Below are 72,089 nucleotides of genomic sequence, written 5' to 3' on the forward strand. Positions count from 1 at the left end.
TTATTTGTCCACTACTTTTTCTAATAAATTATTTCGCTACTTACCCACCACCTGAAAATACATCTTGCCACCTACAATAAAAACGTTAAAAAATAATATGAAGATTTTACAGTTGTAATCTGATGCTACTTGACCTGATTGTAAAATTATTTTAATCTTACTCTTTTTAACGGTTTCCTGTGTTCAAGGTCAATGCCATGATAATAAATTTGATGATAATGATTGCACTGATGACCTAGTCTACTAAGTAGGTACCTACTAATGTATATTTTTATAAAAAGTCTTTTGGTAATAATTTTCTTTATATTTCAGTTAATTATAAATTTCAGCCGTATTTTAACATTCAAGCTTAGATTATGTGTTTCAATGAATACGTGTAAATTTTCGACAGCGACAGGGCCGGCCCTGTGCAGGCGCAATTGGAGCAGTCCGCTCCGGGCGCCGGCTCCGACTTGCCAAGGCCCCAAGTAACCGAGGAGCCAAGGCGCTGTTACGTCTAATAATATTTTCTATTAGCGAGAAAGGGACAATATTAACACTGCGATGTAATTTGAAAACATATTTTAAAAAGGTAAAATCAAAATGGGAGGTATCATGTAAATAAAATAGCCCACTTTTTTTAATTTTGCTGTTAAATTAATTGTTTGAAATAAATATTCAAAATTAATTATTTGCTTTGTAATATTTTAAGTAAACACTAATTAATTAATTCACTAAAGTGTTGAATATCATTGCTTTATGCTAATTGATTCTATTAAACTGGGTAGCGCAAGTCATTTTCTATTGGAAGATGATCTCATTTTTGCAAATGGCGTCTTATGTCATAACAACTTTGACATTTGCGTTCTTGAGGAGTTTACTAATATAGTTACTAAAGTAATAATATATTGTTTTGATAGATTAAATAATGAGAATGTATTTCAATAAATTGCCTTTTTAATAAAAATATTATTTTATTTTATTATTTTATTTTATTATTTTATTTTATTATATTATTTTATTATTTTAAGATTATATTATGGAAATTGACTGTCCTAAAACGGGAAACTTCCTAGTTGGACAGTCAAAGCTTCCTTTTATATTTGTATATCTTGTATGTAATAAATGTAATAATAATAAATAAAATAAAAATAAATTGCTAATTGCTCCCTTCACTGCCTTCAGTCCTGGTCAGGGATTTGGAAAAATGAACTATTTTATATTTCCCATTTGTGTTCCGAGATCGTTGTTAGAGCTACCTCAATAATACCTACTACCAACTTGATTTGACAAACTCCGTGGCAGAGCCGTTAGCTCCTTGGCCCAGGATGAGAGATCACGGGTTCGAATCCAAATTGAAATCAAATTATACCTAGTGCATTTCCACTACGTTCCAACGTGCCAGATAATCACAGTATAGCCGTAGTGAGACACCACTTGAAATATTACAAGTTAAGGCCATCATTACAAACAAAAAAAACTAACAGCAAAAACTTAATACTACAAACAAATCCCGAAATGAGACTACATCTTATTAATAAAAAAAAAATTCATCTAGGATTCATGAGAATCTATGTAGAAGACTGCAGTCCTCTTACCCAATGTTTCCACTGTCAAAGATTTGGACACACAACACAAAAATGCTACAATAGAATGAATAAACCAACATGCAAGCACTGTTCAGAAGATCATCCCATCTCCGAATGTAAATCCCTGGAACTGCCACCCAAATGCGCTAACTGCAACTCAGCTAACAAGAAGAAAGAAATAAACTCCTTGAACAGTAAAATGAATGAAGTAGACCACCGAACAAACAGCGAAACATGTAAGTTCCGATCTTACATGCTTAAATTAGCCAAAGAAAGAATTAACTACGACATTGAATAAAAATCTTATAAATAGTTTTGTAAAATACAACCGAAAATGCATTAAATGGATGATTTCTTAAGTAACGAATTAGAGTTAAATATTAAAATTCAAGAATATGAATGTATATGTACCGATTCGTGTAACAAAATTATTTCTAAAAACATCAATGATATAATTATTATGCACATAAACATCCGTAGCATTCAAAAAAATTTAGATGAATTAATTCTAAAAATAAATAATTTAATTAAAAAACCGGACTTTATAGTGCTATCCGAAACATTTACGAACGCTGAGTCACCGTCTTATCACTTACCTGAGTACAACTATATTTCTACCAAAATAGACATCAATAAAAATTCGGGAATAATAATATTTGCAAGCAATAAATTTAGTATTGTTAACATAATAGAACATCCAATACACTTAGTAAACTGCATCGAAGTACATTTCAAACTCGGCAAATCAATATACCATCTAATAGCTATCTATAGAACGCATGGCTCGAGTATTATTACATTTGTTAATGGCCTCAAATACATATTATTAAAATTAAAAAATAAACTTTGCTTCGTCGTAGGAGATTTTAACGTATTAATGAAAAAATAGAAAATAATAACAAAAATGAATACATCAATTGTATGACTGAACAAAATTTTATATCTTGCATAAATAAAAATACTAGGGAAATAAAGGAACATACTCCATCTTGTTTAGACCACATTTGGACAAATGTAAACATTAAAGATCTTCACAAAATAAAATCAATTGTTTGGAAAACTAACATAACTGATCATCACTCATGCTTACTTCTGTATAATAATAATAGTAAACATAAAAAACATTATTCAATAACCAAAAAATCAACAATAGATAGGACTATTCTCTCTGAAAAATTAAAAAAGGAGGGTTGGAATAATGTTTTAAACAGTGATGATACTGAAATTTGTTCGACTAACTTCGAAAATATTATGTCACAACACATTAAAAATTCGACAACTGAGATAACAACACACATAAAATCAAAATTAAGATGTTTAAAGCCTTGGATTACCAAAGGAATTATTATATCTATCAGAAATAAAGAAAAACTTTACAAAATAACTTTAAAAAATCCCCAAGATGAAAAAGCATATATTTTCTATAAAAAATATAAAAATAAATTAACATCTTATATTAAAAAAAGTGAAGAAGGGTATTTTAAAAATAAAATATTATCTTCAGAAAATAACCATAAACAAATGTGGAAAACTGTTAATTTCGCCATAGAAAATACAAAAAAAACACAAAACATTAAGTACATTGAACATGATAAAAAAATTATAGATGCCAATATACAGCCTAAACCAAGGCTGCCCAACCCCAGGCCCGCGGGCCACAATGTGGCCCGCGAACGAATTATAAGTGGCCCGCGTGAACCATTTTCAAAAAATCCGCCAATCCGCCAATTTGAAAAAGTGTCGTGGGCCCGCGGTAAAACAAACAATGCATCTTGCGCCCGGTCACCAGTGTTGAACCTGTTGAACTTACTTTTTAAACAAAAATACACCGGTTTTTGATATAATATTTTTTGCGTCCGAAGTCCGAAATGGAATCTTGTAGCCACCCCCCCCCCCATGGAATTCGAAAAATTGTTGTGGGGAATCATACATGATGTTTTTGGGTGCGCGGAATTTTTTTTCAGCGAAGTTCCGTAACAACCTCCCCCCCCCATGGATTTCAAATATTTTGTGGGGAGCACTCATTTTGAATTTTTTTTGTGGGGAATTATGTTTTATAGAAATTCTCTCACAACCCCCCCCCCCCCATGGAAATAGGAACCGTCAGGTATTCAGTGGCCTGCCAGTGATTCAAAATCGTCAATTTCGCCCAACTGTTAAAAAGGTTGGGCAGCCTTGGCCTAAACAATGTGCAAACATATTTAATTCCTTCTTTGCAAATGTTGGGAATAATCTTGCGAAAAATATTCATAAGCCTTCAAACCAAGAAAACCATAAAAATAAAGATATACAGAAACGTAATATACTTTCAATGTTTGAAACAACAACAGAATGTGAAATCTCGAAAATAATAGAAAATATGAAAGGAGGTTCGTCTCCCGGTTTTGATTCTATTACGACACACATGTTAAAAACTATGAAACCTCACTTAATAAAACCTATCATTCATTTAATAAACTTAAGTTTAACAAATGGAATTTTTCCAATGAACTACAAAACCACAATAATCTCACCTATTTACAAATCTGGAGATCCACATCAAGCAACGAATTATCGCCCAATATGTCTAATTTCTAATATAGGAAAGATCTTTGAAAAAATAGTAAAAAAACAATTGGTAAATTTTCTAGATAATAATAAAATATTACACAAAAACCAGTTTGGCTTTATAAAATCACTAAGCACACAAGATGCTATTGCTAACGTAACTTCATACATTTACGAATCACTAGATAAAGGTAAAAAATGTGCGGGTATATTTATTGACCTTAGAAAGGCATTCGATAGCATACCCCATGAGATGCTATTAAAAAAATTGAATAATATCGGCATAAAAGGCAACGCGATTAAATGGATCACCGACTACTTAAAAAACCGTCCTCAAGTAGTAAAAATCAATCGTGTTAATAGTGATCAAGAGATTACAAGCTTTGGAATCCCCCAAGATACAGTGCTTGGACCAATTCTATTTACTATATATGTAAAAGATATTTTTTTTCAACCTTTACATGGTCAAATTACGTCATACGCTGATGATACAGTATTAATAATAAGTGATAAAACTTGGGAAAAAGTAGAATTAAAGGCCACAGAAGACATCAACACGCTCAAGAATTTTTTTCGACACTAATTTACTGTCACTTAATAATGAAAAGACATTTGTAATTCCATTTGCAATCCATACAAATGATACTCCTAAAATTTTTAACATTGTCATACATAATAATACTAAAATTCACAGCCAAAACTATTGCAAATCAAACTGTACAGTACTAAAAACAACAAATAAAATGAAATATCTAGGAGTAATTATTGATAAAAATCTGAAATGGAAGGAACAAATATGTCAAGTAGTAAACAAAATTAGAAAATTAATATATATATATATATATATTTTTAAGAATTAGAAACTTTCTGTCGATAAAAAATCTATATTTAATTTACTATGCATGAGTTCAATCCACTTTACAATACGCTATTATTAGTTGGGGATCCGCGTATAAATGTAACCTTCTTCCAATTGAAATTATACAAAGAACAATTATTAAAATTATATTTAAAATAATCCTTTGACCACCCAACAGAACGCCTGTTTGAAGAATTTCAAGTACCTACATTTAAAGACCTATATATTAAAAACTCATTAATCCAAAATATAAAAGAAAAAGATAAATATCAATTTATAAATGAAAACAGAACGCGACTTAGACATGTTTTCCTATGCCCAAAACTAAATACGTCTTTTGCACAAAATCATTATACTTACCAGGGAAGAACTTTTTTCAATCGTCTACCAAAAGAAATCAGAAGCATTAATGATAAAACCCAAATACTGCTCTCTGTCAAGAGACATTTTAAAAATATTCTGAAAAAAAAAACTACTATCACTTAATTAATCTCACAAATATCCTTAGTTTTCCATAACTTCCTTTCTTTTTTTAAAATTATCATATTAATATATTATCCTTCACTACTATCAAAAAAAAATACTACAGCTAACATACATTTATGTACAATGAATTATTTAAGTACTAACTAACAACAACATTTAGGTACACTCCCCTTCCATACACAAGCAAATGCTTTCAATGGAAGAGTAGTAAAAAGACCCAAGATGTAGAATGAATTATGTACCATGTAAACATATTATTAAAAATAAAAAATTATTACAAAAAAAAAATAGAATGGTTTTCGCTGCGTTGAATGACTAGATCTGAATAAGCGGGTACTTTCCAAACTTCCTTTTGCCTATCTTCTTCCGCTTCCACTTCATTAACCCCACAACATTACATTCAAAGGATTATTACATTATGTATTCGAAAAATTTTCCAGGTATTGCTTTTATTATACCTACTATTAATTGTTCAATGTAATAGAAAAAATAATTCATTTACACTGATTTTAATCTAAATACTTTTTAATCCATTAGATATTATTTATAAACAACTTTATTAAAAAATATATATTCAACGCACCCAGTCCGTCCCAGAGATGGTCAAGTACATAAATTTGCAAGACAATTGTTTTTTAGTGGGCATAATCAGAAACAAAACAAGTCTTCAGGTAGTCAAGAGTTAAGACCATTCATCATCACAGCATACACCATTCATCATTGATCGGCGTGAATAAAACACGCTCAAGATGTACTGTTATCATTTCAGAACTTCACATGCTCACGAAAAGCACCTGCAAGAAAATATTAATACTTCTTTAGTAAAAAAAATGCAAATGCAAAAACACAATTTCGTCACTTTGGGTGTGCATTTAAAGCCTAGTACCGATTGACAAGAACATATTCTTTTGGCAACACCAAGTAAAACTGACTTCAGAACAATGTTAAGTACATTTACTATAAGGTTATGATTGAATCCTGAATGTCACTGTTTGACATTCGTTGAACGGGAAAATTGCAGAACAGTTTTGTAAGTGTGTCCTATTACTTTATAAGTGTGTCCTATTAGTTTATAAGTGTGCCCTATTACTTTATAAGTGTGTCCTATTAGTTTATAAGTGTGCCCTATTACTTTATAAGTGTGTCCTATTACTTTATTAGTGTGTCCTATTAGTTTATAAGTGTGTCCTATTACTTTATAAGTGTGTCCTATAAGTTTATAAGTGTGTCCTATTACTTTATAAGTGTGTCCTATTAGTTTATAAGTGTGCCCTATTATTTATAAGTGTGTCCTATTACTTTATAAGTGTGTCCTATCACTTTATAAGTGTGTCCTATTACTTTATAAGTGTTTCCTATTACTCTATAAGTGTGTCCTATTACTTTATAAGTGTGTTCTATTCAAAGATATTAGAAGAACGAGATATGCTATGTTGGCCGCCGGACCGTAGGCGGAGTACTACCTAATTAGGGTACTTTGAATACTATCGGGACGTGTACGCACAGAAATCTGTTCTATGTATTAGTGCGGATACCTTAGCGTAAGCGAAGGTGTGCAGTAGTATTGGTGAACAAAACCGGCGACACTGGGCAAAACAATTCCACACAGTATGAACTGCTCATAGCACATCTCGTTCTTCGAATATCTTTGGTTCTATTACATTAATTTTGATTTTAAAATCTAAAACACCAATTAAATTTAATCCACACTTTTCCTTGCAATAAACTTGGATACAAAAAATAAAGCGATCATGAACAAATTGTAGAATCATCTCATTTCGGAAAATACCACTAATTTCAGAGAACAGCGTATAAAACATAATGGAAAATAGTGCTTTTAAAAGTTACGTAGGTACTTTTATCGTCATAGTGTTACCATTATTTATGGAAATGAAATCATCCACCAAATTAATATCGATGTATGTAAACACAGTAAACTCTCTTCAAAATCCATGTTCATTTCTTCCTCTCCTCAGAAAGACCCCCCACGCAGCATCCCCGGAGATGATATAGGCCCTGAGGGAAATTATTTTCATCAGGGCCTCCTGTGTGGAGTGTATTAAGAAAAAAAAATTTAATATTCTTTCTTTTTAATTTTTAACTCTAAGCCTGATAATTGTAATCAAATGTTTTTTTAATCTGACAAGATTAGTATTTAAGTATGTAAATGTTTTAAATATATATTGTGAAATGAACCCATCGAATAAGCCATGTTTTCATAATTTAATTTTCATTATGTGTTAAATCTAAGTGTAAATAATTACGTGGAAGTAACACGCATCAATAATAATCCACTGACGTTACAATACATCTTTTAACGCATTTTTTCCCATTCAGTCTCTCTGTCAAATTTGGTAGTATTATCACATTTTGGACTTTGAACATATTTTTTGTTCTAAAGTCAGTGTTACCGTAGTAAAGAAAAAAAATCATTGTAGTTATCTACTAAGCCTACAGTTTATGCATCATAGAATTCAAAATTAAAAATTAAAATGCAAATTATTTGCGCTCCATTGTTTATGAATATTTTCACTGACAGATGACCCACTGTTTTTTTCACATAAAAAATGGAAATACCAAAGAAAGAAATTTTTGTAGACAAAATTGACCGTTTTAAACAAAGCAAATATTCCCAAGTTCTAGAAGAGTAAATTTATTATAATATTATATGTAAGTTGGAAGACATCAAGGTAAGGTAGTAGAATTCCGCTTCATGCAAAGGCTCTTTAATAAAACCAAACTTGATTTCAACTTCAGTAATGGAGACAACTATTTAAGTCGGGGTCTTAAGTAAATATTAATCTTTTTTATTTTTTTATTTTTTATTTATTAACATTCAAAACCTGCTAAACTACTTAAGTAGTTTGTCAGCAGGTACATAATTACAACATTTTTGCAATAACATGGTACAATGGTAAACAGTATGTAGATATGTATAATGTTGATGATAAATTAACAATAAAGATAAGTTGGTTAAATTACAGAATTGTATAAATATAAATATGTAAAAAGCAGTATAAGCCTCATATAACAAACAAGCACAGATGAATTTAATATGAACAAATGAATATAATGTAAAGTACTTCTATGGTTTTAATATACATAAGGTAATACAAATTTATAACGATTTTCCATTTCCTTAGAATGTGAATTCCAATTAGGAAAACAAGGTCTTCAGTAGGGCATCAATATAAATCCTCAGTATCTAATAGCCATTTCCTTAGATTATATTTGACTTTAGCTGTAAAAACGTTTATATTTTTAATTGTCATTGGTAGTTTATGAAATATTCTGGGTACAATAAAGTTTAGGGTTCTTTCACCGTATTTATTGGTACATTTCGGGACCACCAGTCCTTCATTTTGGGTGAATCTTGTATTATGTTTTTGGAAAACTCTTTCCCTATACAAGGAATCAGACAATATAAGATGTTGACTTACAATATTATAAAACAATTATCCTCTGACACGTAAAACATTCAGCGACTTGTGTATTAATTTAGTGTCGTTTCTGTGTGCATTGGTATATTTATGGATTAACAATTTTGTAAGGGAGTTTTGAAATGTTTGGATATAACTTATACAAGAATGTCCCCAATAAGTGATTCCATAACGGATTGTGGATTCAGCCAGAGATAGGTAGATTAATTTTAAAGTACTTATAGGCTCAAAATATTTTATTTTATAAATTCTACCCACAATTACAAACATTAGTAATGGGTAAATCCCATTTCATGTAGCAGTCAATAGTAACACCCAAATATACATATATTTTTGACAAAATCAATGGTTTCACATGAACAGGGTTGTGCTACATTTCTGTGTAAGCAGTCAAAAGTATGTGTATATAACAAAGGGATTAAATTGTATCTGGCGTGTGGTGATCTTATGTGCATAATTTTAGTTTTTTTGGCATTTATTATGAGACCCGCGTCATGAGACCATTTTAGGATAGCAATAAAATCAAGCTGCATAGGGTTCATTGCAGTAATCAAATCCTAGTGTGATATTACGAATGCCGTATCGTCTGCGTACACAAAATGTTTAACGAAAGAAAACAATTTACTCATAATTGAGACGTATATAATATACAGGGTTGGCCCTAAAATTGACCCCTGTGCAAAATATATTTTCTTTTGCTAAATTTTTTTAGAATTTTTACTGTTATTTGTCGATCCGATAATATTTTTTTAAACAAAACTAAGAGCTTTCCTCGTATTCCTATTGCATTCATTGTTTCTAAAAGTTTATTTTATCAATGGTATCAAACGCCTTCAAGTTATCTATGAAAAAAAACCAACAAATGTTTTTTTTAAATTTACTCCATGATTTACGTGATTTGAAAATTCCTGAAGCAACATTTCCTTAATTTTTTCCTTTTGAAAACCATACTTGTTGGGATCTAGCAAGGAGAAGGATTCTAAATTGAATTTCGATAAACTTGTTTGGCCATTTGTTTACCGTTTTGGTAAACATATCGAATTCTGCTGCATGCAAAGGCTCTTTAAAAAAACAACGCTTGATTCCAACTTAAATATCGAATGGAAACAACTATTTAAGTAAACATGCACAAAATAAGTTTTTAGGGCTTATTTTAGGTAATTTTAATAATTTGTTAGTATTTCCTAACTTTCAAACTTAACTTTGATTAAGAACAATTTTTACTTTAAGAGGAAGCCAAAAATGTGTATATTCTTGGTACCTATACCTTATATTGTAGGTAATAGGCATTAAAGACAGTCTAGAAACTTTCGATTTCAAGCACAAAACTGGTTTTTATTTATTTTGTAAGTAATTTTATAAAAAATCGTAAAAGTTAATCAAGTTAAACTGTCACAGATAATCTTAGCCGTAGTACTGTATTTTATAAAAGTTGTTTATTTTATGCGTTCATACATTTCTATTGAAAAAATATTTTTTTTAGTAGTTTACATTTATATTTTTTATTTAGTAATTAATTTTTTTATTTGTATTCTACTCAAGCGAAGCGATAGGAATACCTTTAATTTATCTAAAGCATATTTTTTGGTATTCATAATGTACACCAATTCGTTATAAAGATTAATCAAAATAGTGATTTTGCATTAAGCTTCGCCTTTGCATCTTTTACCATATCCCATTAAATAAATAAATATTTTTTGTAGTAATTAAGTTGAAATCAAGTGCTGTTTAAATTATGATTTTTTGCGTATTAAGTAAGCGTGAAGCGGAATTTGACCAGTCTATCAAAAAATGGTAGGTCATATGGAAAAAAAATCAAACACAATTTTTAACTTTAGAAAATTTACTGTCACTTATTGAACTATTAGTCGATGGGTTTCGTGCCATTTTGAATTACATATATGCATATTTTTAAAGTAATTTTGATTACTTACTTACTTTTGATTACTTACTTACTTGTTCAAATTTAAGTGCCAACTTATTTAAGTAGGTTCTGCATAATACCTGTACCGGAAATCAGGTGGATGTACATAAATAATTATTAAAATAATTAAGGAAATTAATATTTACTGTTATCACACATTTTACGACGCCCAATCCTTTTTGAAGCTTATCACCGGACACGTATCAGGTGTCAAATGGGATTTAACCGTAGTAATTAAAATTTGGTTAATTTTCTTGATTCCTTAATGATCTCATGCACCCTGTTTAGAGATAAGTAGTATAATTGCTGTACGTTAACACGTGTTGGATTTGAACTCAATAAATATGCAAACAACTGGCACAACCAGTCAGTTGTCCGACGACATTCGCAAGTTGTGTTTCTTTGCAAATCCTTACCCAAGGTACCCCCGAGAGGAAACCGGCATTTACAGTCGATGTCACTGGCGTAGGTGTCCAGTACAATACCGAAACATACTCCAGGATGAAACCGGACGGGAAAGCAACCAAATAAACGTAATGATTTCAAATGATATTTTGGTACTTTTTAACATGTTATTTAACTAACTAACTACCGACTAACTATCACGTAGGTGGAGAGGACGGACCGCCGAACAACTCAGTCTTACCTCATTCACATTCATACATCGTCTCATACATCCTCTTCTATTATTCCGACTCTTGACATGGCCCGATTCAAGTATCTAATTCACTCGATTTTAACACATATACGCCTCAGTGATCTAATTTCTACAGCATTTTTCAATTCATTGCTTTCGTCCTTCCTCTGTCAGCACCATGTCTCACTGCCATACATTGGGAACCTTAATTTTTTACATCTAAATGGAAAGTAAATCTTATTTTATTTGTAAATTTGACAACCACTGTTAGTATAAGGAAAACGTGCAGCAAAATCTTAAATACATTGATATGGTTTTCGCTATACCGGTTTTCTGTTGGTTTGTGTGTTAATTGTTTAGCTAAATTAAACAGTAAATTAGACAATATTTTTTATGGATTATCGACTGTTTACCGTTCCAAAATTTTATTTATTTTTATTGACTAATTTATTTATGCCATGAAGTCTTTTACATGTATACAATGTTTAAGGTAAGCTGATCAGAAGTACAATGATGAGTGTTTATAACATAGCATAATAGGCCGAATACAGACAATATTAGCAGGTACAATATAATACAATTAATTAATTAATCCATTAAATTTCACAATTTTAACTCCCTCCAGACACGACGACTAATTTTTGATCAACTCTCATTGTTTAAAATCCTAAATAATGGTCTGGACTCACCAGAACTTACCAATTTAATAAATCTTCATATTCCGTCAAGATCAACCCGACAATCTGGTTTATTTTATTTATCCTCGTGTAGAACAAATATTCTAAAAAAAACCCAATTCCTCGTGTATGTGCAAAATTAAAAACAAAATTTTAAAGTATTGAAATTTTTAGTAATAACCTAATGAAATATCGATATGAAGTAATGCGTACGATCGATTATCAATATGAGAGTATGGAATGTATCGGGAGCATCTCCTATCCTCTTCCTATATTCCGATTCCTCTCCCCTTCCTATAACCCGAAGCAAAGGGCGAAAATTTGATGACATTAATAGAGAAAATAGGATCCAACATTAACGTCCCGCTTCCAAGTAGCTATGTGGTTTCTGCGCATCGCGTCGCTCGCGGCCACTCCTCGCCCTCCAACCGTCCGCGCAATATAGTCGTACAGCTATCCACAAAACGACTTCGTGATGATGTCATCGCTGCAGCAAGGACTCGCCGCGGCCTTACCACGGAACAATTAGGATTTGGTGCTCCCACCACCAATTTTTATATAAACGAGCACCTTACATTGAAAAATAAAATCCTATTTGCCAAAACACGAGCCGCCGGAAAAGCTAACGGCTTTAAATACATATGGGTGCGGAACGGCAGTATTCTGGCGAAGAGAAACGATCTCTCTCGGGTTTTCACCATTCGCCGTGAGGGAGACCTTCAAAAGATAATCACACATGATCAGCAAAACATGTGACTACAAACATGTTACTGCTGTCTTTGGTATCCGCTTTCTCACAGTATTCTGTATCCTGTAATTTGTTTCTTTCAAAGCTACTTTATATTTTTGTTTAGCGCGCAATATCCCTATAACTTTAAACCAATACCATGTTTCTCACATATTCATTCACATTCTAAAATGTCAACATATTTCACATTCATTGATCTAATAAGTAGTCTATGTTTTTTATGTAATTTCGAAGCCTCATATGCCCTGCATAATGTATTACTCGTGCGATTGTGGAATATGTCAAACGGCACTCCCACTCTGGTGAAATGATCTCATCATCATCTATAACCGTTTATTACCAGAACTGTGGTGGTATTAGGACCAAAACCCAGGAGCTACTAATTAATGTATTATCGAATAACTACGACGTTATAGTTATAGTTGAAACATGGCTTGTAGCAAATATAAATACTGCTGAATTCATAGATTCGCGTTACACGGTATTCCGACGTGACAGGGACCGTACACTCACTGGTAAAATGGATGGAGGCGGTGTTTTGGTAGCAGTGCGCAAGGAGCTTGCATCTTCCCGGCTCGATGACTGGGAAAATGGTCAAATCGAACAAATCTTCATTTCTATTCCGGTAAGGTCTTTCAATCTCATCATATGTGCAGTATACATACCTCCTGCCTCACAACCTACGGTCTATGATACGTTCTCCAAAAACCTGGAATCTGTATATTCATCACAACCAAATAATACTTTTTGTGTACTAGGAGATATGAATCTACCAACTCTGACTTGGTCATTTTCCGAAAACAGCAGTCAAGGTCTCGCCTCCTCAAATACGGCTGCATCGAAAACGTTGCTTCAAGCAATGTCATTGATGGACTTATTCCAATATAACTGTATACCTAACCATAATGAAAAATACTTAGACCTCGTATTCTACAGTCGTGAAACAAATGTTACACGTAGCAACAACCCTCTCATCTCAGAGGATAGACACCACCCAGCCCTTGAATTTGATATATCCTTCGTAATTCAACCAAAAATCAAAAACAAAATACAGCGTAGGCGCAATTTCAGGAAAGCTAATTATGCTCAGATTAATGAGGACATTAATTGTATTGATTGGTTATCTGAAATCGCAAATTTATCAGCCGAAAAAGCAGTAGATCGATTCTATTTAAAAATAAACAATGTAATTGATAAGCTTATTCCAGTATTGGCACGACGAAATGACAAATTCCCCATATGGTTTACTCCAGAACTTATTAGGTTATCAAGGAAAAAAGATAAAGTCTGGCTCAAATGGAAGACATATAAAGGTCTTTCTGATTATCGTGAATTTTCCTTCTTACGTGCTACATACAAAAAATTGACTTATGAAACCCGAAGGTTATTTTTTGACAACATCGAAAGTTCATTTCAAAATAACATCAAAAGCTTTTGGTCATACATATCCTCATTAAAATCGTCTGATGGATACCCTGCTGCAATGTCCTTCGAAGGGCGCAAATCTGACGATGCCCAGGAAATTTGTGATATGTTCTCTGAATTCTTTAAGTCAACATTTGAACCTTCCTCTATCAATGACCCAATTATTAACATTGACCAACTTGAGGAAGTTCAGGACTCTGGACTTGCGCACATTCACACAATTAAACTAACGGAAAAAGAAGTGCACTCGAGTTTAAAATCGATAGACATAAACAAGGGTGCGGGTCACGATGGAATACCGGCGTTTTTCCTTAGATCTGCTGCGTCGTCACTGTGTGTGCCGCTTACCATAATATTTAATAAATGCCTGAGTGATGGAGTTTTCCCTGATAGGTGGAAGTTGGCATATATTATACCGGTCCACAAGGGTGACTCGCGTCAAAGAGTGGAAAACTATAGACCAATATCCATTCTCTCGGCGATCCCTAAACTATTGGAAAGACTTGTCCATAACAATATATATCCCCAGCTTGCTGCCAAAATTACTGAACAACAACACGGGTTTGTAAAAGGCAAATCTACCATGAGTAATTTACTTATTTACTCAAATTTCTTATTTACTAGTATGGATCGAGGCCACCAGGTAGATGCAATATATTGCGATTTCAAAAAAGCTTTTGACAAGGTTGACCACCTTATTCTTATCAAAAAAATTATGTACAACGGAATTAGAGGAAATTTATTACGTTGGTTTATCTCATATTTAACAAAAAGACAACAAGCCGTATCATTACGAGGACACACTTCTACATGGGAACCAGTTACTTCTGGCGTGCCTCAGGGGTCAATCCTGGGTCCGCTGTTGTTTATTCTTTTTATTAACACTGTTACTAAATGTTTCGTGCATTGTTTATATCTTTTGTACGCTGATGACATAAAAATATTTGCCATTGTTCGGAATCTAAACGATTGTCTGCTCATACAAAGCGACTTAGTAAGGTTCGAAACGTTTTGCAATGAAAACAAAATTTACCTAAGCTACAATAAATGTAAACAAATAAGTTTTACTAAAAACCACAACGCTATCAAACACAATTATTGTATTGGTAATTATTTACTCGAGCGCGTTTACTGTATAAGAGATCTAGGCGTTCTTTTTGATTCCAAACTCCACTTCGATGCGCACATTGATAATATTGTGAATAAAGCTTACAGCATGCTAGGATTTGTCATCAGAAACAGCCGTGAATTTCGAAAACCTGAAACATATCTTCTTCTTTACCACACTCTGGTCCGTTCTCAACTTGAATACTGCACCTCCATATGGAATCCACTTTACGATATCTATAAAGAAAATATTGAAAGTATTCAAAAGAAATTTCTGCGTTGCCTCAATTACAGAATGAGCGCACCCAAACGCGGGTACATAAATATGCTCTCGAGTTATAAAGTCTCCACTCTATCTAACCGGCGAACATACCTTGATCTCATGACTCTGTATAAAATCTGTAACAACGTTATTGACTGTCCCGACTTACTGAAATTAATAAACTTCAAAGTACCACCCAGAGTAACAAGGCTTAACGACTTATTCCACATTAGCAGGACGCGTACAAATGCTGGTGTCAGGGATCCAATCAGAAGAATGTGCGAATCACTTAATCAGAACCAAAACCTCAAGGACTCTGACTTATTCTTTGATACACGCACTACTTTTAGTAGAAAAATGAAGACTGTTTTCCTACAAAGTTCACAGTAAAAAACTTAGACATACTTGTTTAAATATGTATATATTTTTTAATTTCTGTTTAACATTGTTTATCTATTTATATATATATATATATATATATATTTTTTTTTTTTGTTTTACTCTCTAAATTTTTTCAAAAATAATTTGTAAATTCTTATAAGGATATTGCGCATTTCTTTCATATCTCTATTTGTAAAATAATATTCTTATGTATATATTTTTCCCCTATTTATAAGTCAAAATATTTGTAAATGTTTTTAACTGCTGTTTAAGTTAATTCGTGAGAAATAGTTTGGATGCAGGTAAATTCTCTAGTTGATGTTTTGTATATTCTTGTCAATTGATATCTGTATCTGTTTTTTCTCCTAAATAAAAAAAAAAAAAAAAAAAAAAAAAACCCTAAATTAATTGTAAAATATTAAAATTTCATTCCTATGAACTTTAGCATATGAAACTTCTGTGGCTTGACTTCAGTTCACTTGTATATTTATTATTGTATATTATGTAAAAGCTGTTTGTTTCTTACAAATAAATAAATACTAGTTGGCATTGAGAGTTGTTGAACATTCAGGTAATACTTGTTCAATACAAAATATGAGTACAATATAGATACTTAAGGTTCTATGAAATTAATAGTGGAACAATATTTAGTAACAATGTGGATGTTAGTAAAATAAATATGAAATGTTTATTGTTGAGCATGTTAGTATAAAGAGCAAAGTCTTATAATTTGATGATACCTCCAGTCCAGCGAGATTAAAGTGATCTGTGATTACCTGGGCTTCCACACTTAACATAGTTTTTAGTTTTCGTAAACACTTAATAGTCTCCATTCGTATTCGTATTTGCATTTTTGTGTGAACCATTAAACAAAAAATTGTGTTTGTTTTTTGTCATATGGATATTATTTAGAGGTCAATAGCATTTAGGCACGAGCACATAAATGTTTTAAATCAAAGTAAACACTTTAAATCACGTTTTTTTTTAAATTTTAGCCATGTGGTCGAATGTGTTGGGATTGCACCCAGGACTCGTGGGTTAATTGTAGGCATGCGGTCCAATGCGTCGGGCTTGCACCCAGGCCACGAGGGTTAAATCATCTACAAGCCATAACCTCCATTGTTACATTTCACATAATTTTCAGCTTTTTCATGGTGGGAGCAGGGAGAGATCCAAAATATTGTAAAGTTATTCGTAGCCAGCGATTTGACAATGAAAAATTGTGTTTCCAAAACGAAATACACGGAAAAAATTGAGTATTGCTAATTCATTAAGAATCTCTTCAAATTATTGGTAATACGGTAAGAAAGGGGATTTAAGGCCTCCATAAGACGAATGAATTAATTGAACTGTAGTAAAATACGAGTATATTATCACGAAATCGGAACATGTGTTCATAAAATCCTAACATTTACGCACAAACGCAGATGCAAGAATACGTTTTCCGATATTATTACGAATTTTACTCAAAGTTTATCAGGAAGCGGCCTGCTATCCCGTTTATTACCGGTTTACCATTAATTTGAAGGGATTCTTAAAAAATCAGCAATACTATTTTTTCTTCGTGTACTTAGTAAGGAATTACTCTTTCCTGCAAGCAGACGCTTTGCCGCCTATTTTGTTTATGGTTACATCAATTTCGTTCGATTATTCCAAAATTATTCAGTAAAATTATAAATTCATTGTCCTATTTTATGTGCCGCCGCGCTGTTTACAAAAATCTGGTCCAAACCCATTGAGATATTAACTGGCTTTATTTACGACAGACTTTAAGCAATCAATATTTTTTTCTCGATCTGTCGGCCTTAAAAATTGACTGCTTAATCCTTGTCGCTTCAGTCTAGAATTGACCGTGGAGCGATGAGGCTGTTGGTGCTATTGGCTATATCGGCGGTGTTGGTAGTGGATGCGGTCCAGGCAGCGGGTGTGACTGTTCCAGGTCTGGGATACATCCAGGGCACGGAGACTGTGTCCAGCTGGACCAAAAGGCCGATCCATGCATTCCGTGGGATCAGATATGCCCTCGCACCTTCAGGAAGCAGAAGATTTGCGGTAAGATTTTTAGATTACACAGAAACCTACAGCAACATTTTGAAGTTAACTTTAAACAATTGTTATTTTTTAAATTTTAAAATATCTCTGTTTCCACTTTGAAGAGTTTTTTCGCTAGCCATCACTACAATAATTTATTTAACTTTTTTTTTAATTAATAAATATATTTATTTGATGGGAGGCTTTCAACCTTCTGTTGTGTCCTCAAACATTAAATCAACATAGAAATTCAACGCCGAAAAGGGGAAAGTTCATAAGTAGGTAATCAAAAACGGTAAAACATGAAATGAAGAAAATTTATAAGTACACCTAAGTAAGCCTAGTACGATAAAGTGCATGTAAATAATACTCAATATAAATCAATGTGAGTTTTTTTAAATTTGAAGATACCTGCACATTATATTCTGTAAAACTTTTATAAAAAAAAATCACACGTAGAAAAAAAAGTATCCGCTTAGGGCCTTACAAATAAACGTTTTGTATTAAGAATGTGGCGCATCGATATAATATATTCCTGAATTCAATGTAAGTCTGTCTTATAAATTGCTCGAAGAAATTTCCATATTTATTGCGGAATGCTACGCCATTGAACAAGCTTTAGTTCAAATCCAGCTCCTCAATATTCGTCGTGCCTTACTGTCCACTGACTCTCTGTGAAGTGCAGTATTAAAATTTTCCTCTAAAATCGATCGTTCTCCAGGAGACTACGTTATTTGTAATATTAAAAACATCCTCAATTCTTTAAAGGAATCTAAGTTTGAGACAGTATTGGTTTGAGTGCCTGGCCATCTAGGAATTGATGAGGGTAACGAGAAAGCTGATTCTCTCGCTAAACTTGGAACAGTCTCTGGTTCTATTTCTTTAGATTTTAAAATTCCTATCTCTGACGTCTTCTCTATTCTTAATTCCAACATGTCTCGTTCCTGGGAAGAAAATTGGACAACTACGAAAACTCGAACTAGCTCTTAAACCAAGTAAGCCTTGGTTCCACAGCAAAAAAAAACCCTTAAGATTTATTTCTTGCATATCGAGAATGAGAATTGGCCACTGCTCTATTGCAGCTCATTTGTGTAAAATTCGGGTACTCGAGAGTTCATTCTGTCAGTGTGGTGTGGAGGATGAGACTCTTTACTCTTCTTCTTTCAAAGGCATGTATCATTTGTTTATTAAAATCTCCCACCAGTATCTTCTTAGTATCCCTTATTTGCTGACCCTCAACAACTCTTGCGTATATTCAATTCTATATAAGTTCATAGATTTATGACTTCAATATATGATATGTCCTGTCACCTTATATATAATCTACAAAAGTTTAACCATATATCTTAACTCCAACAGCTTAAAGCACTTTTTTATGGTGAATTGCCTAAAACAAAACCTAAAACAAAAAATTCATTAACGACAAACAACCGTTTACCATACTTTAATAGTTGTTTAGCGCCCTTGAGGTGATTTTTCACAAAAACGGCGCTCTACAAATTATCCAATTATTATTATTATTATTATTATTATTATCATGTTCATTATAGTAAGGCACTTAATATACTTTATTTTTTGAGTTATATTAGTGTTTTTTAATGTAATTTTTTTAATTTTTTCAGTAAATCGAGTGTGATTTGAGATTTTCACGGCTAAAAGTATATGGTGATTTATTTTTGGGGTAGGTACCTACCTATTATTTTGATGGACACTAATGTTGTCCGAAACGTTGGCTAAAGAAGAGGTCAAATCAACAGGGCATGATACCCCAAAAATAAATCACTGTAATATAAATCTAATTTCATAATTTTTAATGCCATTTTCTGGGGGGCATATTTGGTGTACATTAATGTTGAATATATATTACATGCCTACCATTTTCTAATTGCCCACAGCAAAAATTGAACATATTTTTCAAATATTGTATTACGTATGTAGGTACCTACCTATATAATGTTGTTATGACCCTAAACACGACAATGTTGGTACGAGATTGGTTTTTTTCATTATTATAACCTGCCTACCACAATAACATTAAAATAAATAATATTTCTTAATCTTTTCAAGGCCTTGGTTATATTTTTGTTTACGAACTCTCCGCATAGCAACTGCGACCCCGACCACGACGCGCGAAGTTAAGGGCCCTTGAGATGGTCGGAGTAATAACAATCTATTTCTATTTTTTATTTCCTTTCTGTCAAATCTTTTACAAATACATGTTTTCATAAAGGTGGGTAAAAATAATATGGTATTGATTTTTAATGGACTTCAGAAACTGTAGCAATCTGAATCTTGAAACATAATATTTTTATATAAACTGTTGTGTTCTTTGTAGTTGTATTTGCTTCAAAATCCCGTTTCAAAAAATAGCTTAAATATTTTATGCATTCATACACATTATTTATTAACTAGGCTTCTCTCATAACTGTGCGTCCATTAGTATCGCGATTATACTTGTCGATTTTAATAATATCTACACGAAGGACATAGTCCTTCATAGCTTCAAGGCACAAAATTTAATCGATTTCTATTTTTCGCTTTTAACGAGTATGAATAAAATAAAACAATAAAAAAAATTGATTATATCGATGTCTTAGAGTTAAAATATAGTATCAATTGTGACTGAAAATGTACTAAAGAAGCCTATAATTTTATGGGATCAAGTGTTGCATCTCTTAAATCTAGCATCCTAAAGATATAAACATATTGAAATATGCTTTTAATATGTTTATTTTTTAATTAGCATTGTTTTTTGGCGTTCATTTGCGCTAAACGAGCGCCCTAAATTTAGCATACCTATCTATCTCTTGCATGATAGGCGGATCCACAGACGATAGATTTTTAATAACTAATACTGGTAAATCCACGACAAAATTTGAATCATCTTTTACACTTACTTTTGCCATAAAAAATCCAAAACAATATAAATTTTGACTATTTGCTGTAAACAAATTACCATAGAACTGACTTAATTTACAAGTTTTGATAAATTTTATGTACATTTTGTGACTTATCAAGGTCCATGAACTCCCTGTGTCAATCATGAAGGACATTTTCCTACCGTTTACAATCAAATCAATATTAGCTGCTTCAGACACGGACATATTTAAAACATTTATATTACTCACACATTTTACATGATAATTAACAATTGATTTTGCACTAAGAACAAAATTTTGACATATGACTGAGTGTATTACACTTGTAACATTTCCAATTCCTTGACGGACATGACTCTGGTTGATGACTGATAAAACTCCTCTCGCATCTTTTTCTGGGATTTCCACGTGATGGAGATGAAAGACGACTTGATGACATTGAACTCCTTTGACCTTGTTGCGGACTAGTACTCCTTTGACGTGACGTTTTCGGCTTAACTTCGAAAACTCACGATGAAAGATCTTCTTTGTGTAATATTTCTGCAGAACAACTTACTGTCTCCATATTCTTGACATTTTTTTTTTGCTTTTTCGAAACTCAGCGATTCATCTTCAGACAGTAATCTTATAGTTATGGCTTAATTTTTCACACCGCACACCAATTTATCCCTTAAGGCTTCATCCAGAAATGCTCCAAAATTACATGATATTGACAGACTTTTTATTTCTGAAATGTAATCATCAATTCCCTCGTTCGACTGTTGCTGACGATTATAAAATTTATATCTTTGGGCGATCGTACATTTTTTTTCTTCATATTTGTTTTGAAGTGTTGTTACAATCTCGTTATATGTTAACTCTTCAATATTTTTTCGGATGAACTGTTTCTTTTAAAATTTTATATTTCTCCGCACCAATAATCATACAAAGATATCCAATTTTCTCTTTGTCCGTAATAGGTATTAATTACTTTTAAATAAATTTGAACACGTTCTAAAAACATTCCGAAGGTTTCATAACTCGACTCGTATTGCGGCACTGGCAAAGTACTCTTAGGACGGGTTGTTTCGGAGAATTTCAACATTTCATCAAATTTCAACGTTCATTTACGGGTTCTGTGAAAGTCCTATTCAAATTCTGTTTTTATATCATAATAGGCTAGTTGCTTGACAGAACTGAAATAAAAACAGAACTTGAAAAAATCTTTCACAGAACCTGAAAATGAACGTTGAAATTTGATGAATTGTTCAAATTCTCCGACACAACCCGTCCTTAGACATGTTAAAATGATTGAAAAAACAAAGACAAAATCACTGTTTTACACTGGACTTAATATTACTCGTTTTTAATTTAACTTTTTCGATTATCCTCGTCGCCAATTATTATATCGGGGATTATTAAAAATAAAAGACTGTTGATTCAGACCTATGACGTTTATTGACACCTCGCACACTCGTTATAATCTCCCACGTGACGCATCAGGACTGCCAACATAGCAATACATAACATAGAGCACAGGCGTCAGGTGGGTGGAAGATGCTCCTAGGAACTAGCGTGATTGATCCCTCGGGCACCGGTGCCTAATCGGGAAACACGCTAAACGAGCGCCCTGCATTTGGCATGGCTATGTATATCTTGCATGATGGGCGGATTGCAATCTTTAAGGCACAGGCGTCAGGTGGGTGGAAGATGCTCCGAGGAACTAGCGTCATTGATCCCTCGGGCACCGGTGCCTAATCGGGAAACACGCTAAATGAGCGCCCTGCATTTGGCATGGCTATGTATATCTTGCATGATGGGCGGATTGCAATCTTTAAGGCACAGGCGTCAGGTGGGTGGAAGATGCTCCGAGGAACTAGCGTCATTGATCCCTCGGGCACCGGTGCCTAATCGGGAAACACGCTAAACGAGCGCCCTGCATTTGGCATGGCTATGTATATCTTGCATGATGGGCGGATTGCAATCTTTAAGGCACAGGCGTCAGGTGGGTGGAAGATGCTCCGAGGAACTAGCGTCATTGATCCCTCGGGCACCGGTGCCTAATAGGTAAACACGCTAAACGAGCGCCCTGCATTTGGCATGGCTATGTATATCTTGCATGATGGGCGGATTGCAATATTTAAGGCACAGGCGTCAGGTGGGTGGAAGATGCTCCGAGGAACTAGCGTCATTGATCCCTCGGGCACCGGTGCCTAATCGGGAAACACGCTAAACGAGCGCCCTGCATTTGGCATGGCTATGTATATCTTGCATGATGGGCGGATTGCAATCTTTAAGGCACAGGCGTCAGGTGGGTGGAAGATGCTCCGAGGAACTAGCGTCATTGATCCCTCGGGCACCGGTGCCTAATCGGGAAACACGCTAAACGAGCGCTCTGTATTTGGCATGGCTATGTATATTTTGCATGATGGGCGGATTGCAATCTTTAGAGCACAGGCGTCAGGTGGGTGGAAGATGCTCCTAGGAACTAGCGTGATTGATCCCTCGGGCACCGGTGCCTAATCGGGAAACACTCTAAACGAGCGCCCTGTATTTGGCATGGCTATGTATATTTTGCATGATGGGCGGATTGCAATCTTTAGAGCACAGGCGTCAGGTGGGTGGAAGATGCTCCTAGGAACTAGCGTGATTGATCCCTCGGGCACCGGTGCCTAATCGGGAAACACTCTAAACGAGCGCCCTGTATTTGGCATGGCTATGTATATTTTGCATGATGGGCGGATTGCAATCTTTAGAACACAGGCGTCAGGTGGGTGGAAGATGCTCCTAGGAACTAGCGTGATTGATCCCTCGGGCACCGGTGCCTAATCGGGAAACACGCTAAACTAGGGCCCTACATGTGGCATGGCTATGTATATCTTGCATGATGGGCGGATTGCAATCTTTAAGGCACAGGCGTCAGGTGGGTGGAAGATGCTCCGAGGAACTAGCGTCATTGATCCCTCGGGCACCGGTGCCTAATAGGTAAACACGCTAAACGAGCGCCCTGCATTTGGCATGGCTATGTATATCTTGCATGATGGGCGGATTGCAATATTTAAGGCACAGGCGTCAGGTGGGTGGAAGATGCTCCGAGGAACTAGCGTCATTGATCCCTCGGGCACCGGTGCCTAATCGGGAAACACTCTAAACGAGCGCCCTGTATTTGGCATGGCTATGTATATTTTGCATGATGGGCGGATTGCAATCTTTAGAGCACAGGCGTCAGGTGGGTGGAAGATGCTCCTAGGAACTAGCGTGATTGATCCCTCGGGCACCGGTGCCTAATCGGGAAACACGCTAAACTAGGGCCCTACATGTGGCATGGCTATGTATATCTTGCATGATGGGCGGATTGCAATCTTTAAGGCACAGGCGTCAGGTGGGTGGAAGATGCTCCGAGGAACTAGCGTCATTGATCCCTCGGGCACCGGTGCCTAATAGGTAAACACGCTAAACGAGCGCCCTGCATTTGGCATGGCTATGTATATCTTGCATGATGGGCGGATTGCAATATTTAAGGCACAGGCGTCAGGTGGGTGGAAGATGCTCCGAGGAACTAGCGTCATTGATCCCTCGGGCACCGGTGCCTAATCGGGAAACACGCTAAACGAGCGCCCTGCATTTGGCATGGCTATGTATATCTTGCATGATGGGCGGATTGCAATCTTTAAGGCACAGGCGTCAGGTGGGTGGAAGATGCTCCGAGGAACTAGCGTCATTGATCCCTCGGGCACCGGTGCCTAATCGGGAAACACGCTAAACGAGCGCCCTGTATTTGGCATGGCTATGTATATTTTGCATGATGGGCGGATTGCAATCTTTAGAGCACAGGCGTCAGGTGGGTGGAAGATGCTCCTAGGAACTAGCGTGATTGATCCCTCGGGCACCGGTGCCTAATCGGGAAACACTCTAAACGAGCGCCCTGTATTTGGCATGGCTATGTATATTTTGCATGATGGGCGGATTGCAATCTTTAGAACACAGGCGTCAGGTGGGTGGAAGATGCTCCTAGGAACTAGCGTGATTGATCCCTCGGGCACCGGTGCCTAATCGGGAAACACGCTAAACTAGGGCCATACATGTGGCATGGCTATGTATCTCTTGCATGATGGGAGGATTGCAATCTTTAGAGCACAGGCGTCAGATGGGTGGAAGATACTCCGAGGAAGTAGCGTCATAGATCCCTCGGGCTCCGGTGCATAATCGGGAAACACGCCGAACGAGCGCCCTACATTTGTACATGGTTGACATTTGTGTGGTTTTATGGAGATGCAGTATTTTATTTGTTACCTAATAATTACCACAGTATATTTAATCTGCTCTCCATTGCAGCCCCCAGAACCTGTAGAATCTTGGGATGAAAACTTTTACAACGCTACCTCTCCAGGAAGAGATTGTCCTAACTTCCTGAAAGATGTGACACTTAGCTACCCTGGAGAAGATCTGGAGGATTGCCTATTCCTCAACGTTTTCACTCCACATGTAAGTACCTAGCTACCAACTAATTTTATTGCATGTATGTTCTTCATCTAATTCATCTTGCCTTTATTCACTATATGGCATAGCCCTTTGTAGCTTCGTTAATCGCATTGAATGCTTTTTAGGCCAGGTTCCATTCTGGCTAATATATTATCTTTGTCGTATATACATATATCAAATTGTTTTGGAATAACCTAGTGAATAAAACCTCAAATTATAATATTTTATTATTGAAGACAATATTAGCGATTCTTAAACAAAAATTTGAAACAGAAAATTCAGAAAAAAATACGGTCGCATCCAGGTCTTAAACTAAGGCCCCTTGCCTTGGGGGGGGGGGGGGGGTGCATGAATTTATGGTTTTTCTGGCACTGTAGTTTTACTTTGAAAGACTAAATTACTTTTGAAACACCACTTTTGAAGCGGTGGACAGGCAAAGGAAAAGGCTTGGCGAAAAGGAAAAGGTGTGGTTTTGGCCATTTTTTGCGTTCTCAACTAGCTGCCTTAGGAGCAATAAAAGAACCAGTCAAATTTCGGAAAGACCTTCAATTCTTCTTTCGTATTTTAAGATTCCAGATTCCACTAGAAACAAAGGCGCTTTACTTCCCGTTATGGTGTTTATTCATGGAGGTGCTTTCTACGAGGGAACAGCCAAACATCATCCCCCAAATTTTTTACTAGAAAGGGATGTCTTACTAGTCGTTATGCAATATCGCCTTGGGCCACTAGGTTTGTAATCTTTTTACTAATTTGGATTCCATTAAGTAAAGCTTCTTACGCAAAATAGACAACTTAAACATGGAGGCCTCAGCACGGGTAAGTCACCCAGTGATGCCAAAATTACTAAATTGTACTAAGAAATTTAAAATATTGTACCTAAATAAAAAAACCCCATTCTGCCCTCAATCTAAAAGAGAATTGTGTAATCTGTTCTATTTAACATACGAAATAATAAAATCTTCATGTGGAGAAAAAAACACACGAGTCACGTAGCACAGGTATAAGTTTCATAAGACAAAATTCGACACATTTGCCATGCTACTTGAAAATGCAAAAAATGCTTGTTTTTGGATTTCCATTATTTCTCTCTTTAACTTGTATGTTTAAATATTTAGCCGCTAGGCATAATGTGGCCCGATGCAAGTGAGGTACATTTCGGTTGACTTTTTAGTTTGACTTAAGTAAGCATTGTACAAATTCGTCTCTTTCTTTAAACCATTTTTGCAGGTTTCATGTCGATGCAGACTGACGGCATTCCTGGAAACGTTGGCTTCATGGACCAAGTGATGGCACTAAGATGGGTTAATAAAAACATTGACAGTTTCGGAGGAGACAAAAACCAGGTCACTTTATTTGGACAGAGCGCTGGTGCTGCTTCTGTTTCCCTCATGCTAATGAGTCCAATGGTAAATAGTTCTTCCTCTCAGTAAATAACTATAAATTTACTTTTAAAACTAATTTTCAATGTAATCTACTTTTTTTAAATGTCTTGTTTGTGTAATAGGTGGAAGAAGAATTATTTCAAAAAGCCATATTACAGTCCAGCTCGGCCCTCAACACTTGGATGATAGATGACCACCCAAGAGATTTTGCGAAATCTTTATTTAAGGAACTTACAGATATAAGGACGGATGCGGATGACGACGTTATGGAACAATATTTTAAAACTGCAACTGTTCCCGAGATTGGCTCAGCATTGCAAACGTTATTTGTGAGTCCTTTAGAATACCTATTTTTTTAAAATTTGTATGTATATGGTCCTAGGTGCTTCACAGACATCATTTTACCACTTTTCTTTCTTCAACTTCACAGCATTGCGGCGTTCATGGTAATAACATTTTAAAATCCATAAATTTCAGGTTAACAACCCACAGGCGAATTCTAAAGTAGGCCGAGCCGTTGTCCAAGAAGCTGGAAGAGTAAAGTTCCTGGACAGTTATCCAGAAGATCTCGTCAAGCAGGGAAAAATCAGATCAGTTCCAATGATGGCCGGAATCACAAAACACGACGGCTCTTACCTCATTACAAGTAAAAGATTTCCAAACAAATTTCTTTAACATCAAAAATTCAAGGCGCTAACACAAAATAGTCTAAAGAAGTGAATCTAGTAGTCCAACATGGAGTTCTGGTACCTAAACTGATTTATAGCAGTGAGGCATGGAACTGGCAGAGGAAGGGTGAAAGTATACTGAATGCTGTAGATCCTTGAGACGCATGACTGGTAAAACCATGTATGTCTCAAATGTATGTGAGAAATGTGGAGATTTAACAAAGAATGCAAGGCTGACGTAAGTTAGTGACTAAGATTATGACAGGGACGCTTAGGTTGTGCTTGTAGAGCGAATGAAGGAAGAAAAAGGCATAAGGAGATTACATGACGCGAATATGAATGGTAGAAGAAGTAGGAGAAGTCCGAGGAAGATGAGGCACGTCAAATGAACTAAGTACTACATAAACATTCTAAAAGATATGACAGAAAACAATAACAGAAATGTATGTATGGGACGATGTACGAATGTGAATGAAGCAAGGAGTGCGTGCCAAGACCGAAGTTTGGCGATCCATCCTCTCTGTAAACAGCTTATATTTTTTGTTTTAAATTTGAACCAACTATACCAATTTTTTTTACAGTACTTTTAGAAAAAAAGTTTTTATTGAGGTATGGTAATTTCTTTCAGCTCTTTATGACAGACTGGAACACTTTGGGTTACTCAACTATTCTCCTTATCTGAGAAACAACGTTACGGCCGATGCACTAAAATTGTTAGGTGTGTAGCATACAAAATATATATTTTTTAAATATTGAGCATTATGCAAGTGGATAATATTAAATAGGAATTTTTTTTGGTAAAATTGCGTGTTTTTTACAGGAGTTCACGATGACTCCGGGGCTTTTACTGATATCCTTGAAAATAAGTATTTCAAGAAACTGTTTGACGAGGAGAGAGCTTTGACTTTTGCCGACATTTTCCCAAGGTTAACAGACGTAAGTACCCTGAAAATTGACCCACGATCGTTCCATCGTCATATGCGCGCGTGCACAAACCTTTGCGTCCAACAGAACTACATTTGTCGACATTTGTCGTTGTGAATATTGTTCAATTCATAATTCGAACAGTTAAGTAACGAGTATTGACTCATAATGTACTGTGCATTTGTTATTGGATTGCAAATCTTGTACTTGTAAAATAAAATAAATAAATAAATTTTTACTTCGTCACAAACTAACGACTTAGGCCCAGTTGTTGCAGTTGTTGTGACAGAAATTCACGTCTGACAAAGTCATCAAATGACCAGTCAGTGCCATTTTGTTTTCTGACATTCAAAAGGCCCCGTTAAATGCCAATTCTTGCTGCGTTTCAGCCTTCTATCAAATTTTAAAACGCTGACAAGCTTAACAACATGATTGTTGTCCTATTCTGCCGATCAGAATTTGTTCAAACGTTGAAACCGAGAGTCGGCATTTAACGGGGACCTCTCAACTGTCAAAAATACAAAATGCCGCTGAATGGCTATTTGACAACAATATTACACTTGAATTTGAAACGACCCGTCCTTAAACAGTCACAATTAAAAAACAGTCTACCAATTTCATCCACATTCAACATCAAAATATTCAAAATGGGACTGATCTAGGAATGTTTAACTATTTTAAATATAACAACTTGCTCTCAATCTCTATAATAGAGTATATATATATATATATATATAGAATGAATATCCTGACATGCATGACTGTAAATAAAACTCTTCCAGATTGCAGGTGTGCTGTTTTTCAAAGCGCCAACTTTAAAACACGCAAAGATCAACGCCCTCTACCAGAAACCGTCCTACTTGTACACGTTTGACTATATGGGAGAGAACACCAGATTTGGATATGGAAATGATGTGACGAAATATGCATTCAAAGGAATCCATCACTCCGATGACCTTCTTTACCTGTTTCCCTATCACTACACTACTTCCTTGAGTGAACAGGATGTTAAACTTGTTAAAGTCATGGTAAATATTACACATTCCTTTTTTTTTTTTTTTTATTTATTGTTTTTGTGTTTAATTCGTAGAACTCCATTTAATTTTTTTATAAATTTAATTTAGATTAAATTTGATAATATTATTATTAAGTTCTGCAAGTGTTTTAGTTTTTTATTATTGTGACAGCTGTTTCGGCTTACAAGGCCATTTTCAAACTGTGGTTAGTCCACATTGAGACGACGTTTTTATACTATTTCAAATTTAAATTTTGAAGGTGCATACATTGATTTATTACTGGTTACACCGATGACATGATCTATTGTTGGTTAAACCAATCTATGTTTTCCCCTCAGTAAATGGTAATGGGTTCTTAATTATTTACTAATGACTTTATTGCTATGAATTATTTGGGTGCATTATACTGCTTGGGTTTTGTGAAAAACGTCGTCTCAATGTGGACTAACCACAGTTTGAAAATGGCCTTGTAAGCCGAAACAGCTGTCACAATAATAAAAAACTAAAACACTTGCAGAACTTAATAATAATATTATCAAATTTAATCTAAATTAAATTTATAAAAAAATTACACATTCCTTTTTACTCCATTAATTTTTCACAACATCCTCTAAATATTCGTACCTACGGAAGCAATTCTGATGTAGGGTCTTTATGAAAGACTTGATTCCATTACATTACCTTGTTTTTTTCTTCTTATTTTTATATTCGCATCGATTCAAAACTATGTGGCTTTTAAAATCTTAAACGCGGATACTGTTAAAAAATATAGAGCTACAATTAGAGGCGCTACAGCATACTAATATCTCGTCTAAACTTTTTCCTCTATTAGAACGCGAAAAGCCGTGCATGTAAACCGGCATTGGTAGTTTTAGTTGTGCGTTGGGAAAGTTGGGAAGTCAGTTGGAGGTCAAAAAGCGGAACCTATTTTTTCGCTTTATGTCTCATCTAAATTTAATACATCAATGTTAAAAAATCATTTCTCTGATTGTAACTAGCTATGCTGGAGAAACTACTTACGGTAGACTGTATACTATTTTATAAATATAGATTGTATAAATATACAAAGGCATTATCTGATAAGACGGCACAATTTACAAAAACATCAGTTTGCTAAAAACTCTTCTAAAAATATTATGATTTCAACTAAGTAACATTAAAGTGTATTTTAATTTTTCCTTTTCTCGAATAATTGAATCACGATCGTTGGTCCCAGTTTCAATGATGGCTTGCAAAAGTAAATCTAATCAAAATTTAATAAATAAATTATTTTTTTTGTGTTGAAGGGGAGATAGCTTTCCAAAATTAAAAAAAATGTTTTTAATTGCAAAATATAAATACCAGTGTTTATGCAGACTTATGCAGACTCTTTACGGGAGAATAAGTAATAAGTCTTTGCACTCGAGCAATTGGTTTTATATATATTTACGACATTATTTACTTAATAGCATTCCTCAAAATATTAATATAGGAACATGCTAAACTTAATGCGGTTTAAAGCAATGAATCCACCCAGATTTCTATAGCTAAATACGTTTTTGAAAACATGGCAATTTATTAATGCTAAAAATTGCTCCAGTGGTTGGTACACGATGCATTGAATAATTTTACTACTTTTCAGGTGGATCTTTGGACAAGTTTTGCTATTAACGATGTTCCATGCTCTCCTGGAGCTGACAAGTGGGATCCATTAAAACCAGGTTACAATATTTTAAAATCACTAGAATGGCACACCATAAATACATATGTTGGAGAAACTTAACGAAACTTTTTGTAAATCAACAGGAAGAAACAGTCCATACTACCGCATCGAAAACTCGACGGGATATTTGGATCATAGGGACTTTGTAGATATCGAATACGTGACTGCTACAAATGAGGTCGAAGAAAGACTAAGGAATCTAGAATAAGGACGAAATAAGGAATAAGACATCACAGTGAACTGCAAGATCAAGAATGCCGACATGAATATACAACAGTGCAATGGGCGATGGCGCCGCGATAGGTTCTGCCGCCCGAGCGTGAAAACGGAAAATTCCACCTTTATCAGTAAACATATTTATTAAATTATAAGCAAGAACGTTGTTCTAGATTTGGATTTAATTACACCCCTAAGATTGGCCGCCTCTGTGCACACATTCACCAAGATTGACTGATTGATCCCAGACTGCGCCGCCCCTAAGAGATATATATTTATGTTCAATAAAAATGATTATTATGAACCATGAATTAATCTAACTGATGCTATTTAGTTAGTCATTATTAAAATTATTTATTACTAATTTATTTATTTCCACGGAAGACAGTTTATAGATTGTGTTATTTATTTATTATATTACATTTGACACTTTCATCCAAAACTTTTATTTTTATTTCTCATTCCCCTCCACCGTTTATATTAACCTCCTCAAAATACTAAAATGGATGCAAATTGTATAGGTACCTACGGACCTTTATTACGTATACTAAAATACGTTGGTAAAAGCACCATTTTAATGTTTACCTGTTGCATCATGAAGCAGCTTTATATACATGTAAGACATATTATTATCTGTGCATTAAAAAAACTACCATTATTATTTTCTTACGATACCTATGTTAATAAATAATAATACTTAAATAAACATTATTGTAGTAATGGAGCCCATCAACATATTAATTTATGTATGCCAATAATTAATATTAATTTAAGTGCCATGTAAGGTCGGTAAATACTATGTACAATTTGGGTGACAAAGAATGGATAATATGACGAAGGAAAGAAGTTATACAATTTAAAACATTATCTTTTCTATTTTTCTTTCTTGGTCCATTTCATAACTACCTGTGTATTTTATTTATTTATTTAAAAGCATTGCAATATAATTACAGAAGGCTAATCAATTGTATCTCCCTCGAAAATTAACGTAAATTTTAGTATTTATTAAATACCTAATAGTAAATATACACAGTTAGAAAAAAAATAACCTGCAAATACTTGGTGGTGGTTGTGTTTAAATATTATATTTTTATTGACCCGTTCGCAGATTCTGCCCGAATCAATTGCGAATAATATCATTTTAGGGACTTAAATGACATGCATCAATTCCGATATATCTAAAATCATTTACAAAAGACCTAAAGGCTTACTTTTATATATAAATAATTATCATGTGTTTTTCATTTTACACATTAATCACATTGGCTGCACCGGTACAATATAAACACAATTACTAGTGTTTAAATTAATTAAGAAGATATATCGTTTGTGGCAGCAGAATACTCATTTTCTACAAAATCTTGGTCCAGGTATCCCTTTGTGTTGATGTGATAGTAGGGTCCATTCCTTCCTAAAAGGGGTTCTTATATTAATATAAAGTTCAGTGGTTAGCTACATAGAAATATCTTTATAATGGCCAGGCCGTGCTGTTTTTTGATATAATATTGAATTTTTAGGTAAATCATTGCAAAATATTGTAAAAGATCCTAAAATCTCCTCAAATACTGTCGAAGTCGCCAAAAATACTGTCAAAATGCACATATGGACAAACTATTTGATGGGCTAAAGGGCAACTCTCCCATAATAAACTCACAGTGAAGAAAATTGGTATACGATCAATGCGTTAAAACTAGGTAGAATAAAGTTACCTGTCCTCAATGGCTCCCATGTATCAGATCCTGGAGAACTTGGTATCCCATTGATAGCAAAACTGGTCCAAAAGTCCACCTAATAAATTTTGAATGTTATAAAATATTATTTTATTTATTAGACGCGCAGATTGAAATAAAATATGTAAAAGAGCTTTGTTTACCATCATTTCGGCTATTCTTGTGTCATTGTCGTTTAATGGCGTGGGGTAGTGATAAGGAAACAGATAAAGCAGATCATTGGAATGGTGAACACCTCCATCGAAAGGATATTTCGATGTATCCCCTCCATAGCCGAACCTAGTGTACTGTCCTCTGTAGTCAAAAGTGTACAAAAAGGTTGGCACATTGTACTGAGAGTTCAACTTTGCGTGTTTCAATGATGGGGCTTTGAAAACCGGCATTCCAGCGATCTGAAAACATTATAGTAGATCTGCTTTACTTGTTCATCTTATGTGCCTTTCAAATACAAGAATACTTTCGATTCACGCATTCAGAACGCGCTGCATTGATGGTATCCATATCCATACAACCATACGAGCCCTCAAGCTACCCGAATTTTCTGTGTGCCCAAAAGGCCATAAGGTGTACACTTCGTTTGTACTGTTCCTATGTGGTTACAAACACTTCCATCTCATATTGGTTACAAACACCGTCCTCTCATATTGGCAATGTCTGTACAAAGACTCTAAGGCTTGACGTATAACGTGTTTCATATTTGTACACTAAGATAAGAAGCACGTAAAAAAGCTGGATTTATATATATTTAAGGACACACTTACTATCCCTTTAATTTTTATAATATCTAAATAAGTTAGTAAATTTAAAAAATCACATCAGTAAGTCCTGCAGCTACATCTGCGAAAGTTAGATCCCTCTCATCGTCAAAAATTTTCTTGAAGAACTTATTTTCAAGGACATCGTAGAACGCACCGGTGACATCCTGATATCCTGTAAATGGTTTCATATGTATACAAAAGATTACAATTAAACATTTTACTTAAATAGCTCCAATATATTTAAAAGTCGAACTAAAACTTACCTAACAATTTCGACACATCACTGGTAAGATTGTTCTTTAGGTAATAAGAATCATTTACCAATCCATATGCTTCCAAGCTGTCGTATATTACTGAAAAGAATATTAATAATAATAATAATAATAATAATAATAATATTTTCCAGGATGTGGGGAGGTTAGTGCAATCCCACACGTCCCATATAAATATACATATATAGATTTACATTGTATAATACATATAATAGATTTACTAATAAGGACAACTATGCAGGGTGTGGTCTTGAGTGCGCTTGGGCCCAGCGCTCACTCAGGAGTGGCGCTTGGTGCTGGTAGGCTGCGGTCACCAACTTGTTGGCGGAGGCCATTAGCCGCATCCTGGCTCCAGTGACCCGGTGTCTCATCAGGCCGGCAAATCCATGCAGTCCTAGTTCCGTGAACATCGTCGATGCGCTGCTGTATCGTCGGTATCCAAATATTATTCTACAGGCGTCATTGTATTGAATTCGGAGTCGTTCCATCGAGCAAGTTCGGTAGTGACACCATGTCTCACACGTATACAGGCCAGTACAGAATGCGTTGAATAGTATTTTTTTAACGGTATTGCTGCATTTGCAAAATCTGCGGGCAATCATATTGGACACTATGCTTAGGCTTCTCCTTTGTCGTTCGATATCGCCATCGTCCGATAGGTCTTCATTAATAATGTGCCCCAAGTATTTCACGTTCGAACATGTTTTTATTTTTGCCTCGTTAAGGTATACGGGGAGCATCTTACTTGTATCTTGTCTTTTTCCGTGGTGGAACGCAATCAATTCCGTCTTCTTCGGGTTGTACATCATATTATGCGGTTTTCCATATTCTTCACAAATGTTTAGGAGTAATCTTAATCCCTTGATCGACGGAGCTAGGAGTATCATGTCGTCCGCGTAGCTTATATGATTTATACATATACTGTTAACACGACAGCCCGCTCTGATATCCAGGCGACCTGATAACTCGTCCATGTATACATTAAATAGAATGGGGGACATGCACCCTCCTTGCCTTACTCCTGACCGCAAATATATCGGCTGGGAGTATGTACTTGCCCACCGTACAACATTTTCCTGCTGGGAGTGCCATCGGGATAGTATGTTTATAAATAAGGTAGGTATATTCCTAGCTTTCAATTTATCCCATAATGTCTTATGACAGACCCTATCGAAGGCTTTACTTAGGTCTAAGAAGCACCCGTATACGGTAGTTTTTCGTTTCTTGTAGAATTCTATTATTTGCTTTGCAGTATATATTGCCATATTAGTGGATGATCTACATTTAAATCCCATCTGGTTATCTTTAGACATAAGTTTATCATGTATCTCATTTAGTATTACCCTTTCAAATAATCTTGCAGTTATAGTTGCTAAAGATATTGGCCGGTAATTGCTGGAGTTAGTCATGTCAGGCTGTCCCGATTTCAGGATTGGAGTTATAATCGTTTTCGTCATTGCACCCGGTATATGGTTGTGTTTAAGTATTGCGTTGAACAGTATGTTTAGTAGTTTGGGTATGTATCTACCTCCGTATTTAATGTGTTCAATACTAAGATTATCATGTCCCGGAGACTTACCAGCCTTGGTGCCTGTTATGGCCTTCATTATACTACTTTCAGATAAGTAAACGTTTTGTCCATCATATTCCACAATATCAGGGACAGACAGTACTTCATTTCCGGAAATATCTGCAAAGGTTCTTCTAAAAGTATTAGCAATTTCCTCCGTGTTTGTGGACCCATCAATTTGGCTGGCGATTCGATTTTTTGGTTTGATCAGGTTGTTGCTTTTCTTCCAGAATTGGGCAAACTGCTTTGTGTCAAGTGATTTTACGATATCATCCATTTTTGTTTGTTCAGAAGAGCTTTGGCATTGTTTAAGAGCTATTTTGAACTCCTTCCTTTTTCGTTTTCTTTCATCCGCAATGGGACCATGTAATGGTCTCCCATTCTTAATCCACTCCATCAACGCCGATCTGGAATTTTCGTAGTGTTCCTTAACTTGTTGATTCCACCCAGCAATTTCACGATGTGTTTTTGGATTGCTTTGATCGTTTTCCCGATGAAATACGGTATTGGCAGCCCTACTTAAGGCTTCAACGATGTCTGTGTATATATTTTCGATGTTTTGTATATGGTCGCATCTGTCACATATAGAATCCGAATTACAAATGGATTCGGAGTGTCTTTGATAGATCACACTAAGTAATGCTTCTGCTACAGACGTATATTCACTGATTTTCTTATTATTATTCCTTCTCCATATTATGTTATTAGGCTGTTGTGGAATATTAAAAATAGTTGCAGGTAATTTTTCAGCAGCGATTACGCAAGATGTCGGCCTGTGATCGGACCAGTCGGTATCATAGTGTATTTTTATATTATCTATTTTGTTCTTAAGACTATTAGTGCATATACAGTGATCGAGCCAGGAAGTGGTATTGTGTGCATCGCTAATATATGTATATGTGTCATTCGGTAGTCTTTCAATATCGATACAATTGTAGTTATTTTCGGTGTTGAAATGAGAGAGTTCTTTCCCGAATATGGAGGATGGGTGAGCGTTGAAATCTCCCATCACAATGGTTTCAGAGTGTTCGTTATCTTGAATGATCGTATGTATTTTGGAAAGGTAGTTGGTGAAGTCGGTAAGGTTGTCCGCGTGACATACCGGCATGTAGACAGTCAGTATGCTTATCGTCCCTCCGTTGGTGGTTATCTGAATACCAGCGATGCGGTCATCTCCACACGGTATTATTGAAGCTTGCAGCTCGTTCCTCCAAAGTACTGCGACTCCTCCGTAGGGTCGGCCTCGTAGCGGTCCGTTTGATAAATCTACAGCAGAAGTACCCCATCCCTGGAAGTTTGGATGAATTTTAGATAGATTCGATGTTTCGTTTTGTAATAGCCACGTTTCTTGCAAAAGTATTACATCGTAGATATCGCACATATCTATAACGAAGTTGACGTTTCGTTTAAAACTTTGCAGTTTATTGAAAATATCTTAATTTTGTTCTTTTCCATTGTATTTTTTTTCAATAAATTTTCGGAAAACAGTACCAGTCGGCCAAAATTCTTTGTTCATGTAGGTTTTGAAATCAGTATTCGGTATAGTCAACTTGAAAGATCCAAACTGCGTGGGATTTCGTTGTATTATTTTTTCTATTTGGATATTACTTCCTTTTATTTTACAATTGATAAAGTTTCGAATATTGTCCTCAGTTACACTATTGTCGAACCTCGACACATAGAGCGTTGTTTTTAACTCAGCTATCTTGAGGGAGTTCTCCATCGCTGTTCCAGTTGCAATAATATTTCTCGATCTTCTTAGTTTTCTTGTAACGGTTTTATAACCATCCGTATTAAAATTAGTTGTCTCTGGTTTAAATGTATTTTTGTGAGATTGTGTGCGTGCAACTTTGGCTGGTTCACCCATACCCGGTTGATGTACCTGTGATGTCTGTAGTATGACTTGTTGCTGTTGTGTGAGAGAGCTAGACGCCGCTACTTTATTCCATGATTGAGGAGAGTGCATGACAGGTGGGGCAGCTAATGCGAGGGGCGCGGGCGGGGTTATCACATTACTGCAGTGCGCATTGTTGTCCAAATGAAATTCATTAGTTGGCGACCGTGAGTTTGAGCGGTTCTTATCTATGGCTACCGGTATGGTGACCTTCAATGTGTTCAAGGACGGCGATGTGTTTTCGTCTTGATTTGGAATACGGTTATGTTTATTTATTTTCAGTTCATTCCTTAGGAGAGCCATTTCAGAGCGCAATACTTCCAGATCACTTCGTTTGGACATTTGTGACTGAATTGTGGTTAATTCACCCTTTAATGCCGTGATATCTTTTAGGAAACAAGTGACATCTACGTGATCGAAATTGACAGGCGGTAGTTTGTGTAGATTCTGAGCCACAAATGTAGGTAGAGCTTCATTCTCTGTTTCTTTCAGTATTTTAATGATATCATATAAATTCTTAGACTTCCTACCTTCGCCTTTCCTCATAATCTTGCGTTCAACTGTTTCACTGCACAGAATGTCTTTCGCAGCCTCCACTTCGTCTTCTGAGAAACGATTGGAGCATATTTGAACCGCGGTTAGTTCGTCTAAGACATCGATTTTGTTTTGAAGAAACGTTAGAAGTTCATTAATAATTAATTTATCACTTTTTTTCGTAATATTCATATTTTTTTCGTAAGCGACGGCAGCGTATGCAATTCGATCCTGCGCACGAGCAGTTCCGATCCTGCGCACGAGCAGACTGAGCTATTAAGATATTAAGAGATATTAAGTTTCTACTACATTCGAGTGGCAGACATACATATATAGGGACAAGGGTGGCATCAGAATTCCAACAAATTGGAAGACAGGTTAAGCTTTTTATGCCAGTTAGAAGTTACAGTGTAAATAGAGTAGCACAAATCTGTACTCGATATTTGCTATACCTTTTGATTTTAAAAAAATATTCAGTTTAGCATTTTGACTTAAAATCCAAATTTAAGGTGTCGTATGAAAAATTCCCCGCGGCTGAAGTTTTTCCACGGTCAAAAGTCTCTGCCACGCCTTTATAACAAGGTACTAATTTAAAGTATTTACTCATAATGGTTTCTTACATGTAACGAGGTAGGAACCATCGTATTTTGTATTTCCAACCATCATTGGAACTGTGTGGATCTTCCCCTCCCTCGCAAGGTCATTTGGTAATCTGTCTAGGAACTTCACGTTTCCAGCTTTTTGAACAACTGCCCGCCCAAGCTTAGAAAGTTGTGATGGATTTTTTGACTGAAATTAAAAAAACAGTATTTATTACCCGGAGATCAGCATACCTTTGTTTCAGAGAATTTTAACAGTTCTGTCAAACAACTAGCCTGTAATGATATAATAACAGAACATGAATAGGAACCTCACAGAACCCGATAATGAACGTTTAAATTTGATGAATTATTCAAATTATTTGAAACAACCCATCCTAATAATTAATTTATTAATTCAAAGGAATGCTCAGGGACGTACAATTTTATTTTATGTTACATAAATCGTAATTAACAACTTTTACTTTTTTTAGTAATAATAATAATAAGTAGCAATTATCTAGTAAAAAAATAATCACGGTCAATTAGCACGGTCAACAGAAAACCGCTTGATATCCTAATTCGTTGAAGAGCATTCTTGGATAGGAAAAACAAACATTTGCTGTCTTGACTAACTGAATCCACGGCAATTACTGCCAGCGTTTGATTGGTAAAAGCGCCAAGAATTGGTAAAACTGAAAACAATTGAGGGAATGTCAAAAGCTGTACCCCAGGGCCTAGAAGGCCTATTCTGAAGGTGAAATCATTATTTGCATTTTGGCATAATGATTCAATAGGAATGAAAAACGTTTCATCATCGAGTGTGTTTTAAATAGATTTTTAATGGTATACTCACAAGTAAAGATTGAATTGCAAAGTAATATTCTTGAACAGTTGCATTTCTAAAATGACCTTCAAGTACATTTGTGTCAACTTCCTCTGTTGTATTCGTCAACTCGTGAAATAATGCTTTGGCGAAATCTTTCGGGTTTTCGTCAATCACCCAATTGCCAAAGGCTGTACCAGACTGCATGATCGCCTTTTGGATCAGTCCTTCTTCTACCTAAATTAATAAACAGCTAAAAACGGCAGTAATCTTGTTGCATTGTTTTCAAAACATCTCCAAAAATCGATTTGACTTCTTGAATTTCTAACGTTTTCATAATATGTCACAGTATTTTCAAATCAATTTTATCAGTGCACCTCTTTCATTAATTTAACGGTTCCAAAGTTAGTTTTCTGATAGAATCGAACTTTTAAAGTGCAATAAAATTTACTATATATAATATCCACTCCACATTTACAATGTACTTTCCCGTTCATTATGGTTTTTTCTTCATTTTTAAAAGGTTCCTAAGCTTCTAAAAAACATTTCGAATAATTTTGACGCCAGGGTCTTCCGGTATATCTGTGAAGGCATAGTGAGAAAGATAAGCTAGGATGACTTTGAAGTTTGATGCTGCTAAACAGTTTAACAGTTGGTGGCCATTGATTTTGTAAAATTAAAAATGAGATAATCATTACCATTGGACTCATAAGCAGGAGAGAAATGGACGCTCCTCCAGCGCTCTGTCCAAATACTGTAATTTGCTTACTGTCACCTCCAAAGCTCTCAATATTCTGTTTCACCCATTTGAGTGCTAGGACTTGGTCCATGAATCCCATATTTCCGGCAATGCCATCAGTCTCCAAAGACATGAAACCTGTAATCAATATGATATACTTAAAAATTAATTATGAATCGCATATTTCCCACATTATTTAAATTTAAATAATGGGCTGAAACTCCCCAAAATCAGAGAATTTTGACAAAACTCATTGCCGAGGAAAATAAAAGGTAGAAGAAAAATTGCTGAATTTGATAGATTCTGGATATCAAGATCGAACACTTAATGTATATGAGTATTAGGTAACCGAAGTGCTTTGGATTATTATTAGAGTACTAGTGCAGACCCAAAAGATCACGAGATATCTGAACTTTTGGAAATGAGTTCCAATTTTTAAAACGACGTTTGTAAAAAAAAGTGGGTGTGTCAAGCCTACGCAAGACAGAAGTGAAACTTCTAGTTTCAGCTGATGCTTGGCGTGGCGCAGTTCGCTGGTGTCTGAGAGAGAGGAAAGAAGAGAAGAGAGAGAACGTTCGTGAGCGGCTCCCCCACCTCAACAAGGTTTCACTTCAAAAATGCCACAGCCGAGAATCGAACCTCGCTTAACTGATTGAAAGCCAACCACGCTGAGCACCAACTGTAAGCAAAGCCGCATAAATTGATTATATTATGTAGGTTCTGAAAATATGAGAGCTTGTTATGTTTTATAATGTTACCTACATCACACCCAAAATATAATATATTTTTAAAAATAATGTACAATGTACAGAAATAGAATCCCACACAAGATCGCGTAGTGCGCTCTAGCGAACGGATATTTTATCAGAGGGAGATAGTTTTAATTTTTTTTTCTGTAAATTATTACATATTATCAAAATAAATAAATTAATTAAATAAATGTAATACAATTATCATAATATACGGATTAGATAATAATTTTAATCCAACACAATAACGCAAAGCGCGCTCTAGCGGAGTAATGTTTTATCACAGTGAGATAAGTGTTTTTATTATTTTGCAATATTATTTTCTTTTAAAAAATGTTCTGACCTACTAAAAAATAAGATATTGAATGAAAAAGGCGTTAAAAACAAAAAAATAATGTGCGATGGCCGAGAATCGAACTCGGATCAACTGCTTGGAAGGCAACTATGCTGACCATTACACCACCAACGCCAGTTGTCGGGATGAGCTAAGAAGCATTTATATGTTACTTCAAAACTTTGACTAGATCAAATGAACTTTAATCGGTGGTGGGGGTACCCGCATTTTCGTTTCGGTCATGAGTCGGTTTTACTCCGGTCCTCGAAATTGCATGACGCGCGTAAAGAAGTTTCACTTCAATAATGTTATTTTTTATTGTTATATCATACGATATTTTTAATTTCCAAAATGACATTTAAATTCAAAGAAAATCTGAGTTATAGAATACATTGTGCCAGTGTTACGCAGGAAAGACGCAAAATAAAAATTAGTATTTGTTACGATTCCTTAACAACAAGCACGCATTTAAACCAATTATTTACATACAACTCTATCAAACGATTGCCTATCCAAGAACTGACTATTCCTTTATTTACATACATACCCACAACTCAATCAAACAGTTGCATATCCATGCACTGACTATTCTTTATGTTACTCACATTTTGTTAATGCTGTCTCCGTCCACCGGTCAGATGTATTTGATCATTTAACTAAACAAAAGTTCCTAAAAATAGTGTATCTACGTTTGAAAGTGTATGCAGAAATTAGTGAACAGTATAAAATAAAATAAAACAAAAGGCGTATATAATTCTTAAGTTTTAAGGTAGTTTTAGACAAAAAAAAATTGTATGGGAAAATGAACATTGGAATTTCGAAAAAAGTTAATTATATTTTTTATTTTTATGAATCACCTACCGAAGCCCGGACAACCTGTATAATTAAGGGTTGATGTACGCCACCCAGTAGAAAATTATCACATTTGATTTATTTTACATATCTAAGCAATTCTCGACACCCTGAATGATGGTTTGAAATGAAATGATCAAAAAATGAAAGTTACAAACCAAGGGGTCCCAGGCGGTATTGTATTACGACAAACACAATATCCTTTTCCATTAGATAATTTGGAGGAAAATAAGTGGTTGATCCTTCGTAGAAACCTCCTCCGTGAATATACACCATGACGGGAAGAAGAGCAACCTCATCGACGGACTCTGAAATCTTAAAATTTTAAAATTAAATATATCTTTACTAACCACAATAATATTTAAATAGCTACAATGCAAATGGGTACAGTAAATAACAGCAGCGGGTCAGCGCTCGCTCGAACACATCTTCGATGCTGGGAATTGACATTTTTTGCGTGTACTGTACCAAAAACGCACTACCCGGAGAGTAAAATACTTAAAGAAAAACGTCTATGGACAAGTCATGCACCTAACCAATGGACCTAACACAATATAAATTAACTTTCGATATGTAAAATAGTATAATAAAAATAATTTGTAAATTACGTAACTTTCTTGAACTAAACAAACCGTTCAGTATTGTTTGGCACGAGGGGATGTAATGGACTGTCCCCGAGGTATTTGAAAATTACTTTATAAGTTTTTTTTTGAAAATTACATTTCTAATTACAACGAGGATTGTATGGTTTACGAGAAAGAAACGTGAAGAAAGTACTCAAATGCCTGAAGGGACATCTCGGATTGTCCCCAACTGTGCGCAAGGTTCTGCGTACTAAGAAAATCACCAAAGGATGAATTTCGTCGGCTGGTTGCTAGTCACTAGTCGCCTTCATTCTTTTAGACTTTATATTACATTGCTGCAAATGCTAATTTGCTGTTATATTTGTAGAATTCATTCATTTTGGTGTAGACATCGACTGTTTTTTTTTCTTTTGGAGGGTTTCGGCAACATCTGGCGGGATTGTCCACCTGTAACGAACCGCCAATGGCAAATAGATAACATAATGGCTCTACCAAGTTCCAGCAATAAAAACAGTTATAATTTTAAAAGCCTCTCAAAAAGACAGATGTGATAAAGTAAGCATAAACGAAAACATACATCCATAACGTTATTACACCCAGTATCTACTGCTGGTCATAATGTTTTTTTGCATTTACTATATAGTTTTGATTTATTTTTCTTCATGTGCTAGCTACAATGGGAGGTGACGACACATTTCATAAATGCATTTGGTGGACATGACGACACATTTCGTCACAGCGATGTTTACTATTGTTTACTACGATATTTACAATGTGTTGTAAATATCGTAGTAAACATCGCTGTGACGAAATGTGTCGTCATGTCCACCAAATGCATTTATGAAATGTGTCGTCACCTCCCATTGTAGCTAGCACATGAAGAAAAATAAATCAAACCTATATAGTAAATGCAAAAAAACATTATGACCAGCAGTAGATACTGGGTGTAATAACGTTATGGATGTATATACGAATATATTATATTCGTCACTGCGATGTTTACCATAGGCGTGGCGAAATAACCCGTAATCTTATAGATATAATTACTGGGTTCAAGAAAAAACTAAATTCCTCAGTTAACAGGTTAAAGGGGTTTTTCTGGCTTATCTGTCTAGAAATGCAGTTTTGGCAATATAATATATGAATTTTGATCAACTTTTAATCAAGGGCACAATTCCAATTTTTTTGGCAAGCAACTCGGGTAAAGTTTTCTAAAAGTAGTTGTAAAAGATACCACTTAAATAAATGGATTCCTTCATATTTAGCGTTTACTGAAGATCAGCGGCCAAACATAACAGCATGAGCTAGTTTCATTGCCAAAAAGTGAAGCATTTTTTTATTTTATTTTTATGTGACACCTCACAAGAGCGTCCCTGCCTGTACAGTGTACAGACAGGGGAACTATGTCGCCACCCGGTTGGGCGGCGTTGTGAGGCGGAATAAGGTAGGGGCTGTAGGAAGGGATTTGTTAATGCGGGCCTTGAAGAGGCTCGGATTATAGGAGGGAGGAAAAACAGATGCCGGTACGTTCCACATACGAGCCGACTTACACGAAAACGAGTCGTAACAACGGCCCGTTCTCATGAAGCCAACTTCAACCGTAAACGGGTGTTCAGCTCGTGTCCGTCAAGTTTCGCGCACGTGTACCGGTGCATCAGGAATCAATGCTGCTAGCTCCTTGGAGCAGGCTCCATTGAAATACCTGTAGAACATACACACATGCCTACATTGCGTCTATGCATTAGAGAAGGCAATCGGTCTGTTAACAACGGATTGTCAATCAGACGGATCGCTCTCCTTTGCACAGATTCAAGCAGGTTTATTAAGTATTTATGGGCACCAGCCCAAAGGTGGCTCCCAAATTCAATAGTTGGGCGGACTTGAGACTTGTACAGGGTCAGCAGCTGGTCACTGTTGAAGAATCTCCTAGCCCTGTACAAGACGCCCAACTTCTTGCAGGCCTGATTTACTCGGGTTTCTATGGATCCCCGATACTTAAGCATAATTCCTTTGACCAAAGCATTGTCGATTTCTTGTCATAGCTTCGTGATTAATCTGTAGTCACCCGAGAACTTCATTTCAGACTTTCGATTTATTGATTTCATAAATAATTACAAATAGTTCATAGAAAAAGATGATGGGAACATACGGTTGGAGTGAAAACGTTTAAGAATAGGCAGTCTTCGAGGTCTTCTTCAGGATTCGTCACATTTTGGTATTTCAGCAACTCTGGACAATTCCTTCCTGGTGATGTGGCATCATAAAGGCCAACCCATGGTTCTGCTTGTACGGGAGGCTAGAATATTTTAATGTTTTTTTATAAACCGACACACAAGTACCTACCGATATCATATCTTTTAAATAAGTGAAATTTTTAATTTGAACAAAGAGTTTCTCTCTTGAACCACAAATATCGAAGAGAGTTTAAAATATTTATATTATTTAGCCCGCCTGAAAAGTAAGAATGAACATCTTCATTCAAGTTAAATTAGATTTCGTAGATTAGCTTATTTGTGCAATTACACTTGTTAGTTATTCGAGCGGTCGAAAGCGTTGGGTTCCTACCCAGGCATCAAGAGTTCAAACCTGATCCTAGCTTAGATCTCCGTCATTGCAAAAAGGTATATTTTCAGCTTATAATTATTATAGTAAGATGATTTCAACTGTTGTCAGTTAATTCTTAACCCAGAAATGTTCGTCTTCTCAAAAAATGTTTCATCGTTGATTAAATTAATTGGTAGTGTTTTTATTAGAAAACCAGATTTCTGATGGGATACGATTTGAGATTTTCACTTTCAAAAGTAATATAGTGATTACTATTTTTTGATCATAATAGTGATCATCATCAGGTAAATGATGGACACTGTAATGCTATCCGAAACGTTGGCCAAAGGTGGAGAAAATATTAATTACATATTTCTACTGTTTATTTACGCGTGTGTGATCAGTGTTCCGTTGTGTTCAGCCATAATTATATCCGTTGTATTCAGACATAATGTAATTACGGCTGTGTTATCAGTATTCCGTTGTGTTCAGCCATAATTTATTTACGCGTGTGTGATCAGTATTCCGTTGGTTCAGACATAATGTATTTACGCGTGTGTGATCAGAATTCAGTTGTGTTCAGACATAATGTATTTACTCGTGTGTGATCAGAATTCGGTTGTGTTCAGACATAGTGTATTTACGCGTGTGCGATCAGTATTCCATTGTGTTATAACCCTTATTCATTCCTTAAAAAAACTTTCAGTTTATATATATATATATATATATATATATATATATATATATATATATATAAACTGAAAGTTTTTTTAAGGAATGAATAAGGGTTATAACACAATGGAATACTGATCGCACACGCGTAAATACACTATGTCTGAACACAACCGAATTCTGATCTATATATATATATAGACTTAGACCTTACTCGCCAAAAATAAACTTTAAAAATTATTGTAAGAATCCAATCTTCACATTCAAAATATCATCCCCTAAAAAACAAAGTATTCTTACTGTAGTACATACTTTTAAAGATAGATGTATTTAATAACATATATTTTTTGGTTTGACTGAGGATTGAACCTTTCTCCCCAATGGGTGGAGTCAACCGCGCAAAACAACGTTAGGACCGACATTTATTTCGTGTATTATGTGCTGTAATGTCATCCGATATCAGAAAAATGGGTATATTTCCGCGTGTGTATGCGTGATTGCCATCAAAAGTTGATAGAATGCATTGTCATCGACAAATCTGCAGAGTCTTAGCTCGATCGGATATCTGGAAGTAATTTCCACTTCCAAGATTTGCATTCTTTCACGAAAACAAAATGGAAATTCAAATATATGTTTAAAAAAGTACATTCGAAGACTACGGAGTACCAGCCACGAAGCGCAGTGACATGTACGCAACAACCGACCGCACCACTATGGCGTGTCAAAAGCAGAAACTAAACAGGTATGCAAAATGACGTAGACGTCATATTCAAATGACTCTATTCTACAAAAACAATGTGTATGTATGCGCAAGGGACGACTCGTTTGTGTCAATATTAATAAAGGTCGTGCCTTTTGGCAATACTACAAAATGTAGCAATAAGTGCATCTGTTGGTACATCTATCAATTAGTACAACTTTACTAACGAAATAATTATATTATTATCTTAATATTTCCTTCTTTCAAAATATTACTTCGGTTATTTGATGTTTTTGGATAATCCCTACCAACTCCGGTTGTAGCAGGTTAATTATTCTCAGTGGAAACTTACTCAAAGGTGTTGTCTGGGGTAATTTTTAGAAAATACCAAATTATTCACTGTTTTCTACCCTGATAACAAACTCTGTACACTCCACTATTACCGTGATTATCAAGCCCGGCCCTAAGCCAAACGGCGCCTGTAGCTTAGAGGAACAATAGGTAATCTAAGGCTTATAGCAGGTAATTACTGACGATTAAACTAAATACTAAAACTTGCAACACTTTGTAATACGATTGAAAATATGTACTTTCATGCAACGACGACAGTTGAAGTATTTTGACAAACTTTGTGTTCATATAATGCGGTACTAAATATATTTACTAATAATTATTAGTGTATCTAATCTTTTACGATAATATTAACAACTCTCAAACGTAAACGAGAAACAGAAAAATTAGAAAAAGATTCCGTCGCATCTAGAAATTGAACCCAGGACCTCAGTCTTGCTAAGACTTTGCAAGGAGCAAGTTTCACGTTCACGTGAAATCATTCACTCCAATGATTAAAAAAATTACAATTTGGAGGTTCACTGTCATTCATATCTTCGGCTTCATAGAGGTGTACATTTTAATTATTCTGTGATTAACTTCTAGATTTGAATATAAAGAGTGGTGTTTTAACTTTATAATACCCTTTAGACCACAGCGAAATACTACGATTGGTATGAGCAGTGGCGACTCTTCTATGGAGGTCTTTTGGTCAATGACCTTCCAAACTATGCAATAGTATTAAAATAAAAAAAGGATTTACGAGTAAAAAACTACCCGATTATTAATTTAGTTTGATATTCGTGCATATTCGTACGGTAATAGCGGGTTCCAGTGCCATCTAGCGTCCAAATGAGAAGGTACTGTATGTATTGTATAGAAATAAATAAATAAATAAAAAATAAAAGTATTTAGCTCCTAGCTAATTTGCTAGTAGCCAAATTTAGCGATATATTGAGTTGTGCAAGGAACTTTGCCAACTGTGCTTCCATTGGATCTCTGTAATTAACATGATTGGAAGAACAACATTTATGCCATCTAATCCACGCTGCCTTATAAAAAGCTAGCGTTGAAGTTCGCCAGCTGGTCCTTAAAATCTCTTGTTTTCTATCGGACCATGCTTGCAATGCATCATCCCAGCCACTTGTTGCTCCAGTTGAAGTATTTGAGGTAGATGAGAGATTGTGGTGGTATCTATTAGCATCTCTGGTATATACTTGATCTTTTGAAGAAGGCTGAAGCCTCTCTATTACATGTCTGGTAGCCAGTATACTTTCGTTCACTTGGGAGCCATCAGCATATTAAGTTCCTGTGGAGTTCTTTAGATGAGCCAGCACTTGGGGAATTAGACAAGGAGGCGGAAACACCTACGCCAGAGGAAAGCGTCTAGGTCTGCTGAAAGCATTGTGAAATACCGCCACTTTGTCATTCCTGCATATGGAAACATATTGCTCCACTGCCTGAACTGTCAAAGGGGCAAACAGGTCCGTAATGGGTCTGCCGCATTTGTAAAATATTTGTTCTGTTGCAGGAGGTAAAAGGTGCCCCTCTGGAAGTCGCGTTCCTTGGGAAAAGTGGTCCACAAAGCCATTTTACCGACGTAGTAAATAGTGACTTTGCAAGGTTATATTGTATTTATCCACTAGAGACAAATATGTAAAGTCAAATAAGGATTCTAGGATTTCGTCCCTTCTTTGTTCCTCAAATAAGCGAGAGCTGTTCTGTTGTCCGACTGTATCAAAACTGTAGAACTTCTCAATCCCTTGTTCTGGTATTTTAAGGCATTTAGTAAAGGAAACATTTTTTCAAGTTGCTGTGCCAACCCTGCTGTTCCCTGGTCCAAATATTTGTAATCGAAGTATTGTCCACCCGAACACAGCAGCCATGATCTGCTACTTCGGTCGAGAAGAGATGATAGGCATCGGGGACATGTGTAGTGGCATAAAGACCTTTACATTCTGGGCTCACCATGATATGTCTTTTACTTCAGGCTCCTTTATGAGGATTCCCGTTTGTATGTGGAGTTTCATCATGTAGTGCATTTGTAGTTACATTTCACCTAGATATTCCGCTACTTGTGTCGGCTCGCTGACGTATTTTTTCAAATAGTCCATCTTAGGTCTCGTAGTAGGTGTAAAACACAGTTTTGCTTGGACCTTAAGAGTTTCTCTGTCCTAGCGGGCCAGAAGGAAATCGTCTAGGTAAACAAAGATCCTCACATTTTGATGTCGTAAGGTTTTTGCAACACAATTGGTCAGATAGGCAATGTTTTGTGGAGCACTGTTTAAACCCTGGGGAAGGCATGACATTTTTCTTAGTATATAATCCTATGAAAACGACGTTGAGTCTCTGCGACTGGTTTTGGAAATATGCGTGCGATATGTCTATTTTTATTATCCAGTCTTGTGATTAGAGAAATTCGGAGTCTTTTTTCGTAAACATATGAGAGGAAGTCGGAGGGATCTGCATCAGTATCCTATGATTTGAAACCCCATTCCTTCAGTCGCTGCAGAGGCTGGTTGAATGAAGTAGCTCGCCGGAAGGATTTTTCAATAGTGGCATATTGCACAGACGCAGAATCGTATGCTGCATCTCAAATTTCACCTCGATCTCTTTAAAATCTGTATCGGCTAGGTGGTCCTTAATGAGCTTCTTCATTAAGGACCAATATTTTTACATTGCTCCGATATTTTTAATTAAACTGTTGAAGGCGCTCTAGCACTTCAATTCTGTCTCGAGGAGGTGCAGGCATTAAGGGATCTTTTAGAGAAATAGTGGGGCCCGGCGTTTGAAAAATACCAGGATTGTGCTACATTATTCTCTGAGGCTGCATTCTCTGCGAATTCTGCTTGGAGAGTTCAAGGAAGAAAAACTGTCTTAAAAATATTTTTAAATAAAATCTTTTGATTTACCTTAATTAGGTACTGTAAAAGTAAACTGACGGCATTTGGGAAATTTTTGATTACGTTAAATGAAAATTCGCTTTCGTTGTATGGGATGACAGCCAAAACAATTTCTGTTTATGACATTTTCTTACGTTGATATTCCTGATACCATTTGAGTGGCTAGAATTTTTACCATTTACCCTGCAAATTAGATAGGTACTATTTTGGCCGAACTCGAAAAATAAAATAAAGGTATTTAGGCATCTTTTATAAATAAAGAAATATTTTTAAAAAAGGTTAGGTTATTGTACGTTATGATAGTTTAGGTTAGGATAGAATATTTACCAACTGTCTGTATTTGGTGAACGCCGGCAATGCCTTACAACACTTTACGAGAGAGACAACATTATCCGACATTGCGTAATGATTGCGTTAAAATCTAATAAAGAAGAAAAAGAATTTATGTTTTAGTCGTGATCATGGTCGTGATATTACAAAAAATCAATTGCATGAAGATGGCGCCGCTTCATCGCGTGATTACACGCCTAGCTGTTGGCGGCAATGGTTGATTTCGCAGAGGAACGAAATCGCTCGGTAAATGGCGAGAAATTTGAACATTGAAAAAAAAGATAATAAGCCGAAATCGGATAGAAACAGAGATGCTATCTCTTGCTAAGGAATATTCTGGATAAGTAAAATTTTATATTTTATTATTAGATCGTAAAGAGTTATGTCGTATTAATAAGTATGTGGGGATGTGGTTGGGTACTTCCTCTTTCGAATGTTTCTTATGTTATTATTCACCTTTTTAAAAAAATCATTGAAATTGAAGCAACGGCATCTATATAACGTGTATTCTTCTAAAAATTCTCCGTTTTTTAAAAAAATGAGTTAAAATCTATATATAAAAAAATCACATTTAAATTTATTTGTATTTCAGTACCAGAACAGTATACCAGTCCCAGCGAGAGGTCGTACGCGACGTCATCGTTCTAGTATCTTTTTTCTTTTTCGTTTTCATAGAAGGAGAAAATTACATATTCAACTGTGATAACTACTCTAGTCCAGTCAAGTTAAACATGAAAAGGGGGTTGTGCTTGCAAAAGGTCCAGTCATTCTGAATTTTTTATATGTTGTTAGGACCTAAACCAGTATTAAAAAAAAAAATTTGCAACTTCGAAAGTGCTGTGCGAGCGGCGGTGGACCTAAAAAACCAGGAAATTTTCGGATTTTTTTCAGTTTTTGCTCAATATCTCAGTAAAGGAAGGGTCTGACCGGTGTAATTATTATACACACTTTTAAAGGAGACTGAATTTGCTATAATTTGAGACCAAAACAAGCTATATAAAGCCATTGGTTTTCAAGATACAGTTCTTCAAAAATAGGCAATTTTTTCCAAAAAGTGAAATTTTTTCGAAACGGTCACTTATTTTGTAAAATAACTTCTAAAATACGCATCCCACGTCAAATATTATGGTAAATTATGTTGTTGTAAATTTAATTAGCTTTCATTTGAAACTAGATTAATATCTGTAGACTTAAAGGTTCTCTCAAAAATGGCAGATAACCAAAAACAGTCATAAGTGGATTTTGGGTGAAATGCAAATAAACTGTTCTCACGTCTTTTTATGGTTTTATTTATCAAACAGTTTACAGATTTTTGATGAAAAAAAGAAAAGATATTACATCTATCGGGAATCACGTCATCTTCAAACATTGTTTTATATTCCTACATACCAAAATGCTTGTACAAACATAATGGTACCTACTATAAGGACAAATTACATGTACACAAAAAATAAAACTAATATAAATCATGTAGGTATTGTGTCTTGGTTGCCAAATCATATCTTTCTTTTTATCTTAGCTGGGAGAGGCGCCCAGTCTGCAGTCGGGTCATCTTCATCGTCCGAGCATTTCAGCTCCACATCCGGGACGTTAATGCAAAATTTGCCACCGCATGACTGACAGAGGACTGAGCAGTGGAGCCCAGCCTTTCTACACGAGCAGCTCCCAGAGCATCCTTTATTGCATTTACACGAAATTTTTCGCAAAAGGGCAGGAGGTGCGGGATCCATCGTGGTGGGGATGGGGGTGAGTTCTTGAGAAGACAGCTTCCACCCCCATTCAGTGGGATTCAAGTTGACTCCCCGCCACTTCTGCACTTGGAGGTAGCACCTTGCTGCATGGTGGCCTGCAGCATCTTCCGTCGGTGGAAAACGGGCGAGGTTTATGTTTGTTGAAGTGACAAACGTCTTATACCTCAGAAAATCCAAAGTATCCCTCGCGATGTCACCCCCATATAGAGCCACGAAGCACTTGATGCCTGCTTCACTCACGGCTTGTGGGGTAGAGTCTGGCCAAAGGAAGACCTCCACTTGTTCAGCAAGTGGTTCACTCTTGCTCAGAAGTGTACTGATTTTGGTCTTTCCTTGGCCAAACGGTGCTGAGGTGGTATCGCACCCGGCAAACGCGTGGGTAAATAGTACCGTTCCTGGTAATTGTCGGGAGTCCTGGTTGTTGTAGGAGGTCGTAGAGTAGTAACAGCAACCAGCTTCACCCTTCGTGCTCTTCTGAAGATAGACGTTTGTCTCTTCAGCGCCTAAACCATTGAGAAGAACGAGCAGGTCGACATCTTCTCCCACTATGACGACCCGATCGGCATCTGCTCTTTTTGATAACGCCATCATGACGATCTCTCGATCAGCATATTCTTCGGCAACAGCCACTTCTACTCCCTCCTTCTGAAAGGCGTCACAGAGAAGAGTTATAAGGCGTGTCTTATTGTTTTCATTGCCCAAAACATACCCTTGAGCAATTTGAATTACTGTGGATTCATCGAAAGTCAATTCGTAGCTGGAATGAGCTGCGTAGCGCCGGAGTCGTTCCGCTGTTTTGGTGTTTTTTTGGTAGCATCTTCGGGGTAGCCGTCAAAAACGATAGAGACGTTCTTCCCAAAGTGGTTTCGGACGTAGGTGGTATAATGCGCCAAAAGTGCTCGAACCGTGCTTTTCCGCTGCCACACGACCTTGTGCAAGAGGTAGCCAACATCCAAAGTGACGTGAGTGCTGGCATCTATCGGCGTGTGGCTGGAAAGAGGAGTGAAGGCAGAGTACAGAGTAGATTTTGTGCCCTTGCGCATCCCTTGTTCATTGAACAGAGACATCGGGAACGGGGCCAACTCATATTTGAAGTCATCCTGTAAATCCTGTTCAGATTTCTTTGCAATACACACTCGCTGAAAAATTGTGAGCGGATCCACAGCCACTCTTCTGTTTTTGTCCGGCAGTTTAACGGTTGAGGTGATCGATGCCAGCGTGGTAACTTTATTTTTCCGTTATATTACTACCTTGTCGTACATTTTCCCCACAATTTTCATTACTCCTTCCGATCCAACTCTCTGGGCTGTGTGGCAATTAATTTCAGGACCTGCCAGTAAACCACTACTGATAGAAATTAAACTGTCAGTTTTGGGAAATGGAGGGTGGAGAGCAAACCAGTTTTTTAGTTTTTCCACATCACTATTATCTCGGATGATTCGAGAAGGTCTCATGTCTACATGCTGCTCTCCAGTATGACATGATAAGCTGCAAAAACTTTCCAGTTCTTCACAAATGTTCAACATAAACACCATTCCTGTTGTCCACCTTGCCAGAACACTTTCGGAGATTCCTCTTCCTTGGGTCAACCCACCGTAGGTTTTCATGGATCGCATCAGCTTCTGCTCAATTGTTAGGTCTGACCACAACCCAGACCAAAACTTGTCAGACCGGCAAATGGTGAAGGATCCTTTTGTGAACATGTCGTATTCACTTTTATCCATCCGATCTTATAGAGCCATCATATCCTAAAGATAGAGGTGCGCGCTCTTAGCATACAAAAAATGTCAAGCTACGTGGAAAAAAGGGAGCATCTTGTGGACAGTGTACAAATGAAGGTTCCAATCACCAGCACACTCTGCCTGGATGAATAGTTTTATCAAAGTGGTCATACGAAAGTATTGGACCCACAACTGTGATGTTAGACCATTCGCTTTAATTTTCTCCAAGGCACTTTTAAATTTTGCCTTTAGTATTTGGTAGGTATCAATTTCTTCTGCTGATATAGTGAGAGACCTTTCAGTGTCTCGCAGCAATTTTTCAGTCTCGTCTCGCTCCTCAGGAGTTATGTCAACCTCATAAAAACAATGCTGGCCAGTGTGAGGTTTGCCAAAATGTGGGCTCGAACAGCTCGTGAATATGCGTGCCCATTCATATGGGTAACCATGGGTATAGGTACTAATGGGTACTTGAAATTTGAAATAGTCGTAATTATATTATAACCCTAGGATAAACTCACGAAGATTAATGGATTTACTTCACATCACAATAAAACCATAAAAAGACGCGAGAACAGTTTATTTGCATTTCACCGAAAACCCACTTATGACTGTTTTTGGTTATCTGCCATTTTTGAGAGAACCGTTTAGTCTACAGATATCAATCTAGTCTTAAATAAAAGCTTATTAAATTTACAACCACTTTATTTCATACAATATTTGACGTGAGATGCGTATTTTAGAAATTATTTTACAAAATAAGTGACCATTTCGAAAAAATTTCACTTATTGGAAAAAATTGCCTATTTTTGAAGAACTGTATCTTGAAAAACAATGGCTTTATATAGCTTGTTTTGGTTTCAAATTATAGAAAATTTAGTCTACTTTAAAAGTGTGTATATCAACTACACCGGTCAGACCCTTCCTTTACTGAGATATTGAGCAAAAACTGAAAAAAATCCGAAAATTTCCTGGTTTTTTAGGTCCACCGCCGCTCGCACAGCACTTTCGAAGTTGCAAAATTTTTTTTTTAATACTGGTTAAGGTCCTAACAACATATAAAAAATTCAGAATGACTGGACCTTTTGCAAGCACGGATGTACATCTTGACTGGACTACTCGGCAGAACTAGTGTGCATTGGTTGCAGGTTACAATGATGATAATTTACATATATTAAATATTTCATAGTGGGTACTGTGTACCTATGATACGTTTTTCTTATTCGTTCGTGGTAGTTGCATTTAGTAATTACCGGGTGACGTGTGTAGTGTAGGATAATCAAATACCAATACTTTACTATTAAAGAAGTGATGAGTAAACGTACCTACGTTAATAGGTAAGCAATTATTTATCTTATCATTTCCATGAAATTCCAAAGTATAAGTTGGTTAAAACGTTATCAAATAGGATTAACAATGTTGAATGAATTTATGATTGGATGATAAAACACAGATAATTGGAGAAATTCAGACACTTAAATGTGATTATTTAATAATAGACTTATTGAATAACCTGCCTAAATTATTTATGATTCACAAAGCCTTAAGGCTTAAAGCCGGGAGACATTATCTGTCACGGTACTCGTACGTCTACTTGTACCAAATTAAGTGAAATGTTGTGGCCAAATGGTAAGGGCGCTAAATGGTTCCGGTTTCAAAGAACCCGGATTCAAATTAGAAAAATAATGTATTTGACAACTGCCGAATTATTTTCGTGAAAATAGTTCTAGTCGGTGTGTATTGAAATTGTGTTAAAAATAAGTTTTGATTGATTGTTTAATTTCTTTACAACGCAAATTTATTAATTACAGGGAGCACGGAGTAAAATTAGTATTTGCTAATTTATTAAAAATCTTTTCAAATTATTCGTATTCTGGATAAAAACGGGATTGCAGGCCATTTCCGATATATTGGAATACGTGTTCATGCACCTGCACCATGCCTTGATAATATATAAAGACGAAATGCGAATATATTATGATTTTTATGAACATGTGTTCAGACGGTTCCATGATAACTCAACACAGTGACAATTCAACACACTTTTAAAAAGTGATATAAAGTAATTCGAAACGATGAACAATTTTTTTTTAACCTAACCTACTTAACCCAGTTAATAAAGTTTTTGTTTCATCACTTTCCATGACTTTATATAACTTTTTAAAGATGTGATGAATTATCATTGTCATGATTTATCCGGTCACCATTCATGATGGACTCTGTGAGGCTATCCGAAACGTTGGGTAAAGAAGTAGGAAGCGCAACACGGCAATATAACCCAATAATCAATCGTGATAATACTTTTGGAAGTGAAAATCTTAAATCGTATCTCGCTTTAGCCCTGTTTGGTATCCAGGTATTACTAGCTGTATCTAGCTTTTTAGCTCCCAACCTTTCTCTTCCCTATCTCCTCCCCTTATCCACTACCTTCAGCTACTCTAGTTGGGAGGTTGTCACAGACCCAAAGTAGTTGGGAGTTGGGACGCTTGTTAAGCATTAAATTTTGTTTAAACACGCTCAATGCATTATTTCGTATTTATTATTTTTGTGTTTCATTAGTAAAACTCAAATTTTATAATACAGGGTTTTCCAATAAGAGGTGTTATTTTGAATAGCCCGCTATTTCGGTAGATGTTAATTTTGAAGCTGTCATTTTTTAACATTTGACAAGTAGAAACTACGCCATTAGTAAAAATGGAACGATACACGCCTTTAACAACGCATTGAAATTATTAAAATTCACTTGAGTGAATCAAATGCAAATCATCTTGAGTGATGAGGCCCATTTCCACCTCGGTGGCTTCGTCAATAAGCAAAATTGTCGCATGTGGGACTCGAAAAACCTAAGAGATATTGTTGAAAAGCCTCTCTATCCTCAACGTGTGACTGTTTGGTGTGGTTTATGGTCCGGCGGAGTCACTGGACCTTATTGGTTGTTTTTCGAAAATGAGGCTGGAGCAACAGTTAAGGTGAATGGATTGCGCTATCGAGAGATGATTAATGATTTTTTATGGCCGGAATTGGATCGTATTGATCTGGACAACGTTTAATTTCAACAAGACGGCGCTACGTACCACACAAACAACGAAACCATTGATCTTTTACGATTGAATATCAAAATAACACCTCTTATTAGAAAACCCTGTATAATTATTAAGTTCTGCAAGTATTTTTTGGTTTTGTTATTGTTACAGCTGTTTCGGCTTTCAAGACAGTTTGAAAATGGCCTAGAAAGCCGAAACAGCTGTAACAATAGCAAAAACCAGAAAATACATGCAAAACTTATAATAATGTTATTAAATTTGATTTTCGTTAAATTTAAAAAAAAACATTATTTCGTGTCTAATCGTATGTGGAAACATTTACGTTTTCTAAACACGCCTTTTATCACCTAGTCTTACGCTCCAATGAATCTCTAAATATATCACTATTGAATATATACATTTATGTAATAACTTGTTCTTCAACGAATGTGTTGGCACGCTTTGCAGACTCGAATGAAAGAAAAATTCTATTAATAATTTATTATGATGTCTAACTTGTTCCGCTGAACTTGAATTCGTGACAAGGTGTATGTATTTCTACCTATTATCTATCACGATTACATAACTAGTACCTAAGTGTTCCAACAAATATTATTCAATTTGTTTATTTTATTTATCATACTTACCTGCACAAGAGATGCCTGGAAGTTAAGTGCAGTCTATGTCAAAATAATTCTAATGGCACCCGCAGACGACAGACTTTAGTTGAGGAGACAGTCGGAAATCTATTCCAACATTCATGGAAATTTAAAAGAAATCTCTCGTTTGCGCACGCCCATATACCATAATATCGCAAAGCAACTAAAGTCTCTCGTCTGTGAAGGCTCTAAATATCAAACATCTGTTTTTGATATTCTGTAATTTCAAAAGTCAAGCCTATTAAAAATCTTTAATTTAAGATCAAAACAAACTGACGCCAGATCCGAACATCGACTATGACAAACAATGAAGGTTTTGAAATCTAAAAAATATGTAATTCTTAAAATTAATTTGCTATTTTAGTTTGTCCCAAGAAAATCTTCGATATTCCTTCGTGTTCTGATAAGAAATATTTAAAATTGTGTTACGTTTCTACAGCTGTTTTTAATTAAAGTTTTTTTTATGCAATAATCAATAATGTGTCTAAGAAGTTACAGATAATAAATAAAAATTTTAATTCATACCAGTTAAAGAAACATTTTTTTTTGTTTTTCCTTGTTGACATAGAGAGATTTAAAATTTTCAAGTGTAGCAAACACTTTGTGGGTATACCTAATTATTATAGAGAGATTTAGTTTTAACGGTGGAAACCAGAAAATGTTGAAATAATTGGTTAGGTTAGGTTAGTTATTTTGTTCTTCTTCCTCACTTATCTTCAATGCTTTGCCATTATTCTGTTTGTCACTATTCTGTTTTGTGATGGAACAGTTTTAACTTACCGCGAATCTTTTGCTGCCTGAAGGTGCGAGGGCAAATCGTATTCCGTAGAAAGCGTGGATGTTCCTCTTGGTCCACGTCGTTTCGATCTCTGTCCCCAAAACATCTCCCAAACCTGTAACTGTCACAATCCCAGCTCGGGCCGTTGCCAAAACCGCCAATACGAGTAGAACCAACGACCTCATCGTTCTGCTGTCGTCGCTGTACTAAATACTAAACAGATAAATCGTAGTCACCGTACATCTGTAGTAAAGTGTAATTGGTACTGACCTGACTTTAGATAACGCGGAACACCGACAATTATTCTGTTTTAATGACAATCGAAGATAAAAATAATATATGTACTCATAATAATTATTGTTTTACAGGGTGGTTCAAAATGACCTTCACGGTAGTAATTTTTATTATTTTTTTAGTATAATATTCAAATTGGAAATTCGATTGACCTAAAATTGAAGGATTTCGTCTCGTAAAAGGTGGCCATTTTCTTTGTCGCAAAAATCCTGCTCCTTCAAAAGAACTTTCTATTACATTTGACATAATTGCAGACGTTGTGGCACGGATTTCATTGCGAATATTGGTTTTCAGTTGAGGAATGGTCACTGGCTCTTTAACGTAGGTTACCTATACTCGTTTTTTCAAACAGACCAAAAGAAAATTGGCCGGAACGAGGTTAAACCCGATGAACTCGACGGCCACGTAACGAACTTCAATCCACATAATATGTAGTATATTATACTGGTATATATATATATTTTTTTATTAATAATGACATTCTCTGTAAAATACCAGTATATTTATTTTTGTTTATATAGTTATAATAATCTTCACAAATTTAATTTTTCAATGCCATCTAAAACGCCCGTGACGTCACAAGGAGCCTTGTGATGTAACAAGAAGCTCAACTACATGCTCAACTCGGTAGGTACTAAACTGAGATGGACTACAGTTGTATATAATATAGTTGTTCCATTTCGTTTTGTATTACGGTGACATACATGACAAAAGCAGTGTTGAAAGGGATAACATCACACTTTAAATCTAAAAGCTTACCATAATATACTTCCAAATAATTGTAATATATTCCAAAAGTCATCGGCCACAAAATTATACGTGTTTGTGAATTTTTTTAAGTATTAAACGGAAAAATACTTCTGTATTTTTACAGTTAATAAGAAAAAAAAACAAAAAAAATCCTTTAAGATCACAATTTTTTATCTTTTTAATTGCATTTGTCCGTTTGTGATAGTAAAATCTGAAGAGTCTTCCATTTGCTTTAAAAACCAGTAATTAATTATGGTATACATTCAAAAACAGAGAATCTATTAGATTCACAAATTTCTGATATCAAAACTTTTTTCATATTACCAGAATTTAATACCCGTGAAGATTGGCGGCGTGACGTTAGAAATAGCCGACACAGTTTAATACCCGCGAAGACTGGCGGCGTGACGCTTGAAACAGTCAATACAGTTTAAAAAAACAACGTTAACAAATTTTTTAATTTAAAATTTATGATGTTTGATTTTCTGCGCTGCTTTAATGTCACCCGTAATTTAGCACACAGTTCTTCAGAAGTCCTAGTTCATGGAGATATCAATGTATTCACAACCAGGACTCTGCAGTGATGCCAAGCGGGATGTTTTGAAGGGGTAGTGTTTTATTCATTTTTAAGTAACGATTTATTAATTCTACGTAAATATACAATAAAACTTACGTATTCAGAATCATCGTTTGTTGACCTACATGTGTATGTATATGAAGTCGCTACAGCGCGAAATAATGCGATCGTCGAAAATGTTCTGTAACAGAGACATTGTGTCTCTGGCAGTAAGCGCTGTGGCTCCATCGGAATCACAGTTGTTGATGGTTTTTGCACAATTGGTCCCAAAAAATTCTAACACTTTTATATTGTTTTTTCTTTTTTTGCTAGAGCAATCCCGATGAGTTACCAAACTTATTTTAGGATGGGAGGAACATACAATACATCGGTGGGAATTAACAGGTACAATTTTACATTGGTATTTTTATATCAATTTTTATGTTTCACATACAACACAGTACAAAAATATAAAAAGGGATGTTAAGTAGAACAAACAAGAAAAAGAAAAAAGAGACCAACAGGGATATACACATAAAAACAAAGTCAAGGTAGGAGTTTACAACAAGGCCCTTATCCAGTAATAGATTGGTGAAAATAGATTATGCTTGACTACAATAATCACAAAAACAGGGGATGGAAAAGAAGAGAAAAGAGAAAAAAGAAACAAAACAAAACAAAAAAAGACAAGAAAATTACATATCTTCGTTTTTGAATTTACTTAAAAATATTCTTTTAAAGCATCACTTAGATTTTTTTAATGCGAATTTTATTGTTATTACGAGTATCATGGTTGTGGATGTCTTATTTATAAAGTGGCTTTTTGTTAGTGTGGGCCAAATATATTAGAAATATCTTTGGTGTGGGCTGATTGTTGGGTAATTTATATGGTGGAGCTCGTGATTTAATGTTTGGGAAGTAAAGTGATTGGAAGGATGGCGGAAACTGAATAAATGTCCTTGACATGTGTGTCCCACGGAAGGTCAAGAACATTTCTGAAAGCTCGGTTTTAGACCACCAGCAGGTCGGCTGTCAGTTCTTTGAGGCAAATCCCCAGATACAGCAGATATACGATTGATACGAATGTACCATGCATACTACACTGAAATTAGTAAAAGAATGGGTAGTAATCATTGACACCAATAAAGTACACCAGTTATGGGGGTAATTTTGTCCTACACGTGATTATTTGTGGAGATCCCGCGAAAGCTGGGAATCTACAATCAGGCCCAAATATTATGTACTCGTATTCTTTTCGAAGTTGTCACCAATTTTTATATTGAGGCTGAAATTTTTCCTTTTGCCGAAAAGTATATAGTGCGTATTTTTTACGTTAAGGGTCAGTTTGTTTATTCAACCAGCTCAACCAACTAAAGCAGCTCGTGAGACAACAAACATCAACATTCATTTCCGTTTCAAGATTCGATTTCTAATAAAAATTTGCTGTATCTTCCTCATAAAGCTGTGGAGCTCCTTTAATACCCCACTTTGTTATGTCATTAACATAGATAAGGAACAGCAACGGTCCAATAATTGATCCCTGGGGCACTCCACATGTTATTTTACCTAAAATACTCATATCTCCGCCCAGTTTTACAGCCGGAAAGCGATTCTACAGGTAAGATCAGAAAGTTCCAACATCCAATGGTAACTGCGGCACTGGCTTTATTTTCAAAGAAAAACAATGATCCTTTAGGACGATACACTGCTCCAAACAATATACTTAATTTTTCGATGAAGATCAAGATTAATTGTCGCTGACGAACTGCTTTTGGATTCCGAAGCCATGTGATTTGAAATGGGCTTCATCAAACATTATCGATTTTGCTAACAATATTGATCCAAAAGTTTATTTATTTTTAATGACTATTTAAAAAATGCAAAGTAAAGTGGTTTATTATCTGTTATTATATTAGTTTATTATTTATCCAAGTCTAATAATTCTACGCTTAAAATTTTTTAGATTTGTGAATTTGAAATAGACGTTTATATTTAAAAATAACATGAAAAGTTGAAAAAAGCTTAACACTCATATTTTTATTTTAAAAAGTCGACTAATTTCACAGAATTAAACATTAAAAAACAGTCCTTTTATTCAAAGAATTTGCAAGAACATTGTCATTTCACTTTTTACCTTGTAAAAAATAATAATAATTAATAAAATAAAATACTTTTTGTTTTAAAACCACGTGTTTTTTATAATTTTTAGAACCTATTTAATATTTACGTGGTTTTAAAACAAAAAGTATTTTATTTTATTAAATATGTCAAACCACAAAGTGATGTGAATTATAATATTTCCAAAATAACCTCGCTTTTCCGATAACATGAAACTATATTCACATTATGACATTATAAATGGATTAAAACTGACTAAAAGAACAAAAAAATAATAGTAAATATAATGAACTATACTAATATAATCGTGAATTGTTCATTAGAATATAAATTATTAATTAAAACTGTAATTTGCGGATAAACTGACGTGCATGGCGCATGCGTAAAAGTAAAGCATAAAGTCTGCTAAAATGCAATGTTGTCAGTTCTTCGCAACGCAGTTAGAAACATTTTTTCTTGGTAATAACTTAACATAGAAATTTAACAGTCTTTGAAGAGTGTTTGACAAAAACACCGTTTAACGATTGTGAAGTGATTTTTGATTAGTAAGCCAGGAAATATATTAATATTAAGCCGGTTAGTAGCTGGAAGACACTGTAATTAATTGTAAAGGTTATTATTTAATTATTGAATAAGAAACTCCAGTGAAAAATATCAACACGAAATAGACAAATTTATTTATTGATGACACTATTAGCTATTTTTAAACGAAAAATTAAAACAAAAAATTATAAAAAGATAGATCGAATCTAGGACTTGAACCCAGGACCTTCGCCTTGCCGGGACATACATATACATAATTATATTCATATATCGCACACCTAGATGAAGAGTAGTACAACTCAAAATACCTCTTTTTTCAGGAACAGCAAAAAACATTTTACTCGATTTTTATGTGACCGATTAAAAATATTTTTATATAATGTTGTATGTTATTTTACTAGGATATTTATTTGCTCAATTACTTATCATCAAATACACGTATCACTTGTTTATTAATTAATTTCGTGTTATTTTAGTATTCGTGACTAAATCATTGTTTAATAATTTTATCAACTCAAATTAATCAACTATTATGAAATTAGTAAAATTAAAATTACTTACTTTTGTAAACAAAACCGGAGTATGTAGAGTTGATATGTAGAACGCCCGAGAAACAAGACAGGTTCAATCACGAATACCAAATCAACTAAAATAATTCACGCTTTATGACTGCAGTTAATCACGAATACAAAACTAAGTCGAAATAATCCAGTCTTTGTGCGTATTGACAGCACCTTCCCCTACAGCTGGTATGTCGTAATTGGTGATATGTTACTGTTGTTGGTGGTGGGTGTACGTGGAGCAACTCAGAAAGACTAACTTACATCGCCATCACATTATTATTGATGGAGATTTTAAAACAGGTGTCTTTGTAGTTTGTGTAGTTTTCGACGCAGATTCCGAAAATCGCAATAACTCAATTTTGAATTATTTCGAGTTGTGCTACCCTTTATCTAGGTGTGCGATATGTAGGTTAACAAACGCAAAATGTGAATATAAAGTTATACAGGATGTCCCGTAAACTGTGGATCAACCAAAGTGGGGTGATAAGGGATGTAATTTGACATTTGTCAATTTTCATCATTTCAATTTTATATCGTTTTCTGTATTTATTTTTAATACCAAGTACGCCATGTAAAAGAGTTGATACACCTTTATGTAGAGTTAATGCATGTTAGGACTATTTGATAACAAATTACATTTATTGTTTTCAACGCATCGTAAGTGGAATAGAATGTGAGTTGAAGTTTTATCAGCAATTCATGGCATCATTTTAATAAATGCCAGCATTCCTAAATAATAAAAAAATAATAAGTGCTGCAAAATAATCTCATTTTGTTGTTTTAAACTAGGCAAATATATTGTACGACTCATAGACATATGATCTTATGTCTGTGGTACGACTAATGTTTTACTCTTTCAAATACCTTGCTTTTAATAGTTGTTTTCTAATAAATAATGCAGACATAATATACGTGCTACTTAATACACGTATTTACGAGGACACTTCATCACAAATGAAAGTGAAAACGATCGTGCACGTGAAATTTTGTACCTACATGGTAAACTTTCTAAGCTTACACCAACATAAATTTATATATAATCGCTTATTAGACTCAGATTTATCAAACTTTCCTAAAATATCTTTTGTCCTCTCAAATGATCGACTCATACATGTAGATAATCACCACCCTCCCCCGCACATTAAATTAAATATTGTAGGCGATATCGAAAGAAAACCTGTACGAAGAATCCTACACTTTAAACGGGCCGATTTCGACTTCCATCTAGCAAACATCGACTAGTCTTTAACTACCATCTAGCATACATCGACTGGTCATTAACTACCATCTAGCACACATCGACTACTCATTATCTACCATCTAGCACACATCGACTGGTCATTAACTACCATCTAGCACACATCGACTGGTCATTAACTACCATCCAGCATACATCGACTACTCATTAACTACCATCTAGCACACATCGACTGGTCATTAACTACCATCCAGCATACATCGACTACTCATTAACTACCATCTAGCACACATCGACTGGTCATTAACTACCATCCAGCATACATCGACTACTCATTAACTACCATCTAGCACACATCGACTGGTAATTTTTGCCAGATGAAAATTTACACGAGTCTCTAGATAAAATAATTACTATAATTTTACTACATCATTTAAACACATGGTCCTTATTATGAAATGGATATAACCCAATGACATCGACATTTTTAATGTAACAAATTAGCTGTTTTACATTTTTTTGTGAAGATATTATTTCTGATAATTGCCGCTTATTTTAATGTACATATTATTTTTAATTGTATCCAAATATTGTAAACTCCCGTAACGTAAGTAATACTTTTTGTAACAGTTGTTTCCAAGTCTTCTATACAAAATTGTATACATTTCAATGTACCCAATGTAAAAACCTCAAAGGCGTACAAAAAGAGTAAACAAAATAATCAATGTCAATATATATTATAAAAGTGAACAATGTGCGTGCCGCTAAAACTCAGAAACGAGTCCCGGTACGATTAAAGGAGTTATATGGTGTGGTAGCCTTCTATCCCTCATCCATGGAGTAGGTTCCCGCTATTACCTGAAGGGGGTGCTTTTGAAGATTCAAGGGCTGGAAGATTCGCCCTCTAGAAATTTCTAGAATAGTCCAGAACATTCGAGAGCATTCGACAGCATTCAACAGAACATCCCGAAATATTCTTGAATATTGTGGAATGTTTGGGAATAGTCTGGAACGTTCGGGAACATCCTGGAACATCCCAGATTATAATGAACTAAAAACGGGATAACAGGCCGTTTCCTGATAAACTTTTAGTAAATTCTTAATCGCGACAATACATTTTTATCTTTAAATGGCATAAAACAAAGTAACTATCCGCGTCTATGCGCTTAGTTCTTCTAAACTATATAACGGAGTTTGATAGGGTTTTTATTTAGACAATTTCTTCCAGACCTTTTATTAATATTATATTTATTGAAAGTAAAGAAAAGTCTAGCAACGCCGGGTCTGTCAGCTAGTTAAAAGTAAACAACGAAATAAACATTATTTTTTTACTGGCGGTGTCATCTGTGTTTTAAACATCGAACACAAAATAATTATGTTCCAGATTGTTTTGATTGGATTGAAGCTTGGATAACCAATTGTAGGTTTTACTGCCATCTGTTGATAGCTCGAATGATTACAGAACACTTTTTATTTTGTAAAATAAATTATATTTAGTGAAAGTTTAATCCTTACAATAAATATTTATAAAATAATGGCAATCAGTGTTGTTTCAGTAATATAATAATATCTTCCTTATGGAAAATGTCATCTGTACTCCACACCTCAAACATATTTACAGCAAAAGTTCGTATGAAATTGGTTTGAAACATAGATAAGTAAAATATGTTCACCTTTTCATCAATAGAGGGTTTGTTTGAATTTTTGCAGTAAGCTAAAAATAAAAATATTCACGATCAGAACTTTTTTTATAGATGTTCATAAAATTACCTGTAGTTTATAAACGAAATTCAGGTTTTCTGTGTTTCTTACACCCGGTATGGATTTTGTTACACCCGGTGTGGGTTTTGTTACACCCGGTATGAGTTTTGTTACACCCGGTATGTATTTTGAATTTAAAAAATAATGCTAGGTGGGTTTATTTCTAATGAGCAGGTACCTTTTTTAAAATAAGTATAAAATAGAAATGGAGGGACGAGAAATACAAAACAAATCAAATAAAATCAAGTACACAGAAATATCTAATGTACCAGGTCGCCTAACCAATAAATAAATAAAATAACGAAAAAAAAAATACAGCGATTTAAATTTGTTTAAAGTTTTTGATACAACATTTCATTGGAACAGTGTTATAAAAATACATGTAATACAAAAATACACAAATAATTTTATTTTGTATTACTGCAGTTTCACTTATAGCACCATAATTACGCGTTCGTTGGTGGCGTCAATTTTATTATTGTTTGAAAATACACTCTTTGCAGGATAAATAAGAATTCATTATCTGCTATTTCATAGATGGCGCTAATTTTTTAATATATTTTTTTTGCAATTTATGCTTCAAAATTAAGACGAATTATTTGTTTGCGCCCGAACATACGTATTATGAATATGAATAAAGTATTTTTTTCCGTACAAAAAATCAATCCTTCAAGAAAGGCATACAAATACAGTATTGGATTGAATCATCGATTATAATTTTATATTTATATGCCTTTTTTAAGTAATTATTCACATTCGTATGAAATATGAATGGATGTAAACAAATAATTCATCTCAATATTTGAAAGCATTACTTGAATTAACGTCATCTACGAACGCTTAGATTATCGCAATACATCATCAAGAAAAGCATACTATATTTTATCAGTGATTCAATCCATTTTTTTTTCTGTGCCTTACTTTCTTGAAAGAATTGATTTTTATTTGGACACAACTATTCTTATTGCATACGTACGGGCAACCAAATAATTCGTCAATGTTTTAAAGCATAACTTGAGTGTATTTTCATTAAATAATTAAATTAAACTCCATCTATGAATGCGTAGATTAACGACCGGCATAAGTGGGCGCATTTAGAGCGCTGATTTTCGAAGGCGCTGATAATACCTAACGGTACGTATACATTTGTGAACCGACCTGCGAGCTGAGCCACGAATTACGGGAAAGGATCAAAGCAACTACAAGCGGCGTTTTGGCGCCTTTTCATAAGTTGAGGTTCAATTCGGCAGTTTGGCTCGCGTATGTATACGTAGCCTAACACCTAACACATCGCTCTTGAAATTATTTCCAATAAAAACGGCGCTACAGAAAAATACAAATAATCAAAATATAAATGATTACAGTGATAACCTACCTACTACCCAATGCCCAGGGGTCTACTGGTTTTTCCTTAGACAAATTTCTCGGCAACACAAAACAATATTTATTATAAAGGTTTTAAAATGCACAATGATCTTCCCGTAAATGATAAGGAAGATAAAAGTCTTGCAGTTTTCGTGGGTTATGTCTCAATGCTATGAAGTCCAAATTTGAGTGCGTACCAAGTTTAATTTGCAGACCTCCATTGTAATTTTTAATTTATTCTTTTATATATCCAATAAAATTACCATACAATTTAAAAAATTAAGTTTATACATAAACAACTTATGCTGCGTAATTATTATTAGCTTATGCCTTCAGAAGGCGAAACAGCTGTCACGCGTAGTAAAAAATATTACACAGCAGGACTTGTTCATAATTATAGTGTTAAATTTTTTTTCCCTGCATACATTGAAATGGTGGCCAGCGCCAAGTGGCAATTTCAACCGTATGGCCCCCACCGCAAGGAGTGCTGATTTCGATCGAGTTTCAAGAACTTTTACGAATTGCATCGCCTTAACTCAAAACCCCTGACTTAGGCTTATGGTAGTTAGCTGCTGAGTGAGATTTATTATAAAATAAAACAAACATGTCGTGCAATGCAATATTAGGTAGATATAAAAACATTTATTTTTATTATTTTTGTGAAGTCCCATTTATATTATTACACTGCGTGTTGTATGTTACCTGTTAAACCATAATAGATTTGTGCATTTTATTGTTTTACAATGTGCTTTATTATTTATAGATAACGAACACTGGCATTCCTTCCCACTGCATCCTGTTATGTTCAAATAATAAGTCACCAATACAATGCTTCTCATAGAGCTATCAACAATATCTATAACGATACATAATTTAAAAAACGTGATTATTAATTCATAACTGTTAAAGTAAATGTAAAGGTTGCTCAACGAATGTCCTCTTTCCGTTCCCTACAGCCTCACAACGTCACATCCAGAGATGTGCTTTATTTCAAATAAATCCATTTCAAATGGAAATGCAAAATGCAAAATGGGTATTTTACATTTTGCATTTTAAATGCTTTTCTAAAAACCATTTTAAATGCTTTTCTTAATGTATTTTCCATTTTAAATGCTTTTTTGCAACATTCTTCCTACTATCTCCACTCATCTTATTTTCATAAGCCCCAAATATCAGTCGGTCCTCAACATCGCTATGAGAGATAATTTACATTTGAAAAATACTGATTCAAATACTGAACATGAGGACATGACGCTGTAATATTAAATGTTAGATAGCAGTTTCTATGTTTTTACGTTGGCAACATTAGTCCTGCGCAAATTTTTTGTGGTTTCATAATATGTAATCGTGGTGTTTTTGAATTTACCATCATCTATAATGTTTGTTCTACATTGATGTCCACTATTAAATGACAAAATTGTTTAAAAATTCTATAATTATTTTAATTTTTAATAAGACGGCCGGCGTGGTCTAGTGGTATACGCTTTTGACTACAGATCCGAAGGTCGCGGGTTCGAACCCGGCGTGCGCAAATAAATTTTATTTGATTAATTTGTGTTATTTCACAATTAATTAATTTAAAATAATATATAGTATATTTGCGGCACGTTCCAGAGTGGAAGATACTCTCAGTATCGCCCTGGTGTAAGACCACCATTCAGAATTGAAACGTTGCTTGAAATGGCTTTAGCCGTGTTTGGTGACCAGATCTGAATAGCCAGGTACTTCCCCACCTTCCTCTTCCCCATCTCCCTCCCCTCCCCAATACCCTCAGCCTCACAACATACCCCAATTGGGGATGCCATAGTCTCACTGGCTCCAGACGGGAGCAGTTGGGACTCTTGTGCGGTATTACTGTAAAAAAAAAAAAAAAAAATTGTTTGACCTGAGAAACCATTTTGCATTTTCAATACATTTTGAAAATAGGTATTTTGCATTTTGCATTTGAAATGCTTTTCTAAAAACCATTTTGCATTTTCAAATGGAAAAGTTTTGACCCATTTCCATTTTGCATTTCAAATGGTTTTGGGTACCCATTTTGCACATCTCTGGTCACAACATACCCAAATTGGGGATGCCATAGGCCCGGTATATCAGTCAGTCCGTATCCTCGCTAAGTGCCACAGTCCTCACTCAAATTTAAGCGGGCTATATCGGCCGCTTAAACCTTGGCAACCTGCAGAATAGTTGTGTTATATTTTAGACGTCGAGGCGCCAAAAGCAACGAATGTCAAATATGACGATTACTTGATAAATTACGTACTTCTAACTCACCGAAATGCAAATAAATTGCCTGATTTTATCAGTATGGAATCATATATTTATGAAACGATGAGGGATGTTGATTTTATTAATAGATAATCAATCTAAAATAGACAAATAGTCTGGTAAGGTACTATAAGAGGAATATTTCAACGTTCTGGCAGTGTTTTCAGCGGTTTGTTCGACAATTTTTCATGAATAGTGCATTGACTCCAGCAAACAAATACTATTTAAAATTCAATAAGCACCACACTGATTGAATGGTGGAACTTTAAACCTCAACTCGCAAATTAATCCCGCCTAAAGCATTTAACATTTAGAAAGTTCTCAATTTCCTAATAAATGACAGTAGAAAGTACTGATGATCCACACACGTAGACAATTATTTGGTTTTACGTAGAAAAATTAAGCACGGTCTTCGGACCACGGACCAAAATATTTCAGGCTCTAAAACTATCCGGCGTTGAAACACCAACACAGCCCAACAATTTTACAAATATATTGGAGGTTTAACCCACAGGTTCTCAAACTTATTTCGACCAAGGCCCTCTTTGAGATTTAAAAAAATTCTAGAACCCCCATATTTTTAAAATACCTTTTTAATTTACCATCTGTTGCGTATCTTAAAAACAGTTATTGCAAATATAATTTTTAAAACATGCATTATTATAAGGATTGGAATTTAAAACTTATCTAATGTGAAGGATGAATCCTTCGGATTTATATAGATTTGTAAGTAACTATCCAACCATCAAACCTTCCAACCGCCCAACCATCCAATCGTCCAATCGTCCAACCATCCTACCGTCCAAACTTCCAACCTTCCAACCGTCCAACCGTCAAACCTTCCAACCGCCCAACCGTCCAATCATCCAACCATCCTACCGTCCAAACTTCCAACCTTCCAACCGTCCAACCGTCAAACCTTCCAACCACCCAACTGTCCAATCGTCCAATCGTCCAATCATCCTACCGTCCAAACTTCCAGCCTTCCAACCGTCCAACCGTCAAACCTTCCAACCGTCCAACCGTCCAGTCGTCCAATCGTCCAACCATCCTACCGTCCAAACTTCCAACCTTCCAACTGTCTAATCGTCCAATCGTCCAACCATCCTATCGTCCAAACTTCCAACCGTCCAACCGTCCTACCGTCCAACCGTTTAAACAACCTATAGTTCTCCCTCAGAGAGGTCTTACGCGATATTATCGTACTAATATCTTATGTCGCTTTCGTTTTCATACGAGAAGGAATAAGACGATTGTCGATGACCTCTCTCTGGTACTACTATAACACTCCTCTCATAACATGCCGTATTTTCCTTGTGTACGTGATTGGGGAGACCTCAGAGCCTGTACCATATTTTGACATGCTATGTGATTCATTCAGTAATTGTGGCGTGGTCTTGAATATGATCGAGGAAAGTCAAAGCCGTCAAGTGATTCCACGGCAGTTGTTGACCCTAAGAATAAGTTGTAAAAACGACCAATCCTGAAAAAATAAAAATGTCAACTGTTTACAGATGTTGAGCACAAATTTAATATGTCTGCTGGCTGTGTATCGGCGCAAAAGTTCTATGGAACACATTCAATGGAAATAACAACTACATTATTCTATATTATAAAGACTACTATCATTCTGTTTAGATCATCAGTGGGGAACTTATAGCACTTATTCGGCCTGCTGAAAACAAAACAATTTTTTTTCATTCAGAACGCGAGAATGTTTTTTTTTAGGATTTTATCTGCGGACACATTTATAATTTTTCTAAATTAATTTGTCTGCCGTCCCCTCTCTAGATTTCCATAACGCCCTCTAATTTTATTTGAGACTTCTACTGCCCCCCGGACCGCCTCCAGCGCCCACAAGGGGGACTTTTTCGCCCATTTTGAGAAAGACTGGTTTAACCAATGACCGCCAATATAAGATTGGAAACAAATTATACAAAATTCAAAAATAAAATAACAAACTCTTCAAATACATTCGAGTTCTCTGGCATATTGACCGTTATATTTCTTAAAGTTGATGTTAGAATTTTGGAGAATTTGTGTGTTTTTCTGCCTCTCAATAAAATTCAAAGAAATGGGATATTTCTGAACGTATCCGAAAATTAAATACTATTTTTGAAAGGTGATAAAATATGCTATCAATTTTTGTTGTTGTTGGAAATCAATATAAAATTTTTGAATTATTTAAAATTTTAAATATTAAAATTTTTAAATATTGAAATTTTTGAGTCAAACATGAAAAGTTTTAAAAATGGCTCACCTTAAGTTTTTTCGTCTAAACGCTGAACTAAAATTACTGATTATGAAAGAAACATATTTTTTATAAGAAAATTGTTTTATAATCATTATTGCTATGTCACTTTTTTGTCGTTTCATTTAAAATAATAAATTAAAAAATTCAATTTTTTTTTTAAATTTGCGGTGGGAACCTTTGGTTTCTGCGGTTAACTTCTGTATTTGAATATAAAGTTTAGTGGTCTCTCTTTCTAACAACTTTTAGTTCAT

The 72,089-nt window shown here is 35.1% G+C and overlaps 2 protein-coding genes across 2 annotated transcripts; one reads left to right on the plus strand and one right to left on the minus strand.

Moving 5' to 3' along the window:
• Positions 1–11,218: 11,218 nt before the first annotated feature.
• On the plus strand, positions 11,219–32,077 carry LOC149424011 (glutactin-like). Its single transcript, XM_089631113.1, has 12 exons — positions 11,219–11,357; positions 17,901–18,113; positions 25,286–25,435; positions 26,002–26,161; positions 26,660–26,838; positions 26,937–27,143; positions 27,292–27,460; positions 28,111–28,200; positions 28,303–28,418; positions 29,189–29,434; positions 31,044–31,122; positions 31,208–32,077. The coding sequence occupies exons 2-12, from the start codon at positions 17,922–17,924 to the stop codon at positions 31,330–31,332; spliced, it is 1,713 nt and encodes a 570-aa protein (XP_089487239.1). The 5' UTR covers positions 11,219–11,357; positions 17,901–17,921; the 3' UTR covers positions 31,333–32,077.
• A 40-nt stretch (positions 32,078–32,117) lies between these two features.
• Positions 32,118–58,384, minus strand: Est-Q (Esterase Q). Its single transcript, XM_089631114.1, has 11 exons — positions 58,171–58,384; positions 44,910–45,056; positions 42,335–42,491; positions 40,201–40,379; positions 39,533–39,739; positions 38,719–38,887; positions 34,092–34,181; positions 33,885–34,000; positions 33,214–33,462; positions 33,050–33,128; positions 32,118–32,751 (listed from the first exon to the last, which is right to left on the minus strand). The coding sequence occupies exons 1-11, from the start codon at positions 58,351–58,353 to the stop codon at positions 32,651–32,653; spliced, it is 1,677 nt and encodes a 558-aa protein (XP_089487240.1). The 5' UTR covers positions 58,354–58,384; the 3' UTR covers positions 32,118–32,650.
• Positions 58,385–72,089: the final 13,705 nt, after the last annotated feature.

Source organism: Hesperophylax consimilis, chromosome 4 (assembly GCF_061612785.1).
Source record: "Hesperophylax consimilis isolate HC1 chromosome 4, BYU_Hcon_1.0, whole genome shotgun sequence".
NCBI lineage: Eukaryota > Metazoa > Arthropoda > Insecta > Trichoptera > Limnephilidae > Hesperophylax > Hesperophylax consimilis.

What these genes read in the sequence shown, in the direction of transcription:
- LOC149424011 (XM_089631113.1), top strand. Translation starts at nt 17,922, where the DNA reads ATGAGGCTGTTGGTGCTATTGGCTATATCGGCGGTGTTGGTAGTGGAT. An exon ending in CAGGAAGCAGAAGATTTGCG is followed by an intron (nt 18,114 to 25,285) that starts GTAAGATTTTTA and finishes TCTCCATTGCAG; the next exon opens with CCCCCAGAACCTGTAGAATC. An exon ending in TTTTCCCAAGGTTAACAGAC is followed by an intron (nt 28,419 to 29,188) that starts GTAAGTACCCTG and finishes AAACTCTTCCAG; the next exon opens with ATTGCAGGTGTGCTGTTTTT.
- Est-Q (XM_089631114.1), bottom strand. Translation starts at nt 58,353, where the DNA reads ATGAGGTCGTTGGTTCTACTCGTATTGGCGGTTTTGGCAACGGCCCGA. An exon ending in TCCTGCTTATGAGTCCAATG is followed by an intron (nt 39,740 to 40,200) that starts GTAATGATTATC and finishes TTATTAATTTAG; the next exon opens with GTAGAAGAAGGACTGATCCA. An exon ending in TAGCTGCAGGACTTACTGAT is followed by an intron (nt 33,463 to 33,884) that starts GTGATTTTTTAA and finishes TAATGTTTTCAG; the next exon opens with ATCGCTGGAATGCCGGTTTT.